The sequence below is a fragment of the Ursus arctos genome, unplaced genomic scaffold (assembly GCF_023065955.2).
Source record: "Ursus arctos isolate Adak ecotype North America unplaced genomic scaffold, UrsArc2.0 scaffold_3, whole genome shotgun sequence".
Taxonomy (NCBI): domain Eukaryota; kingdom Metazoa; phylum Chordata; class Mammalia; order Carnivora; family Ursidae; genus Ursus; species Ursus arctos.
In genome coordinates, this window is record NW_026622985.1 from 72,252,473 (window position 1) to 72,324,561 (window position 72,089).

Consider the following 72,089-nt stretch of genomic DNA (forward strand, 5'->3'; position numbering starts at 1 on the left):
TCTATCATCATCATCACCATCACCATCACCACTGCCACCACCACCACTGTCTATCCTATCATTCATTTGAAAGGTGAGTACTGATCATTGCGTTATCGATTTCCTATTGCTGCTGTAACAGAGTACCACAAACTTACTGGCTCAAAACAATATGAAGTTATTTTCTTACACGTCTGGAGGTCAGCAGTCTGAAATCAGTTTCACTGGACTATAATCAATGTGTCTAAACACTGATGCTCCTTCTTTTTTTTTTTTTTTTAATGTTTTTTTATTATATTATGTTAGTCACCATACAGTACATCCCTGGTTTTTGATGTAAAGTTCCATGATTCATTAGTTGCGTACAAGACCCAGTGCACCACGCAATACGTGCCCTCCTTACTACCCATCACCAGCCTATCCCATCCCCCACCCCCCTCCCCTCTGAAGCCCTCAGTTTGTTTCTCAGAGTCCATAGTCTCTCATGCTTCATTCCCCCTTCTGATTCCCCCCCCCCTTTCTTTATCCCTTTCTTCCCCTACCGATCTCCTTGTTCTTATGTTCCATAGATGAGAGAAATCATATGATAATTGTCTTTCTCTGCTTGACTTATTTCACTTAGCATTATCTCCTCCAGTGCCGTCCATGTTGCAGCAAATGTTGAGAAATCGTTTTTTCTGATAGCTAATATTCCATTGTATATATGGACCACAACTTCTTAATCCATTCATCTGTTGAAGGGCATCTCAGTTCTTTCCACGATTTAACTATTGTGGACAATGCTACTATGAACATTGGGGTGCATATGGCCCTTCTCTTCACTACGTCTGTATCTTTGGGGTAAATACCCAGTAGTGCAATGGCTGGGTCATAGGGTAGCTCAATTTTTAACTTTTTAAGGGACCTCCACACTGTTTTCCAGAGTGGCTGTAGCAACTTGCATTCCCACCAACGATGTAGGAGGAATCCCCTTTCTCCACATCCTCTCCAGCAATTGTTGTTTCTTGTCTTGTCACTTTTTGCCATTGTAACTGGTGTAAGGTGGTATCTTAGTGTGGTTTTGATTTGAATTTCCCTGATGGCTAATGATTTTAAACATTTTTTCATGTGTCTGTTAGCCATTTGTATGTCATCATTAGAAAAGTGTCTGTTCATATCTTCTGCCCATTTTATGATTTGTTTATTTGTTCTCGCGTATTGAGTTTGAGAAGTTCTTTGTAGATCTTGGATACCAGTCTTCTATCTGTAGTATCATTTGCAAATATATCTCCCATTCCGTGGGCTGCCTTTTAGTTTTTTTGACTGTTTCCTTGGCTGTGCAGAAGCTTTTTATCTTGATGAAATCCCACAAGTTCATTTTATCTTTTGTTTCTCTTGCCTTTGGAGATGTGTCATGAAAAAGGTTGCTTTGGCCGATGTCGTAGAGGTTGCTGCCTATGATTTTGATGGATTCCTGTCCCACATCGAGATCTTTCATCCATTTGGAGTTTATCTTTGTTTATGGTGTGAGAGAGTGGTCAAGTTTCATTCTTTTGCATGTGGCTGTCCAATTTTCCCAGCACCATTTATTGAAGAGACTGTCTTTTTTCCACCAGATGTTTTTTCCTGCTTTAGCAAAGATTAGTTGCCCAAAGAGCCGAGGGTCCATTTCTGGGTTCTCTATTCTGTTCCATTGGTCTATGTGTCTGTTTTTGTGCCAGTACCATGCTGTCTTTGTGATCACAGCTTTGTAGTACAGCTCGAAATCCGGCATTGTGATGCCCCCAGCTTTGTTTTTCCTTTTCAACAGTTCCTTGGCGATTCAGGGCCTTTTCTGGTTCCATACAAATTTAAGGACTATTTGTTCCAGTTCTTTGAAAAATGTCATCGGTATTTTGATCAGGATAGCATTGAAAGTGTAGATTGCTCTGGGTAGCATGGACATTTTAACTATGTTAATTCTTCCGATCCATGAGCATGGAATATTTTTCCATCTTTTTGTGTCTCCTTCAATATGTTTCAAGAGTGATTTATAGTTTCTAGAATATAGGTCCTTTACGTCTCTGGTTAAGTTAATTCCAAGGTAGCATATGGTTTTTGGTGCTATTGTAAATGGGATGGATTCCCTAATTTCTCTTTCGTCAGTCTCATTATTCGTGTATAGAAATGCAACTGATTTCTGAGTATTGATTTTGTATCCCGCCACGTTACTGAATTGCTCTATAACTTCTAATAGTTTGGGAGTGAATTCTTTTGGGTTTTCCGTATAGAGTATCATGTCATCTGCTAAGAGAGACAGTTTGACTTCTTCTTTGCCGATTTGGATACCTTTTATCCCTTTTAGTTGTCTGATTGCTGTTGCAAGGACTTCTAGTACTATGTTGAATAATAATGGCGTGAGTGGGCATCCTTGTCGTGTTCCTGATCTTAAGGGAAAGGCTTCCAGCTTTTCCCCATTGAGAATATTTGCAGTAGGCTTTTCATAGATGGTTTTTATGAGATTGAGGAATGTACCCTCAATCCCTACACTCTGAAGGGTTTTACTTCTTAAGAGACTTAAGGGAGAAATCTCTTTCCTTGCCTTTCCAGCTTCCAGAGGCCACTTGAATTCCTTGGCTTATCACCCCTTCCCCTTTCTTCAAAACATACAATGTAGCATCATCTCTCTTCTCTGGCCACTTCTTCATGATTACATTTTCTCTCTCTGACTCTGACACTCCTGCTTCCCTCTTATAAGGACCTTTGATTACATTGGACTCACAAGGATATTTCAGGGCAATCTCCCTTTCTGAAGGCCCTTAACGTAATCACAAGTCTCTTTTACCATAGAAGGTAAAATATTCCCAGGTTAAAAGGATTAATGAATGAACATCTTTGGGGACCCTTATTCAGCCTACCACATGTTATGTAATCTGGAGATCATTGATGATGTAGTGAAAGATTGGGATATGGAGTGATAGAGAAAAATGCCAGTTGGAGATAGATTAAAAGAGAAAAAAACAGGAGAAAAAGTTATAGCCACTGAATATAGAAAACTCTTTTGAAGGATTTTACTGAAAATGAGAGACAAAGAAATTGAGTACTCATTGGCACAGTGGCATTAATAATTGTTTTCTTTCAAATTTAAGATATGAGAAATAATAGCATGTTTTGTTGACAGGTATAGGCAATAGAGAGTGAAAATACTGATGTATAGGAGAAAGGAAAGGGTTTTTGGAAAGTTTCCCTTGAGTTTGGGTAAGATCATGAATATTTCATTTATGGAAACAAGAAGGTGGAATATGAGGGGTGGGTGGGTAGACACGAGATGGACATTTGAGAATCATCTTTGCTCAGTTCTCTCAGTGAGGTAGAATCTGAGTATTGTTGACTGTTAGGGTGGCAGGGGCAGTGTTTAAGGAGAAGGTATGGAACATTTTCTATCAGACAGGAATAGTTAATAAATTAGAAAAATATAGTATAATTGATCAGCCACACTAAAGTTTCTCTTGAGTTTCATGCTTATAATTATAAACTCTGTTCATTTAAAAGCATGCTAACTTTTTCTCCAGTCATATTTAACTGTATTGGATTAGGAGGGAGAACAGGGAGGTTTTGTTTTGTTTTTTCTTTCTTACCATGCTTGTGACTTGGCTGAATGAGAACTTTGACACTAGAAGAGGCAAGTGAGTTTAAGTTGTTTCAGGTGGGTGATGATAAGGATGGACCATGACATTAAATATCTGGGAAGGAGAGGAGTAGATTGCTAGTACCACTGGGTTGAGTGGTTATTGGGGAAGAGGTAATAGAGAAGGAGTTAGATGGGAAGGTGGTGGTAGAGAGAGTGAAGTGTATAAAATTGAGGTTATGAGGAGATTATAATTATTAGTAATGACAATCAAGGTATAAGAATTTTTTTTTTTTTTAATTTCCAGTCAGGTAGTGGTAGGAAGGGAAATAATCAGGAAATATGTGAGGGGATGAACTGTTTGTGTGCGTGTGCGTGCGTGCGTGCGTTTATTTATTTATTTATTTATTTATTTATTTATTTATTTATTTTGGTCTGTCGTTCCTTCATGTTTTAAAATAAATGGTACATTTTTACAAAGAATCGAATGGAACTGAACCAGACTGGATGCTAACCAAATAGTTACAAAAGTTCATTGATTTGTATCATTTTATTTTATAAGAAAACAAGAAATAAAAATCCTAGACAAATTTTATTTTTACCTAGGTCATTTTTATGTTAAAAGGTGTTATCATAAAAAGTGGCTTGCCTAAAAGTATTCTTTTGTTGATGCTTTTGTTTTTGGGAGGACATAGGAATTATTCTTTCTGGAAAGTTTGGATTTATCCTGAGGACAATATGAAGGCACACATTTTTTAAACAATAGTGTAGCATGGGCTGAGTTTTCAAAAGTTTAAATTTGTAGGCTAGATAAGAAATGGGAAACATAAATAATGATTACAGGACAGTAAACTGATAGAATCCTTATGAAGTGGTGAAACATGGGGGAAATAGGGGAATTTTGTGGGGTCTTTTTGTTTGATTTTATTCCAAAAAAATCAGGAGGAATTTTTCAGTGTAAAAATCCTGGGAGGGAAACCGAAGATAATTATAATGTCTGAGTTTAGATAAGTGGTTAGGAAACCCAATCAGGAAGCTGCTTGAAGATGCATAGCACTTTTTTTTTTTTTCAAGTTTTGATTTAAATTCCAGTTAGTTTACATACAGTGTAATATTAGTTTCAGGAGTAGAATTTAGCACACAACCTCCAGTCTCATTACAAGTGCCCTCCTTAATACCCACCACCCGTTTAACCCATTCCCCCCACCCAAGTCCCCTCCAGCTACCCTCAGTTTGCTCTCTATAGTTAAGAGTCTGTATTCAGGTTTGCCTGCCTCTCTCTCTCTCTCTCTTTGTTTCTTAATTCCACATATGATTGAAATCATGTGGTATTTGTCTTTCTCTGCCTGACTTATCTTGAATATGCATAGCACTTTTAGCCCTAGAATGTAGACTCCAGAGGAAGGCTGCTGTGTACACAGCCAGGCTGTCTCACCCATGTTGTTATGTCTCAATTTCTTAATGGATAAAATGGGAATAATAATGATAGCTAATCATTGGGTTGTTTTGATGATTAAATAAACCAATGTTTATTAAGCCCTAACAATAGTACTTGGCACATTAAAACCTTTCAGCAAATGTTACCTTTTTTTTTTTTAAAGATTTTATTTATTTATTTGACAGAGATAGAGACAGCCAGCGAGAGAGGGAACATAAGCAGGGGGAGTGGGAGAGGAAGAAGCAGGCTCATAGCGGAGGAGCCTGATGTGGGGCTCGATCCCAGAACGCCGGGATCACGCCGTGAGCCGAAGGCAGACGCTTAACCGTTGTGCCACCCAGGCGCCCCGCAAATGTTACCTTTTGAATACTGTGTATTGCATCCTTTTCTTGACAGATCTCCCTTTGTCACAGAGCAGAGACAGGTCACTGACAGGGAAAGTGCAAACAGCATAGAACAAAAAAGCTAGAAATTCAGAGTTCGAAGAAACCAGAGAGAACAGTGTTTCAAAAGTGATAATTAGTACATTTATAGAGCATATTGTCATACAGTTTTTTAAGAATACTATTGGTAAAAACTTGTTGCTTCAAAGCAAATTTTTAACCACTAACCAAATAGATGTTGAGAGAATCCTAAATACAAAAATAAGGACTCAGATCCATATCAATAAGAGGAAGAAAGAATTTGACAAGCACGGATATATAAGAAAGTATCAGGAGAACTTTGAAAGTGCAAGGAAGAGCCAGAAATAGAACAGATACACACACATACATACACACGTGTGCATGCTTATATGTGCATGTGCATATACATATATAATACATTTTACAATATATGTGTATATACAATTTATAATCTGTTTGTATATTTTTAATTAAATTAGTCCATCATGTATATGGCTCTTTAGAAGTGATTTGATATTCTTGATTCAACTTTCTGCTGCCTGCATACAATACTTAGCAAACAAATCTAATTAGTATCCCTTATGGAATAAAGTCTTAAGGGTCATATACATTTCACGTGCAAACTGACAGGTTATAATAACTAATAAAACTTAAGTAAATATTTAGACAATTATCTGAATATATATTCTTAATAAAGTATCATAATTGTCAGATATTTAAAGACAGCATAGAGCAAATCTGTTACTAACAAATCATGTTGTTTGGTCATTCTGATTCATTGAAAATGTTCATTACTGTTGTTTTATGCAGCAGACATCTTAAGTTTTATTTTTTTTTTTTTAGCAATGGATGCAGTAATATTAGAATTTTGTGCAAAAATGCTAAAGTTCCCAGATCTCAACAATCTAAGATCATTATTTCTCAAATATGTTAAATAAGAAGCTAAAAAATATCACATACATTTTTCAAGAGATCAGACTCCAGACCTAGCTTTTAAGAACATGTTAATGGGAAAACATTGCTAATGGCCCTGGCTGACTGAACAACCGCTGGCTATATTACTGGACAGATGTCTTAATCTGTGAGGTTTGTATCTGTGTCTTGTAAACTTACATCGAGTAACATCAAGGAGTTTCTGGGGCGCCTGGGTGGCACAGCAGTTAAGCGTCTGCCTTCAGCTCAGGGCGTGATCCCGGCGATCTGAGATCGAGCCCCACATCAGGCTCTTCTGCTGTGAGCCTGCTTCTTCCTCTCCCACTCCCCCTGCTTGTGTCCCCTCTCTCGCTGGCTGTCTCTATCTCTGTCGAATAAATAAATAAAAAATCTTTAAAAAAAAAAAAAACACATCAAGGAATTTCTGAACTCCTTTATCCATAGGTATTTAATTGCCTTCCTTGCTCACACTCTATTCCCATACCTAGAAAACCACAGCGACCTGGCCACGTATGAGGCACTACTTAGACTTTCTTTCTGCCTTATCATTAATCAAATGATCCCATAGTCACACTGACCAGTTCCTCTGGTTTCTTTCCTTTCCATCTGTTCACCATTAGGTTTCCTGAATCTTTGACTATTTTGTACTATGACCTAATTGTCAGAATGTTTGTTTGAATTCTCAAGGGCTGTTTATATTATACACAATGATAAAACAAATCAATTGAGACTGGATAATTCTTTATGAATTTGTAAACTAGATTCAGTTTCTTGAATAGGTACGGGACTATGCTGTTACGTTTTTCTGTGAATTTGCCTCTTCCAACTATTCTGTCAATTTTTTTTTTTTTTACGATTTTATTTATTTATTTGACAGAGATAGAGACAGCCAGCGAGAGAGAGAACACAAGCAGGGGGAGTGGGAGAGGAAGAAACAGACTCACAGCAGAGGAGCCTGATGTGGGGCTCGATCCCACAATGCCGGGATCACACCCTGAGCCGAAGGCAGACGCTTAACCGCTGTGCCACCCAGGCGCCCCTGTCAATTTTTTTGAAGAAAACATATTTCTTAAATTTTTGTAATGTGCTGTGGTTATATTTATATCTGTAGGCTCTTTAGTTCATTTCTTTCATTGTTGAGATTGATGTATGTTTTCCATTTTTTTTCTTGATCTGCCTTGCTAGAGTACTATCAATTTTAATAGACTTTTCAAAGAAAGAACATGTTTATTTTGTCAATTTACTGTCTCTTAAGCTTGTTTTCTCTTTCTTTATCTTCTCTTGTCTATATCCCTTCTTTTCCTCCATTTTTTCTGGGATTGATTTGCTATGATTTTTCTAGCATAGCTAGGAGTTTAGATCATTGACTTTTCCTTTCTTCTTTTCCAGTATATACATTAACATGTAAATTTCTTTTTTTTTTTTTAAAGATTTTATTTATTTATTTGACACAGAGACAGCCAGTGAGAGAGACAGCCAGTGAGAGAGAGACAAGCAGGGGGAGTGGGAGAGGAAGAAGCAGGCTCCCAGCAGAGGAGCCTGATGTGGGGCTTGATCTCAGGACTCTGGGATCACGCCCTGAGCCGAAGGCAGACGCTTAACGACTGAGCCACCCAGGCGCCCCTAACATGTAAATTTCTCTCCAGGCACAGCTTTTGCTTTTATTGTGCCCAGAAATATTTATATGCAAAATTCATTGTCACCTGGCTATATTTTTTTTCGAATTTTTATTGTAATTTTTTGCTCTATTTCTTATTTTCAATGTATTTTTCTATTTCCAAGTAGTTGGGAGTTATTCTCATCTTGTTTTTTAATATTGACTTAAAACCTAATTGTTTTCTACCCTAAGTACATTTTCTGATTGTTTAAAATATTTCTTTTGACATTTGTTTAATTATGTCTTGACATAACATACCAAATCTATAAGTGATCTAAATGCAAATGAAAATAATATGTTTTCTATTTTTGTTGACTTTCACATGTCTTTCTCATGTTGATCAGTTTTTCTGTTTAGTATATTCTAATTAATGGTGCACACATTTATTAGACAAATAAATGCCCATTCTTCCTTTTGCAATGATTTCATTAAAAAAAGATTATATTGGGGTGGCTGGGTGACTTAGTTGGTTAAGTTGGTTTTGGCTCAGGTCATGGTGTCAGGGTCATGAGATTGAGCCTGTTCAGGACTATACCCTCAACACTGAGTCTGCTTGAGAGATGTTCTCTCTTCCTCTCCCTCTGCCCCTCCCCAGCTCATGCTCTTATGCATGCATGCTCTGTCTCAAATAAATAAATAAAATCTTAAAAAAAAAAAGAGTATACTGTTTTAATTAGCCATACTGAAAAAAATAAAATGAAAAAGAAGCAGGGGGAGGGGCAGAATGGGAGAGAGAGGGCAAACAAAATCCACATTGAGCAGGGAGCCCCACATGGGGCTCTATCGGTGACCCTGAGATCAGGACCTGAGCTGAATTCAAGGGTCTGATACTTAACTGACTGAGCCACTCAGGCACCCCTGAAAAATTTAAATTTACTTTGAACATTTATTTTCAAAACACTTGATAAAATCACTAATAGAATATTGATATTTTGCATGGGATTACAGATAGGGTTTAAATTGATTTGGAATAGTTTTGATATGTTTTTATAAATTTTATTATAATGTCTGTAGACCATCCTATTTCAGCTTAATCAAGTCATCATCTCATGCATATTGTTCACAAGTGTCTTTGGTAAACAAGGGAAGTTCTCAGTTTCTTGTAGATTTCTGAGTTGGGGGAGAGGGATAAGAAGAATCTGAGAGATGCAGACTCCTGTTGCTATGGTCTTGGCCAAAGAAACATCTAATCAAAGTGGGGATGAGGAGTAAGAAAGGAGACATGAAATGGAGACCTTGGAGTAACTGTGGTGCTACATCCTACATTGTTCCTGTCCTGGGTACAGTGATCTGTCCAGCAATGGCTGGGCCATGTAAGATGAGAGATTGGTACTAAATAGGTGCATCCAGCTGCTCTTTGTTGTATCCTGTGTCCTGTTGTACCTTGTTTTCTACCAAAGGTCATATCATGATATCTATTTGACTGCTTCTGTGCTCACAGTGATTTAAATACTGGCCTGACAGCTTCAGCCAATATTATTTATCAAAAAAAAAAAAAGCAAGAGGAAAATTTGAGGAGTCAATCCTTTGACCCCTTGCCAGGGGACCACTTTGTTGCGTTGGTTAAGTTGTAAATACGTTTAGCTTCCTTCTAAGAGTGGCAGAGGAAGAAGTCTACTGTTGGTAGAGGCACTCAGTAACTAATACCATCATTTACAATCCTGACTTATTTAGATAAACTTCAGCTCACAGACTCTTTCCTGGGATTTGAAGTTTCATTCAAAAGTTAAGTGACTAGATGTACAACATAGTAATTTGACAAATTTATACATTATGCCAAGCTCATCACCAGTGTAGTACCATCTGTCACCATACAACATTATTAAAATATCATTGATTATATTCCTTATGCTGTGCCTTTTACTCCTGTGACTTACTCATTCCATAACTAGAAGTCTGTATCTCCTTCTCCCTTCACCAATTTGCCCATACCCTACCTCCCTCCCCTCTGGCAACCATCAGTTCTCTGTATTTATAGGTCTGATTTTGCAAATGCTACATTGTGTCAACTATACACAAAAATAAATAAATGGCATAGAAGATTCCAGCAAATTATTTGATATAAAATATATTTTCTTATGTAAATTATCTTTTCCCTTTGATATTAATTATGGGATTAGTGTTGTTCTGTGAATAAAATGGATTAAAGCAAAAACCTTAAAAAAAAGTTAAATGACTGGGGAAACTAATAAATTAAGAAGACAGTGAATGTGGGAAATAAAGAGTTTAAATTATGGAAAAGCAGGGGTGTTTTTTTTTTTTTTTTTTTTTTTTTCTGTGAGCCAGCTTTGCTATGGCCGTAGAGACTTGTTTTTGTTTTTGTTTTCACTAGGATTTTTCTTATGAAAAATTGGTAATTGGCTAAAAATCTTTATTCTGTATGATCAGGCAACGAAGATAGCTTGGAAGATTTGCTCATCTGGAAGGAGAAGGAGGCTCAAAATGCTGCTTATATTGTAGGACCACTCATTTTAAGAACAGAGTACTTAAAAAAAATAGATATTAAGTAACCATAGAATGAAGAATGCATATTGATGAGAGAAATAAAACTTGAAATATTTTGCAATAACACAAAAAACCTGAATAATGGAATTGCATTTGTTCCCCTCCTTTTGGAAGCCAGTTACTCTTTTCTCTTTCATGTGACATGCTGAGTAGTTCTTTCAGATTCAGACTGAAAGTAATTTTTCCCCATGAATTAATTGCCCTAATGGAGTGTGATTCATAATTGAAGTTGATAATTAGTTAGGTAATAGATAGGTGTTCATACAACTTACATATCACACTTTCACTATTTTCTCCACCTTTATGCATATATCACTGCAGCACATTTTATGTTAGGGTGATTATTTAACTTTTGTCCAAATATACAGATACAGGGCTGAAAAATAAAGTATAAATTTCAGACAATCTCTAATGGTACTGGTAACATATATATGTAGTTTTTAAGGTAGAGCTTTTGACAATAAATTGGATTCATCATCAACACTTACAATTTAGATTCAATCTTCTCTTTTATTGTTATTATGTATATATTTGTTAGTAGAGAATTTTACCATCAAGTTTTCTAATTTATTCAACTTTAACCTGGAAGCAAAGAAATTAGAGGCCTATCCTAGGGAGGGGGCAATTCCTTTGTATTAGTGCTATAGAAATGGAGGTTCGTTATTGTTTTACAATATAGACTTTACTGGGGCACCTGGGTGGCTCAGTCGTTAAGCGTCTGCCTTCAGCTCAGGGCGTGATCCTGGCGTTCCGGGATCGAGTCCCACATTGGGCTCCTCTGCTGGAAGCCTGCTTCTTCCTCTCCCACTCCCCTGCTGTGTTCCCTCTCTCGCTGGCTGTCACATAATAAATAAATAAATAATACACATAAATAAATAAATACATAAATAAATAAATAAATAAAATCTTCAAAAAAAAAAAACAATATAGACTTTACTTTTAGAGCATTTTTAGATATATATGAGAATTAAGAAGATTCTTCCCAGGTGGAAATTTCACATATACACTAACGTAATTTCTCCAGTTATTAACATCTTACTCTAGTATGGTACCCTTGTTATAATTAATTAACCAATATTGATATGTTATTAACTAAAATTTCCAGTTTATTCAGATTTCCTTAATTTTTACCTTTTTTTTAATTCCAGGATGTTGAGTTTTATATATTTTAGCCCTTCCTTTCTTTCTGTTACAACAAGATGCTCTGACTCATCTATATATTTCTTCTCCAAGTCCTAGAACAAGCCTTTCTCCAAGAGCCTTGGTTTCTTTTACTATAGAATCAATCATATTAAAAACTAAGACCTGATACTAGATATGCTTCTTAGGCCCTCCTACCTGGCAGAGAGAAGATATATGTAGGCATGCAAACCTGTATATTTACATATCTATAAATATTTCTGTATGTTAGCCACTTATATTATATTAAGCTATACTCACTAGTGTCTCACTATTAGTTCTTATAATGTCTCCAACTATAATCTATTAATGAATGAATCATTCTAGCTTCCTCCCCTTGTCTATCTATGAATTCCCACTCTAGGAGTGAGAAACCTGGCTTTCACCATCCTTTATCCATTTACTTAATTGTTCCTAATGGAGTTTTAAGTAAGTATAACATTCTTTCATAATTTTAATTCTTCCTAACATCATATAACTCTTTTTTTTCCTTGTACTATATATGTTATTACATGCTATTTTTAACCCTGTTTTCTAGTCCTCATCTTCTGTCACTTTAAATTCCAGGATTCAACCTAATGCATATTGTTCAAGTCTCTTCTTTTGACACAATCTTCTAAGATGCTGTGTGTATACATTGAGCATCAGATGATATCTTACCATCAGTGTATATTCCAATATTATACAACTTGGAGCAAAATGCTACAATTTAAAATGTAGCTCGTATTTGTTGTAGGTATGTATGTGAATGCTTATGTACTTTTTATGTCTGTGTCTGACATTGGCTTATGCAAGTCTCCAATTACATATACTATAAACTTTATCAGATACATTAACAACCATTTGAAATTCAAAGAAAAAATCATAAAATACCCAATACAAGTCTCTCTAACATACACATGAAGTATGTTGAGAAGAGATAACTAATAGCACATTTTTCTTTAAAAAAAATACTGTTCTTTTTATTGCCACTTTATGATTTGATGTGCTTTCAGGAATGCATTATGTTGAAAATTGGTTCTGACTGATAAGGGAATGATTTAAAGGCACTGCAGATTTTATACATGTCGGGTGATTTCTTATCTGAAGATGAAAAATCTAATCAATGTCAATAAAATGTGTGTTTTTTAAAAAACTTTTTTTAGTAGTATAGGAAGAACTTTCTTCAGCTCCATTCACACTTTGTTGAACAAGTGACTGAAGTATGCAATGAGTATGAAAGGCTTGATTATGGATCTGGTCTATAATCTATGATTCCAGACTAGAGAAAAACTCACCAGATCTTCAAATCATCAAACTTACTCACCTAACTGTAATACTGGACAACATATTTCAGTTACAACCCATTATAGATAGCTTTATGCTTTACCAGTTTTGTGTATTTAAAATTTCAAGCCTTATTTATTTTCCAATACTATTTTAATAATATTTCAGGATAATTCTAATAGTTGCGAGATTAATAGAATAGAAAGATCTTGAGTGGTATATTTTTTCACATTGGTACTCATTAAAATTGTAATGTTTTCTATAGCTGCTTTCACCAGATCACCCTCTTAGTTTTTGTAGTCAGATCTGTACTTGGCCAGTTAGTTCAAAATGGAGAATGTTTCTTTGAGGATGGGTCCATTTGTTGAGTATACTATATGTTTTTGAATAAACTATATCTAAAAGTTAGATGGAACTTACTTCCTCTGGTACTAGTTTAATTATTATGCATATATGAACACATTCAATTTTCACAAGAACTCTGGGTTCTATCATTTTATTTTATTTTTTCCATGTTCTATCATTTTAATGGTGAGAATATTGACGTATAGAAAACATTTGGTGACTACTTTAAGATCACTAAAACTAGAAAATAGCAAACACAAAATTTGGCCCAGATATGAATTCTCTGTTTAATCATTATCTTTGCTTCATCTTACCTGAAATATGGCATCTTTCCTTTCCTTTTCATTTTCCTTAAAGGGTAACAGGAACTTATAGAAACTGTGAGATAATTAGATACACCTAGGTTTTTACAGTTTTTCTCTCTAGGTAAAGTTGCAGTATCAGTACTAATTTAACACCAGAATTTAGGCAATTCATGTAGTTTGTGTCTTTACAACTCAGTTTGCAGAGCAATAGCTTTTCAAGCTCAGAAGTTATGCAGTAATTATTTAGATTATGTACATTAAAAACATAATTATATGGTTAAAGTTTTGGTGAAAAACACAACTGAATTTTCAGACTTCACAGGTGAAAGAAGAAAGACACATCTTAGTTACGAGTTTTTTCATATCATAGACCTCAGTGCATATATTTTGACAGGGGTTAAAAATTATTTAATCTAAATATAAAACTAACCAACATGTGGTTAGCAGAACTTCCACTGAATATATTTGGTATGTAGTATCATGTCCCCAGATGCTATTGTTGTTTTATTTTGGTTTCATGTAAACATTTTATTTTGGAATATATTGAGATTTATAGAAAAGTTTGCAAAGATAGTATGGAGAGTTACTGTATGCCTTTCATCTAATTTCCCTTTTTATTACCAACTTACATTATTATGGCACAGTTATCAAAGCTAAAACATTGCTGTACTATTATTAATTACTCCTTGGTTTATTTGGATTTTAACCACTTCCATTACTGTCCTTCCCCGCCCCCTGCCGCCCCAAAGAATCCAACCCAGGGTAACACATGTGTTTAGTTGTCAAGTGTTCCCAGTTTCCTCTGGTCTGTGAGAATTTTTCAGTCTTTTCCTTCTTTTCTATTTTAAGTGCCTTGAAGTCACCTACTCAAATATTCTGTGAAAGGCCTACAGTCTGAGTTTGTCTAATATTTTTTCATGCTTAGACAGGTGCCATAGTTTTTAGATAGAATATCACATAGGTAATATAACCACGTTATATCATGGCATCCACTCAACACTCTTGATGATGATAAGTTTAATCATATGGCTAAGGTAGTGATTGGTAGCTCTCATGTGAAGTTACTATTTTCCATTTTCTACACTATTTTTTTTTTTTTTTGAAGTTAGTTACTCTGTCTAGCCCACCCCAAAGTCGAGAAGAGGGAAGGAGACAGTTAAAGTCTGCCTCCTGGAAGGAGGCATATCTACATATATTATTTGTAATTCTTCTAAAAGAAGGATGTCTCATATTCACCATTAATTTACCAAATCATTCTTTTAAAACTCAAATAAATTGACTTGTAAACCATCATATTAGCAATGATTTCTATTAACAGTTACGTTGATTTCTCAATTTAATTACCTGAATTAAAAACAAATTATTGTGAACATTTTTGTCTTTTTATGTATGTTAAAAACATCACACAATTATGACACACTTGCCATTTAGCATTTTCTCTGTCATTTATTTCAAGTGTCATGTAAAAAGTTGGTGAAATGGTAACTATGGAACACATATTTTATCTAATACATGATGAGACATACACTTGTGTATACATTGTATAACGAAAATGTGCATTTATGCATATGTTCTGCTGTGTGTATGCTTACAGAAACCCTAATATTCTCATGGTAAGAAATAGCTGCTTTATATTGTTATTCTTAGACTACCGAGATAAGAGTGTAGGTAAAATAAAGGATGATAGAAAATTCAGTGCCTACAAAACTATGATGTTCTCCTCTACAGAAAACATAACAACTGTAACAACAACAACAATAACGACAACAACAACAACAAAACTCCCTTATATTCTGGATTTTTTCAATATTACCTGTGACTTTTGTTTAGGCACTGTACACAGCATTCTTTCCTTTAAAGATATTTAAGCTTTATGATATTTTAAAGAGGTACTTAACCTGAACTGATAAAAATGAAACGACTATCTCAAAGCCACTAATGCAAGTTTGCCAGTGTGTTTCTGATTTAGATTGCCTTTGAAATTGGGTTTTAAGAGAGAATTATAACAAGGTAAAATTAAGACTGGGGCTCAAGTGGTTGAAATTTCATGCTGGTTTGGTTTGGGCTTTTAAATATATATGTATGTGTGTATGTATGTGTCTACATAATTGGAACCTATATGAATTTCCATTATTTTAAGTCCTTAGGATTTTTACTGGAAGTGAGAATAAATATTTTTATAAATAATCAATGTTAACATAATTTTCCACTGGTTTGTTAGCTAAAGAATAAAAACTTCCCCTAAAGTTTCAGAAATTAACTGTGCAGTATGATATTTGCCCATTGGCCCTTGAAAGACCAAATGTTTATGTGAGTTAATCATCTTGTGTGCCTTCTTTTAGAAGTGTGATCTGTGGGTGATACTACCTAATTATCTTATCTTCTAAAATAGCCACATATTAAAATATTTGTAAATATAAAGAGAAATAGATATAAAAATGAGACTAGAAAAATAACATTTTATTTTATTTTATTTTATTTTATTTCCCAGAACCTTTTTTTTTATAATAATATTTTTTTATTATGTTAGTCACCATACAGTACATCCCTGGTTTTTTATGTAAAGTTCCATGATTCATTAGTTGCATATAACACCCAGTGCAGCATGCAATACGTGCCCTCCTTACTACCCATCACCAGCCTATCCCATTCCCCCCTCCCCTCTGAAGCCCTCAGTTTGTTTTAGAAAATTATCTAATAATTATGTATTTGTTTTTAAATGGGCACATTTCCCTAGTTCTAGCGCTTAAATGAAATGATCCATTGATTCAAATTTCCAAGTCAAAAGACTTAAACTAACATTTGACTTAAACCTCCCATTTTTCAGGTAAGAAATGCACCTGGAAATATTAAGTTAATTATCTTACCTCACCTAAGCTCATTTCTTAAAATACAGTTTTGTTTTAAAAAGTTTTAACTTCGGTTTAGGTTCCTAAATTTATTTCTGTGATGGTGTTCATTTTTCAGCCCTAATATGTGAAACATCTAGATAGGGTATAGATTGACTGCACATGCAATTTTACAGAGTAATTTATGTGATGAGTCATGGAGTTACTGAACCAGTCAGGAATCATAACACTCCTGCTAGGCTGAGAGAATCAATAAAAAAAAAAAAGAAAGCAAAGCAATGTGAGATAAACAGAGCAGATTTGTATGACATTCTTAAAAGCATCTGTTTCAGGATACCCTGCTGGTAGAGGAAAAATTAAATTAGACTCAAATATAAGTGTGACATATTTTAGAATTCAAACTGTCACTCTGCTTGTCAGACAGGCCTATGTTACTTGCATTCATAGCAATTACATTTTTTTTTAAATTCAGGAGTAATCTAACAGAAGATCCCCCTTCCCCCTTGCCAATGCTAAATTTTTAAATACTGGCAAGAAAATCTTAATCTGTGGAAGACTTTTATTTTGTTGGAATGGAAATTTTTTCTTCCAATGAAAAAAAGATTGTTTTTCTCTAACTTTGGAGGAATGCCAGGTTTAAAATGACTTTTATAATCATTTTCATTTTAACTTCGTCCACTTGCTAAGGAAAAAAGAATAGAAATAAACTGTGGAGTCTGGAAAAGAGTTTATAAAGTAAAACAAAACAAAAACAAAAACAAAAGTTAACAAAAGAGTGATGACTAATAATGTGCGTCTGAAATGCTACATCACATTTATTTGGGAAGTGAAGGATTCTGTCCTAGCAGATTATCTGGAAGCTGCACACATTACATGCGAGGTAAGTTTGACTTTGATATTGTTGGCTGAATGAGTGTAATTCTCTCATTCCAACATCAAAGTTAAATAAATAGACATCTAACATTGTGTTCTATCATTTAAATTCTAACTCAAAATGACATTAAAGTATATTTTGCCCCAACCTTCCATTTTGCAACTTAACACATGTGAAAATACGAAATGCCTTAACTTTAGCTTACTGAAGTATTTAGGGAGAGTGAAGTAGAAGAATCAATGATACTATGGCACCTTACCTTCATGTATTTGGACAGATACAGATGCAGATGTATAAATACGTTTATGAACCTTACAATAAGAATACTTGATTTCTAGCATAATTGCTATGTAATTAAATTAAGAATACCTCAGAGTTGGTGAATAGTTTGGATTTCTAAAATTTACTTTTTTACCAGTATATATTGTTACATTTTCAATATTTCTGGTGAGAATTTCATTGGCTTGGCATTTTATAGTTGTTCGAACTCCATAAAGAAAGAAAATAAATTTTTAAATAGTAGCATAATTTTATGTTTAGGTATATAATAATTAGAACAGGAAGTGTGATTACAAAATGATTAGATCATATTAGACTGTATCATTGCAAGAACTGCTTCTGAGCCAGCCAGTTTGACTTTGTTTCCTTCTTTTTTGGCAACCAAATCTATTTTCAGAACTATAGAAAATTACATGTAACATACAATCATCTGATTACTATGATTTTATTTAATATTTTGAGGACTTCTCATTTATCCTTTTAGAGTACTGAAATTTAAATATTGGGAGAGAACCTGTTTATGTCAGCATTGTGACTCTGCCATGTAACCCTAATATCAATAGTTTTCCATCTGACTATAGGTTTTTCTTTGGGAGCATGCAGGTGTGTTACTATTGTTTTTAGAGCCTTTTACTTAGAAAATTGGATTTTGTCTTTCTTCTGTAGTAACACATTTAGTATAGTTTTTATTTATTTATTTTTATTTTTTTTTAAGATTTTATATATTTATTCGACAGAGATAGAGACAGCCAGCGAGAGAGGGAACACAAGCAGGGGAAGTGGGAGAGGAAGAGTAGGCTCCCAGCAGAGGAGCCTGATGTGGGGCTCTATCCCAGGACGCCGGGATCATGCCCTGAGCCGAAGGCAGACGCTTAACGACTAGCCACCCAGGCGCCCCCATTTAGTATAGTTTTTAAATTTTAATTTTGTAAAAGAGACTAAAGGACAGGTGTGAGTGTGTGCGTGAGCGCACACATGCATGCTTTGCAGTTACCTCAGGAATCATTAGAGTCAGTTATCCCCCAGGTGGATGTTAACATTAATGAGTGGGGAGATTTTTTGATATCGTAGACTTACTTTTTAAAGGCAAAATTCCTGTTTTATATGAAAGCATGATTATATTTTGAGAAGCTCTAAAATTATAAAACGAAGCGTATTTCATACTAATTTACAATAACATTTTTTTTTTTTAAGGTTGGTAAGATACTCAATGATAGATTTTTCTCATTTTCCTTCCTTGGCATTAGGGAGAAATTGTACTTTTCAATGAAACCCTCCCTGGCTTTGTCTGGACCCTGAGACCATATGTCAAATTAATTAATGCAAATTATATTGCTTTTAAAAAAACACATATATTCCATTTTCTCTCTTTTCAACATCTGAACACACATTCAGAATACAGACACAGTTGAATAGTTTGCACTAGTAATGATCATCCGCAACTGAAACCTAATCCCTTAATAGATGAATTCATCCTTAAAACAAATTTTACTCATAATCTCAGAAATGCCTGAGTAAACAGTTGGAATTGGCATCTTGCCTCCAAAGGTCAAGAAATTCAGACTGGGTAGGACTGATGAGGTGGAAGAGGAAAGGTATACCAGAGCTGAGAACTGTCCTGAGAAAACACTTAGGTTATACCCTCGTCTTAAGTATTCATCTGAGACCATCAACGGAAAGTTTCCAACTAACACTACCTTTCATGAAGATATATGATGAGAAGAGCCAAAGCACACATTACAAAAGGGACTGTGCTGTTAATTAAACACCTGCAACATTTATCTTCTTTAACTTTACAACCTTCTTCTGATAAAGCTGGAATAACTGATTAAAAACAGATTTGTGCAATAGTTGATATAATTATTTAGCAATTTTAACTACCATGCATCGTAAATGAAATATTAAGTATTTTAATTTTATCTTTGACCTGAGGAAAAAAATGTATATATATACACACACACACACACATATAAGCATATATATAATATCTAATATATATATATAGATTAGTGGGTAATCCTTTTGGGGTCGTCTTTTCTGCCAGGAATTCATGTTGTTAGATACAGAAGTCAAGAGCAAGTAGGGAAGAAGGGTTAGTTCTGAGAGTGCAGATTGCAAGTAAGCCTTTTCCTTCTGTTTGCTTTGTTGTCTCTTTATAATTTTTCTTTTCTTGTGCCAACAATTAAGAGTAAAGTTGTTGGAAAGTGAAGCAGGGTTGTTTTCACAGAAAATAAAATTTTTTTCCCATGAAGCACATAGATAATGGGGATTTTTGAGACCATTCTCATGTATTTGTTTTATTTTATTTCTTGTTTTAATTTAAACTTTATTTAAATTCCAGTTAGTTAACATACAGTGTAATATTAGTTTCAGGTGTTCAAGCTAGTGATTCAACACATCCATACAACACCCTGTGCTCATCACAGCAAGTTCCCTCCTTAATCCCCATCACCCTACTTAATCCAGACTCACTGACCCACATACCTCCCCTCTGATAACCATCAGTTTGTTCCCTGTAGTTAAGAGTCTCTTATGGTTTGCCTCGCTATCTTTTTCCCTTTTGTTCATTTGTTTTGTTTCATAAATTCCACATATGAGTGAAATCATATTGTCTTTTTCTGACTGACAAAGAATGAAATCTTGCCATTTGTAAGGACATGGATGGGGTTTGAGGGGATTATGCTGAGTGAAATAAGTCAGTCAGAAAAAGACAAGATTTCTTTCTTTTTTTAGGATGGAGTAATATTCCATTGTGTGTGTGTGTGTGTGTGTGTGTGTGTGTGTGTGTGTGTATAAAATGCTGTTATAAATATCAGGGTACATGTATCCATTTGAATTAGTATTTTTGTATTCTTTGGGTAAATGCCTAGTAGTATAATTGCTGGGTCATAGGGTAGTTCTTTTTTTAACTTTTTGAAGAAACTCCATACTGTTTTCTAGAGTGGCTGCACCAGTTTGCATTCCCAACAACGGTACACATCCACATTCTTGCCAGCACCTGTTGTTTCTGGTGTTGTTGATGTTAGCCATTTTGACAGGAGTGTGGTGATATCTCATTGTAGTTTTGATTTGTATTTCCCCAATGATGAGTGGTGGTGAGCATCTTTTCATGTGTCTGTTAGCCTTCTGGATGTCTTCTTTGAAAAAATGTCTATTCATGTCTTCTGACCATTTTTTAAGTGGATTATTTGTTTTCTTGGTGTTGAGTTTGATAAATTCTTTATATATTTTGAATACTAACCCTTTATTAGATATGTCATTACAAATATCTTCTTCCATTTTGTAGGTTGCTTTTAGTTTTTCTAATTATATCCTTTGCTGTACGTAAGCTTTTTATTTTATTTTGATGAAGTCTCCATAGTGTATTTTTGCTTTTGTTTCCCTTGCCTTTGGAGGCATACTTAGAAAGAAGTTGCTATGGCCAATGTCAAAGAGGTTACTCTCTGTGTTCTCCTCTAGGATTTCTTTGTTTTCAAGTCTCATGTTTGCATTTTTAATTCATTTTTAATTTATTTTTGTGTATTGCATAAGAATGTGGTCCAGTTTCATTCTTTTGCATGTTGCTGTCCAGCATTTCCAATATCATTTGTTGAAGAGATTGTCTTTTTCCCATTGAATATTCTTTCCTGTTTTGTCAGAGATTAATTGACCATTTAGTTGTGGGTTTATTTCTGAGTTTTCTATTCTGTTCCTTTGATCGATGTGTCTCTTTTTCTGCCTGTGCCATACTATTTGGATCACTATAGCTTTGTAATAGCTTTGTCTGGAGTTGTGATGCCTCCAGCTTTGCTTTTCTTCTTCAAGGTTGCTTTGGCTATTTGCAGTCTTTTGGGTTTCCATACAAATTTTGGATTGTTTGTTTTAGCTCTGTGAGAAATGCTATTATATTTTGATAGAGACTGCATTAAATGTGTAGATTGCTTGGGTAGTATAGACTTTTTAACAATATTTGTTCTTCTAATCCATGAGTATGTCTTTCCATTTCTTTCTTTCTCTCTTTCTTTCTTTCTAAGATCTTATTTATTTATTTATTTATTTATTTGAGAGAGAGCTCACGCGTTTGTTGCACGTGCAAACACGAGCAGGGGGAGGGGCAGAGGGAGAGGAAGAGAGAGAAGTGGAGTCCCTGCTTCTCATGGAGCCTGACACAGGGCTCAATTCCAGGACCCTGAGATCATGACCTGAGCCAAAGTTAGATGCTTATTCAACTAAGCCACCAGGCACCTCTGTTTTTCCATTTCTTTTAGTCATCTTCAATTTCTTTCATCAGTGTTTTGTAGTTTTCAGAGTACACCTCTTTCACCTATTTGGTTATGGTTATTCCTAGGTATCTTATGGCTTTTGGTGCAATTGTAAATGGGATCAATTCCTTAATTTCTCTTTCTACTGCTTCATTATTGGTGTACAGAAATGCAACAGATTTCTGTACTTTGATTTTGTATCCTACGACTTTACTGAATTTGTTTATCAGTTCTAGCAGTTTTTGATGGAGTCTTTTGGGTTTTCTATATACAGTATCATGCCATCTGCAAATAATAAAAGTTTTACTTCTTCCTTGCCAATTTGGATGCCTTTTATTCCTTTTTGTTGTTTGGTTGTTGAGGCTAGGACTTCTAGTACTATGTTAAATAACAGTGGTGAGAGTGAACATCCCTGTTTTGTTCCTGATTAAAGAGGAAAACCTCTCAGGTTTCCCCATTGAGAATGATATTAGTTGTGGATCTTTCATGAATTTGTTTTAAAATAAGCTGTTGTCAAATCTCCTATCTTACTCAAGTATCAGAAATAGGACTTGTATTAACACAAAGATAATTGTGACTCCTTTCCTCAATGTTTATGTCCACAACTAGTAATTGCCTTTCCAGTAGGAGAAAATTGAAGAAGTGAGAAAATATATTTCACAGACTAAAACTTGTTTGGTTAATCTCTCCTAAATTATTGACTTACATCTGACTCTATTATCCTAAACCCATACAAAAAATTTTAAAAAATGTGTAGTCTTGTGATTAAGAAAGTGAGAACAATCTTCTCTTAAGTATCAGTCATTAATTTGCATTTACTGTCTATCTCAGAGTCTTCTCTATCATTCAGTTAAGGGTTGCATGTATGATACCAATTCTTGTCCCTGTGCTTCTGAGGAACTTAGTAACATCACCTCAATAGGACTTGCCATGTGGGTTCTCAGTAAATATATTTTCTTTTTCTGTAAGTTTTAGAAATATGTCATGCAAAATACTGAGATAGGTCACAGTTCTTCAGACACGAAGAATATGATATGATGTAGGAGAATGAAACAACTTTTTCAGAAGAATTTTTCACAAAAAAATTTTAACTTCAAAATCTGTGAACATTTCCCATAGCACTGTCTACTAACACCTGTTCCTTACCTACAGAGTTTGTCTTTCAGAGTCCATTCTCTGTTCTCTTTGACTGTTTAGGTACATAATTAATAAGTCTTCCTTCACTGCTCATGAAGTTTGAAAAACATTTCTACTTACCACATTCAGTAACTGGGCAGGAAAATGAAATGCTCAAGAATCAGGTCTCAGCAAAGAGACTAATAAGAAAAGACAATATCACTACTTTGTTTTGCTTTATTTCCATATGCAGTCCACAAGATAGAATATGTTGGATGCTGAATGCAACAGAAAACAATTAGATTGTTTTGCTTTCTGTAAGAATTTGTTTTTTACATCTGCCTGGGTTGGATACCAGAAAATCCATGACTTCACTGGTCAGATGGTGAAAAGTTGTCTGGTCACACTGGCCCCTAAAATAGTCTCTGTTTATAATTAATATGACTGCTTTAGTGTAGTATTACACATTTACAAATTCATGTTCATTGTTCTGGAGCACAATACCCTGTTTCTTGCAACAGGGAAGAAAAGAAACTTTATTTTTCTCTTCCTTCCTTCTTTCCTTCCTTCCTTCCTTCCTTCCTTCCTTCCTTCCTTCCTACCTTCTTTCCTTCCATCCATCCATCCATCCATCCATCTGGAAGTCCTACCCTTTTCCCTAACTTTGCTAACTGCAGGATGGTATAGGAGGAGCTGGGGAGAAGAAAATGGGAGGACTATCTCAAAAGACCCTTCTTGAATAATACCACCCTGAGGAAGTGTTCGCTGGCATTCTGGCTTCAGCAGGTTTTCAAAACTGACAGATTCTCTCATAAAGTACTTTGGTTTGGTAAAGTCTGGTTTCCTGGAAGACAGTTTCTGACATGATGATTTGCATGCAGGAAATTTACTAAGGAGTGTTCTTGGAGGCATTACCTGCAAGGGAGTAAAGGAAGCAAGGTGATATAGGAATCAGTAAAACTGGGATATGGTCACAACAGAGGCCTCAGTTGATGCCACAGGGGAGCCATAGAGCTGTCGTGAGCACAAAAATTTGTCCAGAATTGAGGTAAGGGGTCTTGTGCCCTCACATTTGCAATATTGCCAAGTCATTGACAAATCTGCACATAGTGATGGGGTATAAGCTTAGGTGAGGCAGTTCTATTTGGCAGAGAATAATTCCTAAGAGGGAGTCTCCTATGAACTATCAACAGTGACACTTCTGGCATCTGGGAAGTGAACAATTAAGTTCTAAAGAGGAGATATTTTTGGCATAATATAGCATCTGCAACAATTAATCCGTTGTACTCTTTAGATGCATTTGTTTCATAGAACAATGCTTGTAGGAAAACCTTATAAATTTTCTCTTAATATCTACACTTTTAAATACATATTTATTCGATGTACTTAATTTATATTTAGTTTGCTCTTATCGTAGCTTCAGCACAGAAAAGACAATCAAACAATAATGTATAGTAGGGACAACATATGGTTTCTCAATTTGTGATAGCAATCAAATGTTGATATATTATAATCAATATATTTTATGTAACTTTGTGCCAGACATGGTCCTGTGAGTGGTATTAAACTCAGAGCAAAGACACTAGAAATACCTGATGGAGCAGCAGATACTTATAGTTGAGGGCATTGAGAAAATCATGACAGAGGAAGTTACTTTTGTGGAAATAATTCTAGAGATAGGGCAGAGCACAGAGCAGGAGAGAGAATGACTTCCTTGGGGATAGCAAGCAATTTATCTTATTAATAACAGAGGATAAATATTATAAGAGAATTTAAAAGATGAGAGAATGCAGGTGTTTATGGAAATAAAAAAAAGTTGAACTGAGAACTTTTATCTTGATTATAAAGCTCTGTTTATATTTAAACAATGTGGAATCTCTCAGATATTAAAAACTGTAAGAAAATATAGATAAGAAAATTCATTAAAGAGAGTGGAACAATAGTTTCAAAAACTGAAAATTCAAACTGATTGTGGTTATAAATTAATAATTGGCATTGTCATATGCATCTATCTAAAAATCTATGCATCTGTTATGTTTTTGTAGAGTGTGAGTGGAGGGCCTGCAGCTTCTCTTGTACAAACTACTCACCTTTTGTCCACTTCTCTATCACTACAAAAAGAGTTTTGTTGGATGTGCCTCAGAAATCTCTTTTCCATTAAAAAATAATGCAATATTTGCATTATATAATATAATATAAGGTATTAGATCCTTTGCTAGGTTTGATTAAACATCCATCTAATTTATGATATCTCACTTGCATATAGGATTCACTCTTTCCAATAATGTTCAATATTCTTCTTAATTAAAAATAGATAAAATATGGTATTTTTACCAAAGGAAAATCATAATGTTGATAGAAAATAACCTCATTATTTATTACTGTGCTTCAGTTTCTGCAACCATAAGGTGAGGGAGTTTGACTAACTGATCAATATAGACTTCTCCAGATTTAAATAATAATTAATGCAATTTTGATATTATAAATGTAAAAACTGAGTAGATTTGTAGAAGTGCCAAGGTGATTTTTGAATGCTACAGTTAAATTACATCTATTCACATCAAACATTTTAATTTATTCTTTTTATCTTAATTAGCGAAATGTCACATGGCTCTAATTCAGTACGTGGTGGGCTAATGGAATAGCACAATGAACTACATTGTATATTCAGATATTCAGTCTTAACGTTTTAATGGACAAGTGTGCATTCTCCAAAGTGCTAAAATAGAAAAAAAAAGATACTTTAAGCTTGATCTGAAAAGCTCAACCTGACTACTTTTGATACCCAAGGCTGTTGCTTGATTTTATTGTCCTATGAAAGCCTAAAATTTTTGTTTCTTTTTTGAGTCTCAGCATAAATATATAGAATAAATCATTATCTGTCATGCACTGGGCAATAAGGTATACTGGTTGAAAATATATTAATAATAATAAGACTCATCTGTACATCTCCCAAGTAAATATTGGCCTTTCTGACACTTACTCCCAGACACACACACATTTTGATGAATCCATATTCTGTCTTCTGCAGTAAAAGTAGAAAACAAGTATTCTCTTTTAGATCATTTCAGTATAATCTGATCAAAAGTTGTACCTCAGCTTTGTACATCCTCATTTGTGTCCTTCTCTGCTGTGACCCATGGCCCAATTTGCTCTGGTGCCACTGGGACAGAAGCATCTATCTCACTTTCTGCAGAGGACAAAGGGAAACGTAATCTAAAGAAATCACATTTTATTCTACCGACCTCTCCTTTTTTCTCCACAGTGTTACAATGCAATGACATTTGAGTGAGTCAGAAGACTATTACAACTCAAAAGAATTAAAACTTAATCATGCAATAAATATGCCATAGTGCAAAAAATAAATACTGTATCTGTTTATTTCTTGAAACCCTATTTAAGCTGCTCAGTGCACCTATTCTCCAGATTGGGATGAAATCCATTTTCAGTTGTAAAATTGGATGAAGTGGGAAAATTCTCTTCCTTAGAATCCTACTTACAACCCTGGAGGAGAGACTTTCCTTTAGTCTATCACACAGATCCCAAGTGATATGCTCATTGATCCAGGCTGCTTTGAAGATGGCTTCTTTGCTGCCTGTTCCCATGGTTTAAATCTAGTAATCTTTTCAGGGTTGACTGCTAGGACACCCTGAGCAAATACAAGCATCAGGCAATACCTCACAGTCATTCCCAGAACTTGTGAGGGAATATGGCCCACAAAAATGTCATCCTCTGTCCCAGTGTGCCTCTTGCACACTATCTAGACAACTTTCCTTCTGCTTATACAAATTATAGCCTCACTTTGCCTTTTGTTAAGATATTGTTTTTTTAAGGACATTAATAGGCCCTTGAAGAAAGCAGATTTAAGATCACATCTTATTCATTACATCCATTGACAGCATTGGGAACAAATCATAAATTAATGTCTCAGTGATTGTCTCATCACATATGACTTAGTTCCTTTGCCTGGAATGGAGGGAGAGGAAGGCAATGTAGGTTGAATTGGAATTGAATAATCTATATTATGCCGTTCTCATTAAATAAAGACTTGCGCAAATACGTATAAAGTTTTAATAGTGGTATTTATTAGGAAAGAAGGAGATGAAGAAGGGTAGCAGTACAGTATAGTAAAAAAAAAAAAAAATACCGTCTTTGAAATCTCAGATATGGATTGAAAGGCCAAATAAGACATTTTCTCGACACCTGCACTTGACAAGATGTTTTATATTCCTTATACCTTTTTGTCGATAAACAAGGATATATTAGTTTACCGGGGCTGTGACCATAAGAAAATACCACATTCCTGCAAAATAATAATAATAATAATAATAAATAATAATAATAATAATAATAATAATGAAACAAAGCAATCTCTCAATTCCTGTTCTATGCACCAAAAGTGTTATTTAATAAACACATCAGAAAGGGGAAAACTAATAAATGTGGAATTCTTGTTACAGTTTTTCAATAAAAAAACACATCTAATTCCAACAGAATTTGAAGAGACCTATGTTTTTTCTCTTATAATAAGAAATCTTAGTCAATAATCAAAGGCACTAAAAATAATGCATATCAAATAAAAATCATGCAGCCTTTATTTGAGTGCCTTTCTCCTCATAGAATGTTTAAAAATGATTCTTGACATTTTTAAGGTACAGCTTGAGAATCTGTATAATCTTTTTATTGGTAACTTAATGACTTCAATTCTAGTCTTAGAAAGATTTAATTATGTGTAGCACTTATTTAATTATAGAGTTGAAAGAGTAGGTAAAAATGGGGCATCTAGGGCACTTAACTCACTCTGAGGTGTTATATTTAAACGAAGTGAAAAGGCTACTTTCAAGATATTTTAGTAAAGTGGTAAACCGTGCTTAGTATATTAATCTATTTATATGTATTTTCTGTTTTTAGGAATATATGGAAATGTTAGTATTTGTACATTTTCTGTTATGTGACCATTTATAATTAACATTACTCCTTTGATTTTTTTTAAAGATTTTATTTATTTATTCGACAGAGATAGAGACAGCCAGTGAGAGAGGGAACACAAGCAGGGGGAGTGGGAGAGGAAGAAGCAGGCTCATAGCGGAGGAGCCTGACGTGGGGCTCGATCCCATAACGCTGTGATCACGCCCTGAGCCGAAGGCAGACGCCCCTCCTTTGACTATTTTTACATAAATACAGGAACATGTCACAGCTTGCTAATAGGTAACTATATGTATTGAGAAGCAGTTTATTTCCCTGTGTTGTTTTAGTTGATTTTTCTCCTTAATGGAAGTTTTACAAATAGTAACATTTAATTTTCTCCCATCTGTTTTGTATATTCAGAACATACTAAAACCAAGTTGATTACTGCATAAAATAATCACCACCACTCTTTGACAGTACAAGGGTTTATTAGTGTACAAAGTAATGATCTACTAGGGAATGTCAAATAAATCTTGTTGCTAGTCAGATTTATGGGGAAAGAGTCAACAAGAAAATAAGTCAAGGAGTAGAAATAGTGTTTTATGTGGGGAAGAAAGATGATGAATCAGTCCTTGTCTTTGGAGGTCAATAGTAAAACTGTTGGCAAACTCTGCATGTAATTTTAACTGAACTAAACGCTGTCTTTAACTGTATCTCCAGTGATTTCAATTATTGGAATCCTGGAAAATACTGTTTCAATGATAAAGAATAGGGGAAATAAAAAACTACCAAATATCTTTTTGGAAATGATCTAATTTATCATTATTAATGTTACCTTATAATAGAGCAGTATAAAGCATTGCGTCCAAATCCCCACATCTTCTTGGCCTATGTGTGGGAGAAGAGATGCTGTCAGATGGTGCACAAAAGTGGTAACCCATTACAGTCTCCAGAAAAGGGCTACAAGAGGCTCTTGTTTGAGTTACCAGTTATTCTTAGAGCACTGCAGAAGGAACTACTCAATTCTAGGCACTGACCTATTATTTCTCAAATACTAGCAATCTTCTAGGAAAAATCAGTCAGCGTTTCACTTTAGGGAGAGAGATTTCTTAGGATTTTTTTTCCCACTTTTCCTCCACTACAAACAAAGCCCTCTAACTTCTGCATGGCCTGTTTTTAGTTATCAAGCCCTTACCTCTTTTGAAGCCAGATGATGTCTGAGTGACCCTTTAAAAGGAATCTACCACATTGTCCAACTTTCTCATCCTGAAGAATCATCTAGGAATCTTCTTAAATCCAGATTCCTCTATTTCATCTTTAGAAATTTGATTTTGTAGGACTTGAATGGTGCCAAAGACCTCTATTTGAGAAAATTATGATTAAAGGGATCTGTAAACCAGCCTTTGAAAAATGTAGCCTTATAACCTAGAATTTTGTAAGGTGAAGCAACTTCACTTCTAATCAAACTTCAATTTAATTTCTAAATTTGGCTTGTATTTTGTCATGTATTGGTATAATTCCTTCAATCTCTACTTATATCTCAGGGTTAAGACTTTAAGTTTACATTTTATGCTATAACTTCCCATAGTTTAGTTACAATATTTATTGAAGCGTCTGTATTAGGAAAGAGTTTCAGAGGTAAGCCACTTTCTAGAAACTATGAGGCTCTAATTGGGACTCTGTATTAGGGGGAAACCTGTTAAGCCCAATAAGTAAGACCCTTTTCATGGGGAGAGAGAAAGTTTTCAAATGGAGAGGCCTTAAAAAGAGGATATTTATGGGGCATAGACATTAATTTATGAACAAGTGAGTCTGCTGAGATATAGTTACAAATATAGGTAAGGTATAGGTATAGATGTCCTAATTCCCTTCCCTGAAAGAGCCAAGAAGCAGTAACATTAGAGAAGAAAAGAACACACTCAAATGTAACTCTGGCCACACACACTTTCAAATCTCCTACTGTTGTTCCCCTGATAATTAGTATTCTCATCTACCAGGTCTCAGTGATGTGGTCAGTATCTCCCCACTCTAGGTGTAACTCCTATCTCAGAGTGGTTGTGTTTTTGTTGTTGTTGTTGTTGTTGTTGTTGTTGTTGTTGTTGTTTTCCCCCTATAACCTGTGCAGCATGACTGTCTTCTCTTTTTTCTACATAATTTCCTCCTGTCACTTTGCTCTGGGGTATTATCCCAGAAACCAGCCTGGCTGGTTTCAAATGCTTATTTCCCTACTTACCATTAATATTGGGGTTTATAAAAATCCTAATTTTTAAAGTATATTTTATGGGTACATAGTAGGTTAAGGGATTTGTTCTCCTTTGGTTAGTTTATTTCTGGAGCGATAAATAGAGAGATTTGAATTTTAATGTTTTCCATTAAATTGTAAGGGATTTCTTTATATTTTCACATATGAGTTGAAGATCTTCCAGTTTCTTTACCATTCTATTTAAAAAGCTATTTTCCCACATCTCTTTAAATTTAAAAATATTTTCTGAAGTCTCTACAATAAATCTGTTTTATTTAAAGACATTTTCCTTCAATAGGAAGGTACCCACCTTGTCCTTGCAGTCAGTGAAAGTATCTTATTTTGGAGATGGGTTTTGTTTCTTTTCTTTCTTTCTTTCTTTTTAAAAATTCAGTTATAGAGGCATACCAAAGGCACGAAGAACTGCATTAACTTTTAATGGTTGCTCTTTCCTTGGTGGCAAAGGGCACCAGGAAGGCTCTAACATAAGTACAAATAACCAAGTAATAGATGAACTTTCTGAATTTGCCCCATAAAGTCATATTCAAAGTATGAAGTATTGAAATGTGTAATTATTTTGTTCATATGCTCTGTTATTTTTCTTGGTTCAGGTCATATTTATTTTGCATTCATACATATGATTTCTCTCATCAGTCTATAGTAGACATTTGAATATAAATTATTGCATATTGACCATGGCTTGTTAAAAGCTCTAATTCAGCACAGTTTTTCCTTTCCAAGTATATTTAGTCTGTGACTGGTAAGTGGTTTCTCAGTTTTCCATTTATTGTAATTCATTGTATTTAATAATTTTTTTGCTTCTCAGTCAATTGTATATCAACCAAAAACACATTTTGTATTAAAAGTACATAGCAATTTTCACAGTTTAAAAATATTTAGAATAAGAATTTACACTGTTATGGGGCGCCTGGGTGGCACAGCGGTTAGGCGTCTGCCTTCGGCTCAGGGCGTGATCCCGGCGATCTGGGATCGAGCCCCACATCAGGTTCCTCCGGTGGGAGCCTGCTTCTTCCTCTCCCGCTCCCACTGCTTGTGTTCCCTCTCTCGCTAGCTGTCTCTATCTCTGTCGAATAAATAAATAAAATCTTAAAAAAAAAAAAAAGAATTTACACTGTTATAATAAGATAGTATAAAAATTTTACCCTCAACATCTACTCCATTCAAGTTATCAAGAAGCCCAAACATTTTTTGTTTTGTTTTGTTTTGTTTTTAAAGCCATGATTAAGGTCACCTGGGTGGCTCAGTCGGTTAAACATCTGACTTTGGCTCAGGTCATGATCTCAGGGTCCTGGGATTGAGCCTTGTATCTAGCTCCTTGCTCAGCAGGGAGTCTGTTTGTCCCCTCCTCCAGCTCCCTTCCCATGCTCTCTTTCTCTCAAATAAATTAATAGAATCTTTAATTTAAAAAATGCCATGATTAAGTCTTAAAATGTGTATAATTTTCTTGGGGAGAGCTTAATTATTTAATAACACTAATAAAATATTATAAATTGTTATATAACATTGCATTTTTCCCAGTTCTTATCTATTCTCTAGATGGAATAGTATAATTTTTAAATGATATAATCAACTGTTTGTTCCAAAGCATCAAGTATTTTCCAGAAATTTTAACATAAGCTTGCAAACAGATTGACTGAATGTTTCCTAGAATGAAAGCATAGAAATCAATATCTTAAATATGGTAATTTTATAAATTAACCAAAAAATCTGAGAGTAATCAGATTTTTTACGTAGCTTTTTGGGTCTATTATAGATAGCATGGCATATTTGAGTTGAATGTCTCTGTTAGATCTTACATAGAAATATACTCTATCTCTACCCCTAACTTAGTACTTACTAATAAAAGATAATTGAAAATACTGAGAATGCATAAGATACATTTTGAAGAAGTTTTTACAATTAAAACTTTGAAATAAAGTATCTTATATCACATTGGTTGATTATTAGCAAAGTAGGGACCTTATTATAAATATAAATAATAATTCAACTATTCATATTTTGGTTATCATGCCTCCTTTATGTGAATTAAAAGTGATAGAATATATTTGAATCTCATGATTTTATGATGCAGGACAAATTAAAATTCCATAATAACTTATATGGCACAATACGTAATTGTAGAAAACTGAAATCTTTAAGAGACCTAATATTTACAACATTTAACATTCTAACAGTCTTCTACTCCATTGTATAAACTAATATCAACATTTTTTCAAAAGTAAAGCAAGACTTTTAGTTTTAGTTCTGCCATGTAAAGAACTTACAAATAGTCTTTCTTGCCTTACAAGGAAAAGCTGGACAGACTGAAAAGATAAAATATTTTTTTATAGAAATTAGTTTTCAAGGGAAATTGTCATGCTATAATCTAGGAAGACAGGCAAATTCAGAGTCATAGCCAAAATTTGGAGCAGAGAATAGTGGAACCATAAACTGGGAGGGGACACTTTAATATAATTTTGAGAAATTGCTGGAGGCTGAATGTGAACTAGCATAAATTATGAAACTTGAGTCTTAGGCAGCTTCTTATACTTCTGTGGGATTTAACTCTAAGAACCCTACCAGGTTCTCAAGTAAAGATTTAAGAAAGGACCCCTCAGAAGGACCTTCTGAGTAATCCTTACGAAAAACACACAAAACCCTGTCTATAATAAAGGCAGGAAGGGCTTTTTTTTTTTTTAAAGATTGTATTTATTTGACAGAGAGACAGCCAGCGAGAGAGGGAACACAAGCAGGGGGAGTGGGAGAGGAAGAAGCAGGCTCCCAGCAGAGGAGCCTGATGTCGGGCTCGATGCTAGAACGCTGGGATCATGCCCTGAGCCTAAGGCAGACGCTTAACGACTGAGCCACCCAGGTGCCCCAAGGAAGGGCATTTTGAACTTCAGCCCCCTCTAACTTTCCTGTATCACTGACGTGGGGGGCAACTGTACGAGGGAAGGAACATTTATGAAGGTGACAGGCCAGAGACACAGGCCTACCAGAGGACTGGGATTTAATTAGAAGATTATAGAACACATATCATTCCTCAAACCTGACCATTATACCAGAGGTTTTCCAGTATAATAACAGTGAATTACAGCTGAAAGAGATGTAAGACACAGGATTTCTCTGAGTAGTAACAGAGGCCAAATGTCAATGGGGAGACAAAACAAGAGTACTAGAATAATTTCAAGTTCCGACACTTAGAGCTGCAATAAGTAAATAACATAAGTAACAATACAAACATAACAAAAGTAACAATGGACTAGAAGTTACCAAAATTAATAACAAACACCAAATATAGATTTTAAAGACTCAAAGGACATCATGCAGAACAAATAATGACAACAACAATAACAAAAACTACATCTAGGCTGGCTATATTTTAACTGCAGGAAACCAAACACTGAGAGACAATTTTTGAAAAAGAATGATGGAGGAACGGTGGACATTTTGTCAGAAAGCGTGCAAGAAATAAAAGAGCAGAGTATTTAGAATTTTAGAAAGAAAAGTAACAACTGATGCAGAGTTCTTTATCTAGAAAATTTATCTTCAAAAGTAAAAGAGGAAGACTTTCTCCGACAAGGACAAACTGAGAGAATTCATTGTCAATAGATCTGCTCTACAAAAAAACTTAAAAAGCTTTTCTTCAGGCAGAAGTTGATACAGATCAGAGACCTGAACCTAACAACGAAAGAAAGAGAGTCCTAGAAGGAATAAATGAAGATAAATTAAAATCTTTAATTTTTCTTTTTCTTGATAATCTATAAAATAACAGCTCTTTGAAAGTAACAGAAGTATCAATGTACGTAGTGATCATGTCATATGGGTAAGTGAGATGAATAATAGAAATGTCACAAGGGATAGAAGAATGGAAATATGGGCATGCTGTAAATTTACCTAGAGAGCACATGAAAAGGAATAATGTTATTTAGTAGTGGGATTATCTTACACCATAACTATGTGGGATTATTTCTGGTATGCAAGACTAGTGAAACATTAAAAAATCAATCAATAAAATCCACCGTATCAAAAAAAAAAAAAAAAGAAACCTCATATGCTCATATCAATTGATGGTAAAAACATTAGACAAAATTGAACACCAATTTATGACAAGAATGTTCATTAAGCTACATATATAAGGGAACTTCTGCCATGTCATAAAGAATATCTACAAACATCTTATAGCTAACATCATATTGAATAATGAGAAACCAGAAGTTTACTCTTGAGAGCAGGGATAAGGAAGAAATAACCTTTCTCATCATACCTATTTAGTATCATACTAGAAATCCTAGTTAGTGAAATAAGACAAATAAGGGAAGATAAATGTATAGATTGGAATGAAAAAAAACTGGTTTTGTTTGTACATGGCATGATCGTTTATATAGAAAATTCCAAAAACCTGACAAAAAATTCCTGGAACTAATAAGTGAGTGTAACAAGGTCAAAAGATAGAAAGTAATATAAAAAATAATGCTTTTCTATATGCCAGCAATTGGAAATTGGAATTAAAAAAATATGTGAAGTAGCATGAAATAAAATGGAACCCTCAGATGTAAATCTAACAAAATAAGTGTGGAGCCTACATGGGAAACTATAATACAATGATACAAATTCAAAGATGTTCCAAATAAATGGAGATACATTTGTGTCCATGGATTGGATGATGCAGTATTATTTTCATGTCAGTTCTTCTCAACTTGATCTATAGATTCAATACAATACCAGTCAGAAACTCAGAAAATTATTTTATGGATATCAATAACCTGCTTCTAAAGTTCGTATGGAAAGCTGAGGGACCTAGAATAGTTAACAAACACTAAAGAAGAAAAAAAAAACTGGAGTATTTGACCTACCTAATTTCAAGGTTTTCTCTGAGTTTATGTGCAGTGGTGAAAAAATAGAAATGGGATATTGGAACAAATTAGGAAGTCCATACTTAAACTGAAATTATAGTCAGCTATTTTTCACCAAAGGAACAATGGCAATTCAATGAAGAAAGGCTGGCTTTTATCATTTAATCATTTTTATCATTTGATCATTCTGAAGCAATTGGACATTCACTGATCTGGGCACAGATATTACAACTTACACAGAAGTTAATTCAAAATGGATCATAGATCTAAGTGTAAAATGAAAAGCTATATTGTTTTTTAATAAAACAAAAAATGACAAGACCTGGATCTGATAGATATTAGATACAACAATGATAGAATTTTCTGTGAAAGAAAAAATAATGAGAAGATAGACTTTCTCTATATTCCAAATTTCTGCAATTCAGAAGTTGCTATAAGAAGAATGAAAGACACATCACACAACTAGGAGAAAATGTTTGCAAAACATATATCTGACAAAGAACTTGATCCAAAATACACAATTCTTAATATAAATAGTAAAAAAAATAAATAAATAAAAATAAAAGCTGGCCAAAGATTAGAATAGACACCTAAATAAGGAACATATACAAATGCTAAATAAGCATATAAAAAGTTGCACATCATTTGTCTTAAGGTAATTGAAAATTAAAACAAAAATGAGACATTATAATATACCTATCACAATGGCAAAAAAACAAAAATATTATCAACTACTGGCATTTACACCGAGGAACAGAAACCTATTCATAGGAATTGCAAAATGGTACAACCACTTTAGAAAATGATTTGACACTTTTTCCAAAGTTAAACATAGTTTTACCACACAATCCAGTCATTGTGCTTGTAAGTTTTTATGCAACTGTTTTAAAAATTATTTCCATGCAAGAATTTGCATATGGATTTATTAGCAGCTTTATTCATAATCACACACAATTGAAACTGTAAAGAGGTCGTTCATAAGGTGAATGTATAGATAAACTGCAGTACATCCATACAGTAGTGTATTTAACATTGTAAAACCACTATGCTGCCTAACAATGAAGGATATGGGTGAATCTTAAAGACATAATGCTAAGTGAAAGCAGTATGTCTAAAACCACTATATACACTGAAAGGCATTCTGGAGGAGGAAAACCATAGACACGTAAAATTATCAGTGGTGATCAGGGGTTTGAGATTGGGAGAGTATTGAGTAGGTGAAACAAAAGAGATTTTATAGGCTGGTGAAACTATTCTGTACTATACTGTAATAGTGAGAGCAAGCTGTGAAGCATTTGCCAAATTCCATGACCTTTACAGCACAAAAATTAAACCTTACCATTTGCAAATTTAAACATGCATTGAGGAATCTCAGGGTGGGATGCAAAATGTGAAAAAGACTAAATGTATTACAAATGTATGAGTGAGTTGGAAGAAAAGGTACTGGCCTAAATAACCTTGGAAATGTGTGGACATTATAAAACCAAAGGCGAAAATGATTGTGTTTGGCACTGTATTCTAGTTGACAAAGTTGTTTCCCACGGGAATTAAACAGTTATGTCAGATGATGAGGGCCAAATTTCTTACATTTAGAGTTTGAGGTTACAGATATGCAAATGAAGGGGGTTAGAATGATCATTGTGGTAATGGATTAGGGCTAGAGATATCATTAAGCACTAATGTTTCGATTAATATAGATACAGATTTTTACATATAGGAATATTTATACATACATTTTTATATCCAGGTTATTATACATACATTCAGATTCTTTGGCTCTGTCAGTTTAGAAGGCCTAGAAGAAACCGCTACCTTCTCTTCCATGCTCAGTTTAAAGTTGTATTTAAAAGACTTCTCTCTGAAATGTTTCTTATATTTAGCAATTTTTAAGTTCAGCCTGGCTCCCTTTTGCAGGAATGGAGCTCCATTATATATGATGTAATAATAGACATGCCGAGCTATTTCCACATGGAATTGTGGTCTGTGTAGAATGATCAACTATGTTTGATAAAGAATCAAATATAAGTTCTAGAAGTTAATAATAATAATAATAATAATAATAATAATAATAATAATAAAAGGAATATGTTCTCAAAATGAAGTGGGAATTTGGGTAGATAAGCAAGAAATACCCACTATTTTTTAAAGCACTGTCTACCTTGCCATTTAGAGTCATGCCACAGTTACCTAATGAAGGGAGAACATATATAAATAATTATTAAAGATAATATAATAATTGGACACTGGCATAATGGCCAGTTAGGTGCTGACTTATTACCCCATCCTGCCTCTTCTTAAAGAAGAGATACTCTCATTTGCTTCATGGGAAATTTTTTAGAGTTGACAATGTTACTATTACTATTACTGATACTACTACTGCTAATACTATAATTATTATTATTTCCTATAAACATAATGTTCACCTCTTAGTAAGTAATAATGTTTCATTCAGAATTAGAATCTATAAATCTCATTGGGACGGTTTTCACAAGAATCTATATTCAATCTCTCGAATTAATCATGGGGAGTCTAATTAAAATGACTAGTCGAGATAAGCACAATAGAATTTCTAAAAAGAATCCTAAAGGAACAAGTTCCCCTGGAGCTACAGGATACAATTTCAGATTCTCTCTTTATATTAAAATACAAAAGAGATCATATACAATAGTGTTGCAAATTATCCACATTTTTTATCCCTTTTATTAAAGACTTGAAAAGCAAATCAGTTTTTTTAAAAAAACCAAACAATAATTTTTATGCTGCGTATCATAGACTGTTTCTTGGAGATAATATTTTGATTCAATTATGTCTGCAAGCACCATAATTTCTATTGATGAACATGGATTGACATAGTTGTTTAAGCCTATAATGAACTAAATGTTATACAGAATACAATTTTCCTCTTCATTTACCTTAATTTATTCTAGTTGTAAATGCCATTGACTTCCATGATTACAGAATAAATCTCACTGTAGGATCAATTACTACAGTTTAGAATGAAACTTGAGTTGTTTTGTAATTATATCCACTGGGTATTCTATTTTAATTTAAAATAGCTTTTGCAAAAATACTGGAGCCTTAATGAATGACACACAGGATTAAATGTAAGCCTTTTAACATGTAATTATTAAAATTATTATAGTGCTGCTTTTCTTTATATCTGGTTAATTTCATCAGTGTCTAAAACTATACACCTAAACAGATGTTTTCTGGCTTTAATATATAATTTATCTATTTGAAGTTAGAAACTTGGTTTCTCAAAATTTAAAATGTTTATTTTTGTACTTCTGAATTTTTGATGACTTTTTCTTTTTTGTGAGAAAGACTAAGAATACCATTTAATAAATTTTGTCATCATTAAGTATGACCAAAATGATGTACTCTTTAAAATAAAGGTGAGTAATTTAAACATCAAGTCAATTTTAAAGAAAGAGCATTAAATATCTCTTTTACTTAATATATATGTGAAACTAAAACTATGTACTCTCTTGAATCAGTGGTTCTCAAACTTAACGGTTTTGAAATACTTTTATCTTCTAGAAAAAATATTCTGGACCATAAAGAACTTGGTTTATGAATTTTATACACACACACACACATATTTATATACATACATATTTATCATATTGGAAATTAAAACCGTTTTTGAAGTGAGAAAAAATACACATGCATACATTTTAGTAGTTGGCAGAGCAGGGGCCTAATCACATTGTCCTGTAATTTGTGGAAAACTCTACTGTTCACTTATGAGTAATCCCCATACCTATGTAATCCCCATACCTAAGTTGAAAACCTCTGCTTTACATTAATGTAAACAGTCATGCCATTAGACTCTAATTTAAATTTAAATATGAATACTATGTTTCTATTCATTGTGATAGACTGTAATATACCTATGAAATGATATATTTTATGGCATTTCAAGTAGCATTTCTTTTTATAATAGCTCTAAGAGAATGATTCATCGGTTTTAAATTACTTGTTTTATTTGATTGCATGAATGTAATTGAATCAAAATTATGGAAAATAGGTGCTTAAGAAGGGGAGGAGTAGCTTTTGTATAAAAAAGAATAGCTATGTATTTCCCAGAAATTTATACCTCAAGCCCAGTTTCTAAACAAAGATTTTAAATGCTACCATGATTATTGGTTTCTCTTATATAGCTCCAAAACTCCAGTTCATGTCTACAGGTGTTTGTTGACAGATAATCTATGTAAGTGTTTCTTTTTAGCAAATAAAAAAGCCTCCCTATTTTAAGTGTGATTATTAATTTTCTATTTAAAATATATGAAATGCTGTTAATTATTAGTTCGCAGGATAAACTACTAAATAGTTTTTGGGCTAGCAGAAAAGATAAAACAATTTAATATAGTTTAAGATAGAAAAAAATGGAGATGTAGAAGAAAGTTGTCATTATATACTAATAAGGAAGAAGAAAAATTACATATCATACTGCATATAAGAAAAATAATTTTTTATCAATGATATCTTAAATAATTGCTACTAGTTAAGAATAGAATATACTAAAGTCTTGACTGCTGGAAAGTCAGAATTACCAAGCTTATTGATATTAAGGATTAAAAAGAAAATGCATTATAGAAAGGGAGTGCAGAGATTATGAGAACATTTAAAAGGGACCTAATGAACTAGTCTCAGTGACAACTGGGCAGTCATAGGAAGTAATGTTTCAAATAGAATCTGAGAGATGATGAGTAAACACTGGCCAGCACACAGCTGGAAGGGTCTGTCTGAAAAAGGAAAAAGCTGATGTCAGAGGGTATTCACAAAACCAAAGTTGATTCACAATGTCTAGAGTGAAATGAGTTTAGAGAGAGTGATATGAGATGATTCTGCACATGAGAACATACCAGATTCCAAAGGGGTGTTACATTCTGCATCTCTCTCTCTGGGTCTAACTCTGTAGTAGAATCATGTAATACATTTCCCCTCCCCTCCACACACACACACTGTGTGTGTGTGTGTGTGTGTGTGTGTGTGTGTGTGTGTGTGTCATACTCCTATATATATATATATATATATGGTTATTTTGAGTGTTAAGGAGGGTATTAACAATTAATTAAAGACGTTGCGTGCAAACGAGGACTATCTTAACCATATTATTGCTATTGTCATTGTTATCGTGATTATTATTTTTACTATGCCCATAGTCTTAATTCAATTGGAATTTACAGGCTTTTGGGGGAGTAAGATATTTATTGGGAAATTAGGAAAGAAAGATATTTTGGCTAAAGAATTGAAATATATTTTAGTTAAAAATTATAATGTAAAAAATACTAAATCCTTGGTAATTTCATCACTTTGCTATTTTCCCAGAAAGTTGGCCTTTCCTTTTTAAAGACTGGACAAAGTAATCTACTTTTTATTCATGAATTGCTAAAATGGCATATTTTTCAAAGTTGCTCTTACCCTTTGCTTCCACTTCTGACATACACATATTACAAACCTGCTTAATACAATATTTATATTTGTAATTATCCAGGTTGATCTTTTACTCTAAACAGAAATAGATAAAAATAAAATGGTAACACATGCTTTCATTGCCTTTGAATAAATGTCAAGGAGACCTAAACAACTACCAGGGCGTTTTCCCTTGTAAGAGCAATCATCGTAGAGCTGTGAAATTGTGATTCTCTTGTTCCTAGTTTATATTTATTTCCTTGGTAATATATTATTGGCTGAAGTTATTTGTCAATCGTGAGCCTTGCCACTAGGAAAGCAATAAAATGCTTTATTCTTTCCATTAAAAAAAGATGATGGAAATGTCTATCACATAAATAAAAGAGATAAAATGAAGCAATTTAAAATATAATCCCCATGAAACATTAGTGTTAAGTGGTGAAGTAAGGACTTCTGCAAATTCTCTCCTTCATAAAAGCAATGATAAAACTGATGAAATAAAATGTCAGAATCAACTTCTTCAGAACTCTGGAAATTAGCCAAAGATTTACAGCAGTTCAGGGAGTGTTTATTCAAATAGGGAGTGGTGGGAGGCTGAGTTTTGATAAGAACTGAGAGCTTTGTGATGTCTTAATTTGCTTATTCATACATCACCCTGTCCAGCCTAATAGACTTAAAAACCAATGGCTACAATCATGATAAAGCCAATAGCTCTGGGAGCCACCAGAGGAGACAGTGAGATTATAGCTCTCTCAAAATCTTATTCCTAAGAATTGTTACTTTTTTTTTTTTTTAACCAATCCGGTAGTTCTCCATAAGACGCCACTTCCAAGACTATCTATATTTGACCTGACTTGGAGCTCCTATGGTGGAATAAACTTCTCTCCAGGAATGATTGTGAAAAGCAATTACAGGGAATTGATTAACTTTGGTCCCCTGAGTTGAGAAAATAAGACTTGGGGTAAATTATAGGCAAACCAAAAAAGTTTAAAAGGAAACATTGAAAAATAAGATGTCCATAGAATTTTTGAAAAGCTCCAGCATATTCCTGGGAAGCCATAAGGCCAAACACATGGATAGGTCTGTGTTTTTGCCCAGGAAAGATTTGAGACATCCTAAATTTTCCTCTTGGCCTGTCACTGAGGCTTTGTTCAAGCAGGAAATAAAGACAAAGGCAGAATTGTTATCAGACTGGTTGAATGTCGAAGGTGTGGCCTGATACACACACATACAGACACACAGCCTCTCATAAGAGATGGTAAAACACAGGTGGTTTAGGAAATCTCTGTGCAATCATTAGCTGACCACTGAACTAACTGAGTAGAGACTCAAGTGGCCAAATCTGGCAAGGAATATCGACCTTACAAATTTAGCTCTGAAAACATACTAAACAAACAAACAATAACAACATGCCCTGGAGAGGATTGAGATTCTGATTTCCAAAACTGATGCATTATATTACTTAAAATTTGAAGGTTTCAGCAAAAAATTATGAGACATGCAAAGAAATCAGAAACTAGCAGTTTAGAGGAGATAATATTTATTTTCTAGAGCCATAGAATGTTAAATTATATTCTATTTCTGACCATGAGGTACTAATTTGTAAACAACTAAAACAATGAAAAAATATATAATACAATTGTTTATAGATATTGAGTTAAAGACAGTACAGGTTTGTTATTCCTATAAGAAGGGAAATAAATTATATATACTCTGTTATCACACTGAATTTCTGCCTGGAAGTATTATGGACAGAAGTTTAAGGAATGATATTGTTAGCAGAACACTCAGTTGCAGAGAGAGTAATCAGAACAGAAGAAAATTAGGTGTCTGGAATCTGAGACACTGAGAACTGGAGAGGAGGAAAAGAACCACAGAAGAGTACATAAGGATCCTGATATTCCTGTGGGTGAATAATAAACCTCACCTGGAAAGATGAAACTCTCTAAGTCTAGGCAAAGAATGAGTCCTTAAGTGTCCACAAAATTACATCTGTAATGAGTGGATTTAGCCAGGTTGCAGGATAAAAGATTAATATAAAAATAGTTATATTTATATATGCTAGCAGTAAACAATTGAAAAAATATTTAAAAACATTTACAATAGAATAAAAAATAAACAAAATATGTTCAATACTGGAACAATAAAAAGCTATGAAGTGTTGCTGAAAGATATTAGAAACACCTAAAAAATATAAAAATATGCCATGTTCATGGATTGAAATACTTATTGTTGATAAGTTAACTGTACCCAAATTGATCTATAGATTGAACACACTTTCAATCAAACAAATCCCCATTCACTAGTACTTTTTGTAGAAAATTGAAGGTTTTGTAGAGAAAGAGCAGGAGCTAGAGGTAAAGGTAGATATTTATTATATATGTGTACATTATATACATATACATATAATACATATATATTAGATACATCTGTATAATTGAAGGATCTAGAAAAAGCCAAAAGAAACTGTTGGAAAATATCTCTATTTGATTCTAAGACCAGCTATAAAGTTATTATAATCAAGACCTTATGATACTGATATATTGATAAATATATACATCAGTGACATAGAATAGATAATCAAGAATCAGACTCATTATTTGTCCATTATACCACAATAAAGCTGGGGGGAAAAACGATATAGACCTGCACCTATATGGCCAATTTATTTTTTTAAATGATGCCATAGAGGAAATTAAAGTATTTTCAACACATAATGCTAGAACAACTGAATAGCCATAAGAAAAAAAAAATTGTCCTCAATTATCATGTCACAACATATCCAAAAATTAAATTATTACTCTGATGGTAGGAATGCTAAATGAGACAAAGATCATGCAACACACATTTTTATACGGTCAACCATAGACCTGCCATAAGACCCAGCAATTGCCCTAGGTATTTACATTTGAGAAATGAAGTATACGCCTACAGAAATATTTTTTCACATATATTAATAGTGAACTTTTTAATAATATACAATACTGGAAATAATACAGATGTCTATTTATAGATGACTTATGATGTACATACATTAGAATACCACAGAGAAATGAAAAAATAAAGATAACCAGAACAATTTGAATTAATCACAAAGCATTATGCTGAGTAAAAGAAGGCATACATAAAGATTTACATTAGTCACAACTCATTGAACCAAAGACTTAACATGAATTAATTTTATTGTGTGTAAATTATACTTCAAAGGATGTGATGAAAGATATTTCAGTAAAAAAATCCCTTTATATTAAAGTTAAAATCTAAGGCTGAAGTTAAAACTCTAGTTTCACAGAGATATTTTCATTGAAATATATTTAATTTGAAGTCTTCTAATATTTAAGACCAAAGTATAAAACAAAATCTAATATGGGAAATTCCTAACGACTAATTTGATTGATTCAGATTTTTTTCCATGAAAAATAAAATAATGTTTTTTTCTTTCAACAAATGAAATATTTTTATTTAATAATGAAATTCATGAAACCTCTTATGTTTCCTTTATTTCCTTTAGATGCCAGAGTGCAGTGACTAAATATGCTTTCAACTATAGCAGTGTTATACTAAATAGATAACATATTTGTTTCCTTCTCATTTTATATTTGAATTTGTATGAGTGTATATATAAGTACCACATTGTATATGTGAGTTTATCGCAAATATCATTATATTTTAAGTAGATTTAGAAAGGCTTTGATTACAGTAGAATTACTTAACAAAAAAGAAAAAAAATCAGCCTTTTCCTAGTTTAGTAATGAAGTGGTGCAGAAATGTCACATGTAAAGACTTCAGCCTTTTTATGGACAAAATATTTTATTCTCCAAATGTAGATAATAGAAAATTCAATACTCTAAAAAAATTGATGTTGTGGGGACATAGTTTATTCAGAAAGGTTGTACTGGGGATTAATGCATTTATTATGTCATTATTTATTGAACACCTAATATATGTCAGACACCATTTTCAGTACTTAGAATATGTGAATTAATAAAGCAAAGATACCTGTTGTGAAACTTTTTAAATATTGATGAGGATAAGAGAAAATATGATAAATAGATAATTTAATGTTAGAGACTGTCTAGAGCTATGAAAGAAAGAAAACATAAAGCAGGATAATGGGAATCAGCTGGAACATGAGGTTGAGGGTCAATTACACTGTCAAATTTGATGGTTAAGTGAGATTGGAAAAAATACTTGCTAAAGCTGAGATTTATTTTAGAGCTTTCTCGCTTTCCTTTTTTGGATGAATGGCCCTAAAGTAGAGTGTAGTTGCATGTGGCAGCCAACAGCACATTCCAGGAGTGGATTGGATCCACAGTCAGGGCATGTTAGAGGTCAAAAACTTAAGGTCAGGGACAAGGGGTTTTATTAGATATTAAATTTTAGCTTTATGTAGGATAGTGGACTAAAATGCCTTGAGATATACATAAATACAATATTGGGTTAAAATACCTTGAAAAATACATAAATATGATTGTCCTTGACTCATAGAACTTGAAAGTCAACATTTTTTTGAAGATTTATTTATTTATTTTAAAGAGAGAGAAAGTACACACACAAGTGGGAGGGGCAGAAGGAGAGGCAGAGAGATCTTAAGCAAACTCCACACTGAGTGGACTCAATCCCATGACCCTCGAGATCATGACCTGAGCCAAAACCATGAGTCAGGCTCAACCGACTATGCCACACAGGTGCCCTGAAATTCAACTTTTAATTAAGGTGAAATTTAGTACCCATCCCATATTACCTTTGCCCTCAACACAAACCTTAGCTGGTCATGGTTCCTTATGTGGTCAGGTGACCCAATCATTCATTTCTGCAGTGTCTGGACCATTAGTAGTCCTACCTGAGTAGTTTGTTGTAGTTTTCCATTGACTTTAATCATGGCTTGGTTACTAAGAGATATTCCAAGGAAACTGTATCACAGACATAGTCTTCCTTACTTCTTTTGTACAGTAGTGGCACAATTTCTCCTTAGAAATGATCATTAGTCACCCCAGGCAGTATAATAACTCCTTTTTTTGCCTATTAATTTAGTCATAGGGAACCCAAAATGACATAGTAGTAGTTTTAAAAACAATCGTTATTAATACTTTCTTTTTCTTTTTGATAAATTCCTTAGGATTTGTCTATTTAGAACAATAGTATTTGTGAATAAGGATATATATATATCCTTATCGTTTAGTACCTCTGGTTTAGAACCTCTGGTTCAGTGTTGAATAGAAGTGCTGAAGGCAAACATTTTTTTTTCTCTTTTACTTTTTTTCTAGACTTAATGTGAGAGTGTTCAAAATTTTATCATTAAACATTACATAAGCTCTGGGCTTTAGTACATTCCTTTTGAAATTGTGAGGGAGAGCTCTTTGACTCTTAGTTTGTAAAGAGTTTTTAAAGACTATCAAATTTTGTCAAATTCTATTTCTTTTTTTTTGTTGAATTCTCTATGAAGATGATTGTGCATTTTTCTCCTTGAATTTCTTAATGTGATTATTTTTCAAATATCTAATTTTGAATATTTTTATTAAATTTTGAATATTTAAAATAACATTGGTTATCCTGCATCTCATTTTTATATTGGTAGATTTTCCAATTATTTTGAAGATTTTTTTTTTAATATTTAAGAGGGATATTGTTTGTAATTTTACTTTCTTGTAACATTCTTATCAAGGGTTGATAACTGAGTTATACTGACCTCATGAATGGGTTGAATAGTGTTTCCACCACCCCCACTTTCTGAAAAAGTTTGTGTAAAACTATTTATAAATTCTTCCTTAAAAATTTTATTGAAATTCCATGTGAAATAGTCTGGGTATGGGTGTTTCTTTTGGATCAAGTTTTAAAGTACAAATATAATTGCTTTAACAAATGTTAGACTTTCATATTTTTTGTTTATTTTTCTCTGTTTTGATAGATTGTGTTATCAAAGATACTTTGCACTTTGTTGATTATGCTAACATAGAGTTGTTCATAATATTCTCTTATTGTTTTAATGTCTGCAGGTTATATGGATGTCCTCTCTTATTCCTGACATTGGAAATTTGTGTATTCTCTCATTCTTAGGGACAGTTGTTAAGGGTATTTTTTTTATTAATTTTTTCATGGAAGTATTTTTTTGGTTCTAAGACTTTATTGTTTATCTGTAATTCTCTTTCATAGAGTTTTTCTTTTTTTATTTCTTTTCTATTTTATGTTTAATTTGTCCTTTTTTTGTCAATCTTGTGGCAGAACTTAGATCACTTATTATAAAATATCTTCCTTATTTAATATTGAAAGCCATTCATTTCCTATTTACTACTCTAGATTTATTCCACATACTGAGTATGTTATGGTTGAATTATCATTTAGTTCAAAGTATTTCCTAATGTTTGTGATTGACGGATTCTTGATTTATGTAGTGAGTTGCCTAATTTCAAAACATTTGGAGATTCTCTAGAGGTCTTACTCTTATTTATTTATAATTTCATTCCATTTCTGTTAGAGAATATATCTATATCTTTTCATCTCTTTGGTATTTATTGAGTCTTGTTGCATAGTCCAGAAACATGAGTATTCCATACACACAAAATATAGCTATTCTGTAGTTCTTTGTTTCAGTGTTCTATACATGTCACTTAGATTAATTTGGTGATAGTGCTATTTGAATTTTCTCTATCTAAATCATTTGATCCTTTTTATGTTTTTCATTATTCAGGTAAACATTTTAAATTCTTCAATTCTGAAGGAGCACTGCTTTATTTCACTCTTTAGGCTTCTTATGTTTGCCTCATATGTTTTTAAGTTACTTTATTAGGTCCATATACTTTAAGAACTATTATGTCTTCTTGATGAATTCACATATTCGTCATTGTGAAATCCGCTTCATCTCTGATAATATTCCTTAACCTTGGAGTCTATTTTGTTTACTATTAATATAGTCGTGTTATTGTGCTTAGGGTTTACATGATATCTCCTTACCAATGTATTTAGATTTAAAGTGTCTTTGGCATAAGTTGATGTTATCTGTTTCTTGATTTTAATCCATTCTGAGAATTTTTGCTTTCATTTTCAGGGCTTAGTCACTTTACATTTAGTATAATTATTTATACAACTGTGTTTAAGTCCACCTTTTGCTAATTGATTTTGATCTATCATAGCTGTGATGTGATTCATTGTTCCTTCTTTCCTAGAGATCTTCATTTCCACCTTACACAAATTTGATTCATCTTGAAGAATTTTCCTTGCTATTTCTAGTACTGTGAGGTTCTATTTTATGTTAAAATGTTTTTATTTGTTTTAACTTTTAAAGTATTTTTGTTAGATATAGGTTATCAAATTATATATATTATATATTTATATATAATAAATATATATAGGTTATCAAATATTATATATATTATATATTTATATATAATAAATATATATAGGTTATCAAATATTATATAATATATTATATATAATAAATATAATAATAAATATATAATATTTATATACATATTATAAATATAAATATTTTATATTTTAAATATATATTATAAATATATAAATATTTATATTTTTTCTAGGTTAATTTTAGGTTAACAAATTACATATTTTTTAACAAAGTTTCTTTTTGTCTTTTTTGTTACTGGAAAAAGCCAGCCACCATTCATATCTTGCAGTTATTTTAATTAATCATTATTTTAATGATGTCCATTTTCTCTAACTGCTCTCATTATTGCATCTTAGTTTTAGTTTTTAGCAGTTTCAGTGTGATTTGCCTAGGTCTGTGTGCATACGTGTGTGTATGTGTGTGTGCGTGTTTAGCATTTTTTTCTTTGTGAGGTTCAGTTTAGATAATTTTTATTGGCCTCCGAAAATACTGTGTTTTGTACTAGTAGGCAGATAATTTCAGGTGAATTGCCTTGATCTAGAGTACAGTTGGTTTTAGGTTTTATTTTGGTGAGTTTATTTCAGTTCTGCCTTTAGTCTTAAACTGTACCCCTTAATCCTATTATGCAACCCTTATCCTTAAGGCATGATTTCTGGATTTTCGCTGACACTAAGAGGTTTTTGCCAGATCCTTTAACTCGGCAGGTTTTGTACTCCTAATCCTGTCTATACAGCTCTGGGTAGCTGCTTTCATCCCTTTTAAGCAATTTTAGTCTTCCTAATGTAGTTTCCTGCTGTGTTCCTGCAGGGTGCCCTCTCAGCCTCCTTTTGCACAGTTAGAAAGTCAGCCATAGTTTGAAGTGAATTTGTGTATTTGATGGTTCACCCTTCTGTTTCTTTTTGCTGAGATTCTCCTCCTTCAATGTGCAGTAAAATATATTGTATAAATTAGAAAGTATTCTCTGTTATGTTACTGTGTTCAAGTTATTATATTGTATTATACTATATATAAGATAAGCCATACTATACATTGTATATACTCCATGTATGCCAAAACATACATAATGTACATATAATATATATTTGTAGTTTACATAGTCTATTACTATTATTTGGAGAAAGATTAATTAGATATAATTTATTTTGTTATTAATGGAATTTAAATTCCTGAAAAACGATTTTTGTTTTAGATTTATTTTTTAAACAGAAATACACTAAATTCATATTAAAAGTAAAATATAATTAATTCCTAATGTTCTTAGTGGATATTTAAAACACAAAATAAAAAAATATTAAGTAAAAAACAGTGGCTATAAAATAAATTGATTATATTAATGTACTAAATGCTTTTGTTTGGTGCTCTAAGTTTGTAAATGTACTTATCATTTTATTTGATCTAACCATAATCCTACAAACCAAGTACTATAATAATCTCTTATATAGTGATGACAAAAGGGATATTAGAAAAATAAAGTCACTTACCCAAGTTCTATTATTAGGAGATAAAGGCTTGACCTATACCTGTTTTATAATAACAAATCCAATGTTGAGGTTCAAATACCAAAAACTTTATCTATAAAGATCTTTTGAAGTTCCTTGAAGGAGGAATGATAAATCTGTTTCAGTGAAGACAAGGGCAAGTGGGAAACTTTAGATTGGGAAATAAGAAAATAGATCAGTATATCAATGAAATCAGAATCTCCTACATTCTAGACCTGCATCAGGTAGTTTTTATAGTGTTAGTGAACAAATAAGAATTTTGTTCTTTGCAGTTCTTTTTCAGTGTGAGAGAACAACAATTTGAAAGTGGAAATACTGTTTTTGTATTTTCTGTTCTTTTTTAAAAAATTTTAATTGCAGTTAGTTAACATAGAGTGTTATATTAGTTTCCAGTGTATAATATAGTGGTTCAGCAATTCCATACATCACCCGTGCTCATCGAAAGTGCACTCCTTAATCCCCAACACCTGTTTCATTCATCCCCCACCTACCTCCCTTCTGATAACCATTAATTCTCTATAATTAAGAGTCTGTTTCCTGATGTGTCTCTTTCTTTTTTCCCTTTGCTTGTTTGTTTTGTTTCTTAAGTTCCACATAGAGTGAAATCATGTGGTATTTGCCTTTGTCTGACTGATTTATTTCACTTAGCAGTTGTATTTTCTATTCTTAAGCACTTGGAACCCTTGGGAAAGTTCTCACTTTTACTCCACATGAAGTTTTTCTTTTAGTGATGGTATTTGGCAACCCACCCTTTCCCCTAATCCTAAATCCTTTTCTTCCTCTTCTCCTTGGGCAGTCACCATTTTTCAGTGAAATCTAGATATCTGGAATAATCACCCTGTTACATTGCCTGAACACACACACACACACACACACACATGCACAGAGCTTGCATCTTCATGCACCATCCTATAAATAAAAGGGAATAAATTCTTTAGATATGCGAGAATCTGTTCTTTGTCATTTTGCTTGTCATGGAACAAGGGTCAAAGGTAAGTATGGGGAAAGGGAAAAGAAGTATGTGAAAATCTGTAATGTCATGCCATGCATACTAAGCTTACAAACACACACACACACACACGCACACACACACACACGCTACTACTTTTAGTTCTAAGAGGAATGTGCTTCAAAACAAAACAAATTCATCAATGTTAAAAATCTCTGTAGATAATGCTTCACCTGAATTACCTTATTCAATAATTCAGATGATATCATGGCAGAAGTGAGATCTGCTGAGGTAGATTCTTCTGCAGGATTTATTATGCAAACCTTTGTTCTTTTGGAGTTAAGTATCTTCACTTTTTTTTTTCTTTTCTTCATCTTTCCTGTTGTTAAATGAAATGAGCTTTCTTCTTTGTTTCATTTTCATATAACTTGGTAAAAAGCCAAAATAACCAATTTTTTAGGACTGCTCACTAATTATTTTGCAGTATAAAGGCTTACATTTTGAGTCTCTCATATCCATATTCTGCAAGTAAATCCTAATCTATAGTCCTCTCATTATCTTATTTGTGTAGGATTATATTTGTGCAGGGTTATTTTTGTTTCCTGTTCTTAACTTATGGGGAAAAATAGATCAGATATTTAGGAAAAACTGCAAGTTTAAAATTTTACTTGCAAATGTAAATTAATATCATACTGTCATGGTGGCAAAAACTTGATTTGTATGATATCTGGGCTGTTTAACAAACATGTCTACAACCACATCATCAATATGTTGAAGAGAATGGCATTTGTTGAGTCATTCAGTGTTTTACCTTGCACAGGGGTAGAGATACATCTGAGTAATTATTTCTATATTATATGGTAATTAGAGTGTTTTTAGAACACTTGAGCTTCTACTTAATAAGATATCAAAGATAGAGGCAGGTTTTCAGTTTTGAACTCTGTCTTCACAGTACTTTGGATTCATTGTAGGACACGGTATAGAAATTAAATTAGATAGTCTCTTGGTAAGGACACAGCTAATTAGTTGTGAAAACTAGACAGTGGCAACAACAATAAAGCACAGAATTGCTGAATATTTGCATCTAGATGTCCCATATAGCACTCACCTCAGCGTGCTTAAAGTTTAATTAATAACAGCTCTCCCCAAAAATCTATTATTTCTAATGTATTTCTGACTATCTGCAATTTCGATGTTGACACCAAAAATGCGATTTTTATCCTTGATACCCCCCTCTTTCTCAGATCTTATTTCAAATCGGTCAAAAGTCCTGTCTTATATTTCCTGATTATTTTTCTAAAGGAGGCTCTTCTCTCCTTCCCTACTGCTACCACCTGGGGCCAGATCCCCCTAGCTGTTGTGAAAACTTGTTAGTCGAACTCTTAGCCTTCAATTTTGTCTCTCTGTTTTATTTCCACAACAGCAGTAAGTTATTCTAAGGAACTGTGATGGCTCTAAGCAAATGGCTATATGAGACTGGTTTATATCTTCAAAATGTTTGATAGCAAGAGGACTTGTGTGTGAAACTGAATTTGTATTATGTTTATAATAAGATTTCAAAAATATTAAATATTCCATCAAAGAATGGAGGAGACTATTTGAAATGGGTGAAAGGCCATATTAAATTCCCACAAGAAACCCCTTTGAACCATAGCTGCTAAGAAACATGTCTCCCCATTTCTGCCTCCTGCTCAGATCCCTTTAGCAATGCCTCATTATTCTCACACGGTATGGTTTGGAAGACTCTGAGATCTGACATCTCCATCAACATCTCAGTTTCTTAGCACATCTCTTCCCCCACTTGCTCTGTCTGTGTCAGACAAATACAGTCACTCGCATTACTGTAAATAGGATACAGACTTTGAACATTGTCTTCTATCTGTCTAGAACACACTCCTGCACCTCCAGCCTGGCTAACTCTTCAATGATCAAAAAATGACAGACTTCAGCTTTACTATACACTCTTAACAGAACTCTAACACTTAGAAAATTGAAACTAAAAGGGTATACACACACATATTTATTATTTATATTTATATATGTATATATAAATACATATAATAAACATATATGTACTATCTTTAATAAACCGTGTGTGTGTGTGTGTGTGTGTAATGCCAACACCTATGCAACTAGCTATGTACCAAACTCTAGTTATATTTTCCAAAATTTTGTCACGAAGAATAAAAGAAGGAAGAGTAAATTATTATGATCAATATAAGAAAATGGAAGCACAGAAAAAGACAAAAAAAATTGTTCCACTGTAGTCACATAGCTCTGCTTGATGACCACCCTAAAGGAAAGCATTAAAGAAGGAAGATGAATAAACAAAGTATTAAGGATTCTGTTATTCCCTATTGTGGAGACAAATAGTCTGATGGTAAGAGAAGTGTCAAAGAAAATCTGTGATAGTGGAGGCTTCTCTACATCTGACCTAGAACTGGGAGGGATTCCAAGACTTGCTGTTTTCCAGTGCACAGTATTTAGTTGAAAGAATGAGCTAAAATCAAGGGCCTAAAGTTAGAGCATGCATGACATGCAAAAACATTGGTCAGTAAGCTGTTGTAAAAGACCAAGTGAAGGGGCACCTGGTGGCTTCAGTCGGTTGAGTGTCTGCCTTCAGCTCAGGTCATGATCCCAGGGTTCAGAAATCAAGTCCCGCATTGGGCTCCCTGCTCAGAGGGGAGTCTGCTTCTCCTTCTCCCTCTGCCTCTCCCTGCTGCTCGTGCACACACTCTCTCTCACTCTCACTCTTATTCTCTCTCAAATAAATAAATAAAATCTTAAAAAAAAAAAAAACAGCAAGTGGCATAGATTGGTGACTTTGACTAGGGTTGCAGCAATAGAAAAGATTAGAAATTTGGACTTGAGATATATTTTTAAAGTAGAGTAGTAGTTTCTGCTAACACATTAGAGTCTGTATGTGAAAAGATGAGACTCCAAGTTACTGAGCCTAAGCAGCTGGTTCTGTTCTGAGGTGGGTGAGACGGGTAGTAGCCTAGACTACTAACTGTCTGACCGATACACATTCTAGCATTCCGTCTTAGCAATAGATTCTCACATTTTAAAATAGTTTTCAAAGGATATGTGGAGGGCAGTGTCTGAGAAATTTGATTCTGTCAGCATTGTCTTGGTGAAAATAAGCAAGACTAAAGTTAAATAATCTCCACATAGCAGTTACAATGATTACCTGCACCAACACCTAAGCAACGTGCCAAATTCTATCTTCATAGAATTTTTCTCTGACTTTCCCTGTTCCAAGGATCTGTTTTTAAACATAAAATGAATAGTTCCACCTCTACTTCAGCCCATTACAACAGTCTGGATATAACCACTTTAAATTGTCTGTGTGATTCCTTCTAATTCTTTTTATGCATTTTTCTCACAGATGTTATATTTTGATTAGCTCATTTTTAGTGCCCTGCTTCCAACCTAAATAAAAAGATATCATTTCTGCTCACATGTCATCTAAGTCTGATGAACATAACTAACTTTGAAGAGGCAGAAAATTATAATTCTTCTCATGCACAAAGAAGGATCAGAAATGCTGGTAGGCAGTGGTAATATCGTCCACAATTAGACCATATTTTTTTGTGGTATTTTTTCTTAGTTTATTTAATTTTCTTAGTTTATTTTTCTTAGTTTATTTACCATGGAATGATTCTCCTATTATTCTACTTTAAGTACACATACCCAGACATCAATTAAAATTTTTAATATAAACTTAAAAAAAAAATATACATTAAATAATAATAGTACTACAATATTCTGACATTGAAAAATTAATTTTATTTTATTAAAAATTGAATTTCAAGTATACTTTTAATCCTCTTCACCTATTTCACCCATCTCCCCTCTGGTAGCCACCTATTTGTTCTCTATAGTTGGAAAATAAACTAATAAAAATTAGAATATTAAAACTTAGTTTTTGCTCAGTGTCATAAAAAGAACAGATAGGACTAATAAAAATCTGTAAATAACACACACTTATTTCCATTAGATATTTAAGAACTTTAAAAGTCACTCTATTATAGGCAATTAATTAAGGAGGCTTGAACATACTTTCATAGAAATGTGTTTAATTAATCTTGATCATTGCATTGATTTCTTTTCAGGATAGTACAGATGATGCATGGTACACCAAAATCTTACCATGTTTTTCAGTCAGATTTCAGGTAGATAAAGAATAGGGATACTGTGGTAAACAGCAGAATTACATGGTCTGGATTATGATTTAGCTGAATCACTTTGCCTGCTTTGTGGAGAAGAGACTGAAGAATAACAATTATGGGAGTGTAGAGACATGTTAGCAAGCTATTGAAATAATAAAGGGGAGACATGATAGTGACTTGAACAAGAACAGTGTTAGTGTTGGAAAATAGCCAAATTCTAGACAGACGTTAAAATGTGATTCATAAAGATTTGCAGACCAATTTGGATGAGAAAATTAAAGAAGCCAATAATTTTCTAAGGTTTCTTTTTTAATAATAAGAAGAATGGATTTCCGTTTATTGCAGTTGGTTATAATGAGAGATTACATTTGGGGGAAGAGAATCAGGAATGGATGCCCAATACAGAGTTAGATAAGAATGGAGTTCTGGGAGTATTAGGGACAAGAAATATACATTGAAAGACATCACCATAATGATATTTTATCTAGAGGGTACTGGAGAAGATGAACATTTCTAGGATAATGTCCTGAGAAGAACATGCATTTGTAGGTCAGGAAGATGATAAGGAACCTAAAAAGAAAAAAAAAAATTATCAAGAGAATATTGTGTAAAAATTGAATATGAATCCTTGAAAAATTGATAAATGTGCGATAGCTCCTAAACCACTCTTTAATATTGATTTCTAATTGAACCAGTTCTTCAGTAAAGAAAGGAGAAATAAATTAGCATTCTATATATTTATGTCAGTTGTATATTTTTTTTTAAAGAATTTATTTATTTATTTGACAGAGATAGAGACAGCCAATGAGAGAGGGAACACAAGCAGGGGGAGTGGGAGAGGAAGAAGCAGGCTCCTAGCGAAGGAGCCTGATGTGGGGCTCGATCCCATAACGCCGGGATCACGCCCTGAGCCAAAGGCAGAAGCTTAACCGCTGTGCCACCCAGGCGCCCCTGTCAGTTGTATATTTTATCCCCAGTTCTGAGTGAATGCAGTAAGCTTGGGATATATTTTGAATTTTACTTCCTCCTTTCCCTTTCTTTTTTCTCTTTTCTTTTTCCTTCCAACAACCAAAGTGATATCTAGATGAGGAAAGATGGAAATTTTCAGATTCTGAGAGGTTCATTGAGCAGAAAGAAACACTCCACACAGCACTCATACCTTGTATCTTTTCATTTTTGCACCAAGACTATGTCTTTTCTGACATTAATGATACATAAATTAAATAAAAAATAATTATAGGCAAGCATTTCTCAAATTATTTCTGCTAAATAATATGCATGGATTTCAGAGTACATTGATAGGCATAATTTGAGAGTTTGTCCAAATCTTTTGAAAAATTTTAATAAATTCCAGTATATTCTTGCAATATAGATGAGCAAGAGAATATCACACAACTATTAAGATCATGGCTTCAATGTTGAATGTAATTTAGAATACATAGATACAGCTGTGACATAAAATAGATTTGATATATTAGTGTAATGGATCTGAAAATTATATAATGTTTACTTTATACCCACATGGTCAGATTTATGTCCATTTTGATGGCAAAGGATTTTCAGTATTTTACTAATAATTTAATGATGTCTTTAGAGTCAAAGACTTCATGGGCCTATTTGAGAAGTTCAAAAAGAACTATTTTGAAGGGGTTCTCTAAGAGCTTATTGTCAAATTTTAGCATTACAGTGAAGATTACTTTTTAGTCTAAAACATTTTAATCAGTTTAAAAAAGCTTCCCTAAATCTTCAAAACATCCCATAAAATCTGAAGTTGTTAAACATTAAGAGATAAATTGCTTATCAGTTTGAAAGCAGGTGTCTGAATTACTGAGGACTAGAGAAATACAAATTAAGCACAAATGTTAACTGCTCTATAAAACTGAATGTTTGGAGAAGTGCTTATACACACTTTTATTGTTGTCAAACCTGAAAGATAAATCTAAAATCAAAATTTGTACAGATTTTCCTTTAAGTCTTAGGTTGTGTGTGTGTGTGCATGTGTGTGTGTGTGGGGGGGGGTCCTGTGTGTGTGAGAGACTTTATTCTAATTGACTGATCCTTCAGTTTTAAATTGTCTAATATCTTTGGCTCTGCAATGACACAGAAGTCTATATAACTTTGTGCCTGTGGTTAACACTATATTGTACACTTAGAAATTTGCTAAGAGGATAGATCTCATATTGTGTTGTTACTAAAATAATAAAAATAATATGTAGAGTTGTCTTGCCAACAATTATCAGACACTATCCATAGAGAACTGGAGATTGATTTTTTTTATTGAGGATCTTAGGTTATATGCTTCCCTGCTTACCTTGACCCAAGTAGGAAAAAATATAAAACACAATTTAATTAAATGAAGTCATTGTTTTCTCCATTTTTAAAATGTGAGTATGTAAGCTCCTCTGAAAGATATTGTGTCTGTTGCAGATTTAATTTTTGTAAAATTCTTCAGGTTAAATATGTTATATGGATATCTACTTTTAGAAATTACACCTCCCATACTAATGTAGGTTATCATTCTCCCTTCCCTCTCACCCTCTTGTGTCTCAGATGTCTGACTTAAACTTATCTTTATCTAAATTTTAACTACTAAGAATTTACTTGTATTTACTTGCATAGTAATACCTACTATACAATAAGATTTTAGTTACATGGAATACAATGTTATGCTAAGTAAATGTATTTTCCCTAAATGTAGTGTCACATAGAACAAGGATAGCCCAATTATTTTTTGAAAGATACATATATATGTGTGTATGTATGTGTACACATAATATGTATAAATGTGTAAATAGCATGATTTTGTGTGTATACACACACACACACACAGACACACAAACACACATTTTATTCCCAGAGCAGCAATAACTCATTCTATTTATGAGGTGAAAAGAGATAAAACATCTAAAGTTCTTAAAACAAAGTCTGAGTATAGAAAATGCATAACTAATATATATATAGAGAGAGAGACAGAGAATTTCATTACAACATTTATATTAACATTTAAACATTACATTACATAACAGTTCATGGTTAAGAAATTTTAAGCAAACATATTTGAAAAGCTCTTTAAAAAAGTGCCTTAACCTTTTAAACTTTTCATCTAAAAGCTATTATAATTAGCATTTTAATTTAGTTCAGTAACAATTATTTATATGATTCTTAGAGATTCCTGAACATTCTGATGATTTCAAATCAATACATTTACACCAACTGAAGATTACCAATGAGTATTACCTTAAACTCATTTTCACAGGGCTATTGGGTGGGGAGATGGGATAATTGGGTGATGGGCATTAAGGAGGACACATAATGTGATGAGCACTGGGCGTTATATGCAACTAATAGAATATTGAACACTACATCTGAAACTAATGGTGTATTACATGTTGGTTAATTGCATTTAAATACAAAATTAAAAAAAAAGAAAATCCGTACTTTATAGATATATAAATACAATATATGTATAAATACATTTAGAAATAGTGACAGTAATCCAGGGACACTGAAATATTTTATTACCAAAGAATGTGGGAAAATCCACCACTGCTGGTGGTTACATAAACTGCAGCAATATCTTCTCTATAGGCTTCTATTGAAGACTGGCTTACCAGATAGCAAGTTTTTGTCACATCAAGTATTCAAAAGTGGGGTAGATTTTTAATGAAAGATTGAGTTAGGTGTTTTGACTAAATGAACTTTAAGATCTCCACCAAACCTAATTTTCTGTATTTTATTAATTAATTTTAAATATTAAAATTTTAATAACAAAGTAATTACTGAGACTTTCTTTCCCGTTAAGAGTTTTCCTGGGGTGCCTGGGTGGTTCAGTCAGTTGACTGTTCAACTCTTGATTTCAGTTCAGGTCATGGTCTCAGGGTTGTGAGAATCGAGCCCCACATTGGGCTCTGCACTGAGCATGGAGTTTGTTTGTGATTTTCTCCTTCTCCTTCCCCTTCTACCCCTCTCCCCCACTCACATGTGCTCTCACTCTCATAAATAAATAAATAAATAAATAAATAAATAAATAAATAATAATAAAATCTTTTAAAAAAACAAACAAAAAAGAGTTCTTACACACATCAGATGGTGTAGAATACTAGAGATGGTAGTTAGTGCTATTTGTTGCCCAAAAGTCTCCATTCCACATGAATACACATGCATTCATATATATTAAATATGTATTAAATGTACATAAAATTTATACTCCATCTGAATTTGGCCCATAATATATATTTATTGAGTGCTAATTTTATTATCTTTACTATCACCTTCATCATCATCCTCATCCTCATTATCATTCCACTTGACATTTTGTTGACTCTTATTTGTCAAAAGATGGGTAGAGTATCTAAAGTTGGCCAGTCTGGATTAAAATGCTATGGCTTCAATACTTGATGAAGAAGGATCTCTCTTATGCTAGATGGAACAAGGAATCGGCTTTCCTCAAAGCTACCTGCAGCTCCCATATCTTGTGACCATGGGGGAGCCAGCCTTAGGATCAAATATGTCATATCTGTCACAAGGTGGCACAGTGAAGATATGGAAAGTACCTTGATGGTTAGTGACACTGTTGAGCTACTTATGTAACCATCCCTGAATTCTCTGCCCCCTTCTCTGAAGATTTTGTTATGTGGGATAAAACTTAACCTACTGTTTAAGCTGGATAAAGTCAGAAATTATGATAATTATATACAAAATCTTCCTGATATTGAGACTAAATTTAAGTATTAGTTTTTTCTCTCATAAGCTTCATGACTATATGAAAATAATGAATTCTATTTGAGGCTTGGTTTACTCAACTATAAAATTATTTAGTTGACCTATTCCAACACAAAAATCATGTAATGTGTTCTGAAGACACAATGATCAAATTTTGTTGACAAAAATCAGTATGCATAGAAGCTTTTTGTGAACTACTTAAGCAATTTATGAAACAAGTTACAATTTTTCCTCTATTCCTCAGAATCAAATATATTATGTTCTTATATTTCCTCATATTTCTGATGAAGACTCCATCTGAAATGATATAATTGTGGTTATGTTAGCCATTTCTTTTTTGTTGAAATAACTGTAAATTAAGAGACCATCAGACTCAAACACATGTTTCTCAGAATATCTCACCTCAATCTCCAAAGCTTTTGATGAGCCTGCTGAATAAAAAAGCTGAAGGAATTTTCTTTGATATCCAAGAACAGATGTGCATGATGACTGTCTAGGGTGAAATGTAAATATGGGTGCCTATATAGTACACCTGCCTTTTTTGTCCCCCCTCATGCATTCTCAATTAGGTTTTAGAGAGTGCTGTCTACAATAACAGTGTCACCACCTGCTCTTTTACCCAGCTGCACCAAATTTTACCAAACTAAATGGAGCTTATAAAATGGATTTTGCATTGTAAATTATTTAATTTTATAGTTTAAATCAAAAGGAGCAAGAGTAACGAACCTGCTTTCATCTGTTTTTTTTTTTTTTTTTTCTTATAATCTTGCTCTTCCACTTTCATCAAATTCCCTTATTAGCTTTGGTGTGGATTGTGAGACAATCTGTTTTAGCATTTGTTTCTCTTGTCAAGACTTACGTCTGTTGACCTTTGAAGACTCCATATTCTTTGAAAAGAATCTACTTAAAAAAAAAAAAAGAAAATAAACTTACAAGATAGACGCATTAGATATAAAACAATCAGCTCTATAAAATGTCAACTGCTTATAAGGACAACATAAAATCTGCTTTTGACCCTGAGATGTACTCAGAGGAGGGAGAACCAAAAGGGCATGTTATAACTCACATAAGGGTTGTATATACCTAAAAGTGATATTTCTCTCTTGCCATGTAATTAATCTAGTGATAATAATAATGATGATAATATAAACATTAAATACTCCTACATTTCTGAGTAGAAAAATAGTTATAACAAATCTTTTTAGGTAACAATTTTTCTTATAAAACCTTACTTAATCATGTGGACAGATAATATTAATTATCTAATTCCTAATTCCTAATATTTTCAGTTCCACTTACATGGCCTCCCTGTGTTATTTTTGTTCTATATTTGGATAACCTTTTCCCCATTAAGCCTCAGGCTTTTCATGACTTAGAGATATGACACATAGTGCATTATTTCTTTGTTTCTCTTCTCTACCTGCCACATTTTTATCAAATTTATCTACTTTAAGAAAACTTCTTTACTATGCAAGCTGAATTTCTGATTTTGAATCTTTAGAATTTTTTGTTGTGGCTTAAAGAGATATATTCAATTTAAAATTTATGTGTGTATATCCACATCACATAAATACAATGACCATTCAAATTAGAGACTATATTATATTCATGTTTAAATCACCTAAATCTTTGAATAATACCTGAATATATTTATGGCACCAAGTTAATTATTTAGACTCATGCAAATCTAATTTATTTGGATTTTAATTTTTAATGATACTTGGAAATATCATTTCTCTATTCAAGTTCTGTTTCTGAGAAAACTTAGCTTATATGGAATTAACAGACTAGTCAGAGCTACACAACATCCCAGGAAACAGGTTTTATTCCTAGGTCTTTACTTTGTGACCATGACTAAATCTATGGGCCATTAAGTACATTTCCATCAAAATCAACTATTTTGTCTTTTGGGGGATGAATGATGGAACTTCGGTAACACATACTTCCCTTGCATACTACTCAGAATAACCTTCAGAAAGGTTGTTGGCTATGTTGTGCACAAATTGATGAACTTTACAACCCTGGGTCTCTGCAAACTTGAATGAACTTTCCACACCTGGTCCAACTTAACCTTCCGAAAGCATGTTGCTCTCCAACTGCCTTATCTCACAACATAGCATGCCAGTTGCTGAAAATCTTTAAGCAAAATAATAATAAGTATTATTTTAGCACACATTTATCGAATATCCACTATATGCAGTGTTCTAAGCGCTTGAGGTTGATTATCTGATAAATGCTCCTAACAAAATTAAACAATAACTGTCTTTTTACTATTATCCCCATCTTATAGAAGACAAAAATCATAGTCACAGAGGCTAAGAAACATCCAAGATACACTGTTGTTAGGAGGAAGATAGGATTTGAGCCAAGCTGTCTGACTGAGTAGTATGCAAGTAAACCAGTTCTTAATTTTGGTGGTGGAGAGGGAGACACTGATTTTTAATGTTTAAGAATTTCTGTGGCATAAATATCCCTGCCATTTTCAATTTCAAGCTACCAAGACGATGTCCCTGAACAAGGACTTGGGAAGCGATGTATGCACTGGCTCTTGAGAGCCTTATATGACTTCAAAAACAAATCATTTTGATCTTCTAAGCAAATCCCATATTGCCCCATCATGAAATCTTGCTCTTCTCTTTAAATAGTATCATTTTTATTCCTGGGAAGCAAGGATGATTTAGCATATGTAAATCAATAAATGTGATATGCCACGTTAATAAAATGAAAGATAAATATCATATGATAATTTTTGTAGATAAAGAAATAAAGTATTTGACAAAATACAACATCCTTTCCTGATTTAAAAAACCCTCAATGTATTGGGTATAAAATATCTGAACATATCTTAACATAATAATGGCCATACATATATGACAAGACCATAGCTAACATCATACGCATTGGTGAAGGGTTGAAAGCTTTTTCTCTAAGATCTGGAATAAGACAAAGGTGCCCTGTCAGCACACTTATTCAAGAAGTACTGGAAGTCTTAGCTAAAGCAGTCAAACAAGATAATGAAATAGAAGGCATCCAAATCAAAAAGGAAGGAGTAAAACTGTCATTATTTGCTGATGATATGATCCTATGTATAGAAAATACTAAAGACTAAACCAAAAAATATATATATATATATTGGAACTAGTCAGCAAATTCAGTAAAGTTGCAGGATATAAAATCAACATACAGATATTGGCTGCATTTCTATACACTAACAATAAAAACATTTGAAAAAAGAAACAAACTATCCCATTCACATTAGCATCAAAAACACAAATATCAATACATTTAGCCTAGGAAGTGGAAGATGTACAATGAAAGCTATAAGACTCTGATGAAATTGAAGAAGACACAGACAAATGAAAGATTATCCTATGTTCATGGATTAGAAGAATTAATATTGTTTAAATGCCCATAATACCCAAAGCCATTTACAGATTTAGTTCAATCCCTATCAAAATTGCAAAGGCATTTTTCAAAGAAATAGAAAATAAAATCTGAAATTTGTATGGAAACACTCAAAATCCTGAATAACCAAGACAGTTCTGAGAAAGAACGAAACCAGAGGCATCACATTTCAACCATAGTAATTTCAACCATACTAATTTCAAACCATACTATAAACTATAGTAATGAAACAATATGATTCTGGCATAAAAATAGATACATAACCCAATGGAACAGTGTTGAGAGCCCAGAAATAAACCCATGCATATACAGTCAATTAATATTTGATCAGAGAGCCAAAAATACTCTGGAGAAAGGATAGTTCTGAAAAGTGGTGCTGGGAAAATTGGATATGTATATGCGAAAGAATACTGAAAGTTAGGATTCAGATTACATTGAACTTCGTGGGCAACAAAGAGAAACGTGGCACAATTTGAAACCATCCATATAGGTCTTCATATCTGAATTGTTGCATTGAAGGAGAAAACCTATATTGGGACTTTTGAGTTATGATTTAATCTAGTCTATGCCATTAAAAAGAAGCCTTATTATGAATAAAATACTTTTTACAAAGTTACTGTTTAATACTTACTGATAACATTTCTTATTGCCAGTTATTTTTAAGGACTATTTTTAATTTAAATATTTAATTCTCTAATATAATGTCTCCTTTAATGTTTTAAATAACTATGAAGCATTAATTTTCTTTTGATGCTTCATTGAATAAAAAGATATTTATAGGCTGCTCTTCACATATTATGTATTTGTTAGAAAATAATAGAATTCACTATATCCAAGGTAATGAAGAGTGGATACACTAAACTATTCAAATATAGATGCATCCTTCTCTGAAAGGCAAACGAGGGAGGTCATTTAGGTGAAATTCTATTTTTAATCATTGTGAGAACATAATTAATTTCTTGATTCTATCCCTTAAGAAGATAAATAGCCTCAATCATAAATATTGTATTTTTCAAATTAAAAGTATTTTATTCATGCACATATATAAATATAAGTTCTTTCAATGTCATTTGCAAATGCATTAATCAAATTTTTTATGTGCTACAGGGCACTGCAAAGTAATAAGTCTGTTGTATTTCTTATCAAGGCAAAGGTTTACTAATGCACATTTGAATGAAAAGTCTGCTTATACCTTAGGTTTCTTTTGTTTTAAATATGGCTTAGTGGAGTAAGTTTTAGACTAGTTTAAAAAATAAAACTTCTCATGAAGATTATTGCTCTTAGGAATTAAATTTTGTTATATATGGCTCTCTACTCCAAATCACATAGTATTTTCATCATTTCTAAATGCTTATCAATATGATATTGTCTTACTTCAATAACATGTTACAAAATTAAACAAAACAATCTAGAGATGGCAAATAACCTGTCATGTGAACCACTACCTCTCCCTCATGTTGTAATAGTGGATATTGTTAATCAATTAGAGTATCCCCCTGAATGAACTGATGTGCCAGCTTCCATTCCTCATCCATACTGAAATCAATACAGTCCTTATCAGTTGGCTGTAACTGTCTTGTAAGGTGAAACCTGCTTGCTATCTTTGAGGTGGTCTACAGGAAAACATGTTTTTCAAAATCAATTATAAGGTGTATTTCAGATATGTTACTTGTATTATGTGGTGACACAAATATAAGAATGAATCACTTAAAAACTTGTATGAGATTCAATATTATATTGGTAATAATATCAGTTATATTCAAATATACTCTCTTTAGTGAGGTAGATAGGGTATCATTGCAGATCATATGCCTACATGTGAAAATAATCCAAATTGTGTGTGAAGATTTTGGAAATACTGGCCTAAGGAAAAGGCTTGGGAAGAAGTTCTCCCTTCAAAGGCAGGAAACATCCATATATATATATAAAATTCAGAACACCCAGAAACACAACATAGTCTTTTCTTTAAACCAAAATGCACATATTGATGGATAAGTAAAATGGAACCTCTATGAGGGATTATTCATTTAATTTATGTTTATTTGGCACTATTCCATTGGGGTCATGGTTATCCAAAGGTTGTGAGGGAATGTAGAGAGAATGGTTTATTCTAGTCTTATTGGATCTAAAGCAGTCTCTCAAATTAGATTTACCCCACATGCATACCCATACACCCAAACACCCTATATACTTACACACACACCCATACCTTTATGCCCAGCCAACCTTCTAGCTCTGATCTCAAGTTTGCAGATTCATGTTTCTTATGAGGTAAACAGATAAAATGGTTTGTCTCCTCAGACCACAGCTCTTCTTATATTGGGCTTTGAAACTACAGTAGCGATATCGGGTGGAAAGCAAGGAGCTTTACCAGTTAGAAAACATTGCCTAAAAGAGGAGGTCAAACTGCAGCAGTCTTAGGCAGGGGTGAGAGTACACACTGGCAGCCCCTTTTCAGTGTTTGTAAAAATGAAATAAAAATTTTAAGATGAAAAAGAACTTTCTGAAAAATTTTTTTCCCTGTATGTGATCTTGATTTCTGTATTAGGCTCTATTTTAACTCCACCTGTAACAATATGATCAGAATCACTAAGTATTCCCACTCCACAATTCCAGCAGTTCACAGAGTGCCAAGGAGTGGTATCATCAACCCCCTGGAATTCCCTATACAACTCTATTCTGCTAGTCAGTCTTAACATAATGCCACTGTTTTCTCTTTGCTTGATCACAAACATTTACTCTAAATATACATTTATTCTTTTTAGCAACATAAAATATTTTATTGTTCCGTATTCCATGACAAGTGCCATAATTTTGGGGGGTCTATCTTAGGCCTCTGAACCTGGATACCTTACATAGTCACATAGATGGTATTCCATCTCACTATTCTTACTCAGCTTCCCATTTGCATGGGGAATCACTACTCATTCTTTCCAGTATATCTCAAGGTCTCTAAGGGAATCAATCTGTGGCCCACTCCTCTCCAACTTTAGGTTAGATTTCTTTATTATGGTCTTTTAAACAATGGTGTTTCCTGTACTAAATAACTCCATTTTTTGGTGCTCACCCTTTTTTGTGATAATTTGATTAATATCTATGTATGATACATGATAAGTTTAATGAATAGATCTTTTTCTTAATGAGGTAATACTTAGTAGTTTTGAAATGAAGAAAATAATCCCTAAATATTGCAAGGTATAATTTGTTCAAAATTATATATGCCAAACATAAATATTTTAATTTTCTCATGATTCACAACACCTCTTTTCCCAGACTTGTATTGAAAAAAATCGTAACAGTATTCTTTAAGAAATCTCTCCTATGTAGATAGTTACTCTTGTGCACTATTGAAAGGTGCTTAGTTTACATAAGCTTCAATTTGACATAGTTCCTTTCTCCTAGCATTTATATTTTGCCTGAAGTAGAAGGGGTAAGGCATGAATGTGAAGGAATTTATAATACAACATGGTATCCAGTGAGCAATGCAGTTCTATTAAACAAAACATATACTTATTTTCTGTTATGTGCTAAGAACTGTAATAGGCGTTAACATATGTCTTGTCCTGGAGAACCTCACAGTTATTGTAGTTTATAGGTTATTCTAGAAGCTGTACAGAAGCAGCTCAGATTTTATTACAGAAAATCATAACATGGTATTTCATGTATTGTATTGAAGGGTTATAGAAAGTGTTACAGGGACACAAATAAGAGAGGAGATGAAAGAAAGATTAAATACTCTGAGTTCATTCATAGGCAAGAATAATGTGGGCAATTTTCATGGGGCAAAAACGGGTTGGATCTCAAATGGTGGATAGAAGTTGAAGAGAAGGTGAATATTTTCCAACAAAGGAATATAATCTATAAAAGGATAGTAAAAGTTAAGCCATATTTCAGAGAAGAGAGAACAATCAATTTGTTGATTGCTAAGATATTGTATAAATAAAATACAGGAAGTGATATGAAAATATTAAGTGGCCGTTGCCTTAATACCAGATTAAAGAAATTAAAGTTACTGAATGCCACAGGGACAATGCAGGCGATGAGCTGCAGTTACCAGAGAAAGTTACAGTTTTCGTATAACATTTTGTATAACATTTCGTATAACATTCTCTGTATACTCCAGTCATATTTTATGATATGTTTCATATAAAATGAAGATGACTATCATGTTATATTTGGTCAGAGTGGTGTCTGTCACATGTATATACTTACTGTATGTTTCATTAATAAGCTAATATGCCATTTACTCTGCAATGTATAAACAACCCAATACAAAATTTGAATCATATAAGAAAACTAAAATTAAAACGAGTTCTCATTGCTACCTCAAACCATTCTGTTTTTAGAACGTCAAAATGTTTTTTATAGATTATCCTGAATGAAAGAAATAATATTAAAAAATACTTTTCTTAAACACTAAACTCACTTCATTAAGTCCTTAACTCCTAGGACTTTCTGAAGATAACTTGGAAAAACCTTTCAGGCAGAATCTGAGTTACTTTTCTATCAGCGAAGTTAATAGAGTGTGCCTAGCAACATTATTTTATTGTATTGAATTTCATATACTTAGGTAGAAATATAAAACAGTCATAGATTTCTGTCATAACTGAAATTGTGATGCAACCAAATGATCCTGACTTGAGTCCAGGAGTAGACATCTAGGTAGGTGTGTGGGTTTGGGTGCAGGTTTGGCTATGAAAAGTGCAGAAGCAGGGATGAACAACTAGGGCAACAGTGACCTAGCAGAGGTAAATGGAGACACCTCATTTCTAGAGATTAAACCAGAAAGACTTGATAACTAAAATCCAATTACAATAGACAAAACAGAAGTGTATGATAATTCCCAATTTATCCAACTAGATGAGAACAAACATGTGAGTCTTCAGAATTTAAATAGCATGCAGCTGACCTATTATTAACATCTAGAATTACAACAACATTCTTATAAAGAAATAAAACGTAGGAAATTAGATAACTAGTGAAAGATACTTAGAGATTATTAATTAAAGACACTGTCCCTGGGAGAATAAGGTTCAAGGTCAGAGAGATGCCTGCAACACCACAAACTCAAAAGATGGGTTAGAGAATCATTGAGGTAGAACATTTTTTATTACCCATATCTGAGGTTAAACTAGTAGCCCTACTGTAATGTTAATACAAAAATGCCACCTTATTAATGTACCTTCTCAAAGAGAGTTGCTGTTATAAATATGAGTTAATGTACTCTGCAATATATAGTCTTCAGGAAATATGACTGTGTGCCGTCTGGGAAACAATGCCTCTGTTATGTTGTAAAGCTCAAAGAATTTAAGTCTGAATGCTAATTATTGAATGAGATAGAATAAAGTAGGAAATATGAGGCAACCCACAGATTAGCAACTGTGAAATGCCATTATCCCTTGGACCAGAGGGATTGTAGAAAAGGTGGTAGCCATATAAGAAGGGGGCATTCTGATGTTAACTGGAGTCATGATAACACTCCTTGCCACTACTGCCCTCACTTCTGGCAGGAGGGGCAATTAGGGGGTTTTGAGCAATATTGCAGAACATTATTAAGATGCTCAGTTTACATCCAAAATAATTTAATGGGTACTAATTGCAAGGGTAGAAATTAATTATTTTATTATGAAAGTATTACTCAAATACTCAAAAACTTAGCTCAGAGTAGAGGAATGCCCGTTTAATATTTTTCACTGACCAAATAAATATATTAGTCAACTTTATTTATCTGGGTCAGACTTAATGCACCAGCTAGGCATTAGGTTCAACAAAATTCATTAAAAACAATAATTAATTAAAATTTTTGGTTTGACATTGCTTACAATAGTGTCATCATGGTTACAGTAAATTCAGCATAGAAAATAAATCTATAGACTCTATAGAAAAACCATAGAAAATAAGTCTTCCCCTTTACCCTACAATCTCCAACCTGCCCAAGATCTGTACATTTTATTTGATAGTATATTCAGGTTTGCTTTTACTTTTGTTTTGCTTTTTAGAATTAAAAAGAAATGTTTAATTCTAGGTGATTAATAATAGCATCACTCTTTTCCATGATGACATTCATTTTCCCAGTTTATATTGGGGCTTTTTAAAATCAATCATTTAGGCATCTGTAGCTTCATTTTTCATTAAATTTGTTTGATATTTTGAATTTTGCCATGGAAAGCAGGAAAGTTTGTTTAGAAAAATAGGGTATTTTATGTGTGATTCAGTTTGCTAGATTTTAGTTACGACTATGCTGGCAAGGACAATTAAATTATTTCAGATTTAAGTTGATGAAAGTTACTACTTTTTCCTTTAAAAGGACAGAATGCAGAGTACTTTACTTTTCCTTGCCTTTATCAGATCTTTAACAGAGGAATTGCCCATTTCAGGGTTTAAAAAGCTTCAAAGGATTCCTTACTTTGGATAATTACTTCTTCAAATAAATTTTGCCCACTAATTTCCTTTGGGAATGAACTTGCTCACTTGTCATTCAGTGTATTCCTAGAGAATAACTTTGTTGTGTGTCTTCTGACATCCATTTCACTTGTTAATTCTGATAGGAAATGAAGATAACCTTTCCCCTGAGCTACTGACTTGCTCACATTTCTCCTGCTAGAAATTTCACTTCTTAATACAGTGGTGGTGGTTGTCGTTTTTTTTTTTTTTTTTTATTCCAGTATTTACTTGTCTCATAAATTACTACATTAACCTTTGCAATGCACTGAAGTTTCTGATCAATTATTTTACAACAGAAGTGTATTATTTTTTCCCCAGGCAGAATCTTTTTCCTTTAAGAGTTTTATCTGTCCCTTCTTTCTCCATAGCTTCATTTCTAGAATATCTAGAAATCTGAGCTATTTCTCACTTTATAGGCAAAAAATAGTTACCTATTCGTGTTTATAAAAACAGCATGGACATAATGTTAATCCCTACTAAAAGCAAATGATATATTAATGATTACCCTAGAAATGTTATTACTTTTTTTCTGCTTTTTCTACTCTTAACCTTGAGAAGAGGGCATACCTTTAGCTTTGGTAATCATCTGTATGTCTCACAATTTTCTCTCTTTGTCACATTAAGCTGGTGAAAGTGTGAAAGATAAAATGGTGAAAGTGTAAAAGATAAAATGATAAAAGGATTTTATCAGAAAAACACCCTGCAATGGTAAACAATATCAAGGATTTGGTTCACTTTTGCTAAATAGCAAAGTCACTGCAGACTTTTTAACTTTGTTTCTTTTTCTTTCTTTTTCTTTTGTGTTTTGTTGTTGTTCATTTGCTTTTCTGTTATTTGGTCATGCAAATTCAGGTTATTTCAAATTGGAATCCCTTCCTTGATTTTTTTTTTTTTTTTTAATTCTAGAAAAGTGAGTTTTGCTCACCCTGACATAAAGGAAACAAAACAAACAAACAAACCACAGATATCCTGTATAAATTTAAGGAATAGAATATGTTTTTCCCACCAAGATTCAGTTTAGTAACAAACACATTGGACTTTCCTATTCACTACAACAGTTTTTGAGTTTTTTTTAAGGGCTTTGCTTTTATCAGCTGAGTCATGTTATTCAAAATCTTATTTGAAAATTCAACGTAGAGAATGAACATTTTCTGCTTTAAAAGTGAGTGTGAGTTTAAACTTCCATCAGTTTTGTGCTTCCCATGGCAGACAGAGGTCTCCTATACCACATAGTGTTCAATGAAGAAAAGACAAAGGATTCAGAGTTGTCCATTATAGGAAGGTATTCTTTCTGGCAGGAGTACATACACACACTCTCTCTCTCCCTCTCCTCGCAACCCACCCCTCTTCTATCTCCATTGGCATACTTCTTTCCAAACACAGCTTTGCAGTGGAGTACAGTAAAACACTGGCAACATCAAATGCTGGCAAGGAGAATGTGGAATAGGAACTCTGATTCATTGCTGGCAAAGATGCAAAATGGTACAACCACTTTAGAAAACAGTTTCATAGTCTCTTACGAAATTAAGCACACTTACCAAATGATCCAGCAGTTACTCTCCTTGTTATTCACCTAAATGAATTGAAAACTTAATACGCACACACACACACACACACACACACACACACACCCTGCAACTAGATGCTTATGGCAGCTTTACTCATAATTTCCAAATTTGGAAGCAATGAAGATGCCCTTCAGTAGGTGAATGGACAAACTGGTAAATCCAGACAATGAATATTATTCAGATGTAGAAAGAAATGAGCTATCAAGCCCTGGGAAGACATGGACTATTGCTAAGTGAAAGAAGCCAATCTGAAAAGGCTACCTACTGTTTGGTTCCAAGTATATGACATTCTAGAAAAGTAACAACTCTGGAGACAGTAAAGAGAAAAGTGTCATGGGTAGGAGGGAAGGGAGAGAGAAAGAATCTGAGCACAGAGGATTTTTAGGGCAGTGTAACTAATCTGTATCACACACGTGGTGGGTACATAGTTTATACATTTCTGGAAACCCATAGAACATACAACTCAAAGAGTGAACCCTAATGTAAACTATGGACTTGAGGTGATAATCATGTGTCAATGTAGTATCACTGATTTTAACAAATATGTTGCTGCAATGAGGGATATTGATTGTGGGGGGATTGTGTGTATATGGAGACAGGAAGTACATGGCAACTCTATACATTCTGCTTAATTATGCTGTGAACTTAAAACTTCTTTAAAATGAAGGTTATTAGGGGCGCCTGGGTAGTTTAGTCATTAAGCATCTGCCTTCGGCTCAGGGCGTGATCCCGGCGTTCCAGGATTGAGTCCCACATCGGGCTCCTCTGCTGGGAGCCTGCTTCTTCCTTTCCCACTCCCCTGCTGTGTTCCCTCTCTCATTGGCTGTCTCTCTGTCACATAAATAAATAAAATCTTAAAAAAATAAAAAATAAAAAAATAAAATAAAGGTTATTAATAAAAATATGTATTCAGTCCATGCCAGAGCATAGCACTTGTTCTTGACCAGTGGTTCTTCTTTTAAAATGGTCAAATATAGGAGAGAGCCTTCAGATTTTGTACAAACATGTTGGACATAAGCAACAATTGCAGTCATACCCAGTTTTATACTCTCTTAGATTAGATAAAAGATACTCATTAATAACTGATAACTAAAGAGAATTGATCCTGCTGGTTTGAGCCTATACTTACCATTGTTGTGAGACAATTCCCCCTAGTCTTTCTACATGACTTACGATAACTTTTATCTCAGACTGTCTTTTCAAATTGAGACAGATTTTCATATCAAATAGCCAAATATAGTGTCTCTCTCCAGGTCAGAGGGAAAATTTGTTTACTGACCAGTATCATAACAATAATAGGTCCCTCTGGGATAAAGTCTGGGTAGGTTTGCTGGTAGCATCCTCATATAGTTGGGGGTTTCCTAAGCTCAGGTTTCCTTAGCAGTGACAAAGACCTCAATGTGCACAGCATTCATATGAGCACAGTCTACATTGCCTTCATGGGACTTGGGGGCAAGGAGGAACTGATGCAAAAATGAAGCTCATGCATCCTGCTGTTAAATGAGTACTAATCTGTCTAATTTCATTCGTGCTTATTGTTACCTTACCTGGCCAAATCTATCGAAGTGTGGAGAGAGAGCTGATCTAGCAACTGCCTGCTGATCA